This window comes from Setaria viridis, chromosome 9 (genome assembly GCF_005286985.2).
Source record: "Setaria viridis chromosome 9, Setaria_viridis_v4.0, whole genome shotgun sequence".
Lineage (NCBI taxonomy): Eukaryota > Viridiplantae > Streptophyta > Magnoliopsida > Poales > Poaceae > Setaria > Setaria viridis.
Window position 1 is genome coordinate 29,289,206 of NC_048271.2, and position 72,089 is coordinate 29,361,294.

Sequence of the window (72,089 nt, forward strand, 5' to 3'; positions counted from 1 at the left end):
TGATTTCTTGAGTGACATCAGTAGTCTGGACCACTAGCAGTGTAACTTGTTCAGGTATGGACGGCTTGTGCAGTTCATGTACGAAAATTCCTGCTGGAACCTCTGCACGGGTTGAGCCCATTTTTGATAAGACGTTGGCGGCTACGTTGTTGTCGCGGACGATGTGATTAAATTCCAAGCCTGAGAACTTGTTTTCCAGTTTATGGACTTCTTTGTAGTAAGCGTCCATATTATCCTTGTTTCGGTCCCACTCGTCATTGACCTAGTTTATAACGACTAGTGAGTCGCCGTACACCAGTAGTCTTTTGATGCCGAGGGAGATTGCGAGGCGAAGGCCATGTAGCAGTGCTTCGTACTCGACTTCGTTGTTAGATGCCTCCCAGAAGATTTGCATTACGTATTTGAGCTGGTCTCCCTTTGGGGAGATGAGTAGTACGCCTGCACCGGCCCCTTCAAGTTTGAGGGACCCGTCGAAGTACATCACCTAGTGCTCCGGCCGCTCGACTGGTGTTGGTACTTGATTTTCAGTCCATTCAGCCATGAAGTCGACCAAAGCTTGGGATTTGATAGCTGTCCTTGGCTTGAAGTCCAAGGTGAGAGCTCCGAGTTCAACTGCCCATTTGGAGATTCTACCCGTGGCGTCTCTATTGTGAAGAATTTCGCCGAGCGGGAAGTCAGAGATGACTGTGATGTTGTGCTCTTGGAAATAATGGCGTAGTTTTTGGGAGGTGAGCAGGATTATGTATAAGAGCTTTTGTATCGGTGAATACCGAGTTTGGAGTCCGAGAGTACTTCGCTGACAAAGTAGATAGGTCATTGGACCTTGTAAGCGTGGCCCGGTTCAAACTGTTCGACTACTATTGCCGTGCTGACGACATGAGTAGTAGCTGATATGTATAGGAGCAAGTCCTCATTTGGAGATGGAGCAATGAGTACAGGAGGCTTTGATAAAAAGTCTTTGAGTTGTGTTAGTGCCTTGTCTACCTCTTCCGTCCATTTGAACTTGTCCTGGCGTTTGAGAAGCTTAAAAAAGGGTAGTCCCCGTTCTCCAAGTCTCGAGATGAACCGATTGAGGGTGCCCATGCAGCCTGTGAGTTTCTGCACATCCTTGATGCTAGCTGGTGCCTGCATGTTTGTGATGGCAGATATCTTTTCCGGGTTGGCCTCAATGGCGCGATGGCTAATGATGAACCCAAGTAACTTGCCAGAAGGTACTCCGAAGATGCACTTAGTAGGATTGAGTTTCCATCGGAAAGCTCGTAGACTAGAGAAAGTTTCCTCCAGATCAGCGATGAGTTCCTCCTGGTTTCTTGTTTTGACGACAACATCGTCGACATAAGCCTCGACATTGTGGTGAAGCTCCTTTTCGAAGCACATCTGTATAGCTCGTTGATAGGTTGCCCCTGCATTCTTTAGTCTGAAGGACATTATTTTGTAGCAGAAAGCTCCAAAAGGTGTGATGAAAGCTGTTTTGGCTTGATCTTCCTCTTTGAGGCTTATCTGATGATAGCCAGAGTAGCAGTCGAGAAAGCATAGTAAAGCACACCTAGCAGTGGAGTCGACCACTTGATCGATCCTGGGTAGTCCGAAAGGATCTTTTGGTCAGTGCTTGTTGAGGTCGGTGTAGTCAACGCACATTCTCCACTCGTTGTTTTTCTTACAAACAAGCACAGGGTTGGCGAGCCAGTCAGGGTGAAAGACTTCTTTGATGAACCCTGCGACGAGTAACTTAGCCAGCTCTTTTTTGATTGCTTCTAGTCTGTCTTGAGCGAATCTGCGAAGTCGCTGCCATTTTGGGGTAGCTTTGGGATCAACATTTAGAGAGTGCTCGATTAGCTCCTTGGGCACACCTGGCATGTCAGCTGGTTTCCAAGCGAAGATATCGTGGTTAGCCCGAAGGAAACTGATGAGCGCGGATTCCTATTTGGGATCTAGCCCTGTTCCGATCACGGCTGTCTTGGAAGAGTCACCCGTCTGGAGATCGACTGGTTTGAAGTCTTGCTCGCTTGTGGGATCGTGGTTAGCTCGAAGGAAACTGACGAGCGCGGATTCCTATTTGGGATCTAGCCCTGTTCTGATCAGGGCTGTCTTGGAAGAGTCACCCGTCTGGAGATCGACTGGTTTGAAGTAAAATTGTTCGCTTGCGGGTTTCACCTTTGTAGACCCTGACTTGTTTTCTGGGATCTCGAGTTCAGTTGGATGGAGCTTCTTTGAAGCTGTGAAGACTTGTTGCATAGGGCTAGGTGCTTGAGAAGTCGCGACGATTTCCACAGCTTCGGTGTCGCATTCGTAGGATCGTCGTAGATCTCCTCGTAGCGTTAGTTCTCTCTTGGGGCCTGGCATTTTGAATACCAAGTAAACGTAGTGTGGTATGGCCATGAATTTGGCTAGTGTTGGCCTTCCGAGTATTGCGTGGTAAGATATCTCGAAGTCGGTGACTTCAAATCTGATGTACTCGGTACGATAGTGTTCCTTAGTTCCAAAGGTAACTGGGAGGATGACTTGTCCTAGTGGTATAGCTGCGTTTCTAGGTACGATGCCGTAGAATGGTGAATCTGTTGGAGTAAGCATTTATGTAACGTCGAGGCACATCTTTCTCAATGTTTTTGCGAAAATGACGTTGAGTCCACTTCCGCCGTCGATGAATACTTTGGTTAGCTTTGAGCCTGCCACAACGGGATCGAGTACTAGGGGGAACCGGCCTGGTTCTAAGAACTTGGTCCAGTGGTCCTTTCTACTAAAGGAAATGGGTACTTCTGATCAGTTTAGCGGTGCTGGATCCATTGGCTCGATGGCCATGATCTCCCTGAGTATGAGTTTGTTGGCTCACTTTGATGCGGTGCCTGGGATTCCGCCAAAAATGACGTTGACAGTTTTTGAGGTGGTCTGGAAGTCGCCTTCTTCTTCTTCATCATTGTGGACTTTGTTCTTGCCCTTATCCTTTTTCTTGGTGTACTCTTCAGGGGGTGGTGGCGCGGGTAAGTCTTGCATTACTCGGCGCATGCTGTAGCAGTCTATTGCCGAGTGTTTGCTAGTCGGGTGCTATGGGCACTGCTTTTTGAGTAGTTCGGTGAAGGTCGGCCCTTCATCGTTTTTGCGGGATCCCTTTTTCCCGGAGTTGGTCATGGCAGCAACAGTGTTGTCGGGCTTCCTTTTGCGATTATGATTACTCGAGAAGTTGTTTCGAGTATCGTTGTGTCGAGTTCTATCCTGGTCATTGTTGTTGTTGTTGTCGCGTCCACGATTGCGGTGGGAGCCGAACCGTTCTCGCTCTTTGTCTTCTTCATCTGCCCACTATTGCACCATAACTTTGAGATCTTTGACATTAGCTGGCCGTCGGCGACTGAAGTCTTGGTATGTTCGTCGATCGTAGAGTCCGTTCTGGAAGCACTCAATGATGTCGGTTTCTGAAATATCAACTATGGTTGCCTTCTTTTCGAAGAACCGTCGCAAATAGTCGCGTAAGGCCTCTCTTTCTTTTTGCTTAACTTGGCTTAGGTCGATCTTGTTACCTGGTCTAGCCATGGAGCCGGCGAAGTTGTTGGTGAAAGCCTTTGTCAAGTCTGCCCAAGAGTCAATTGACTTGGGTTTGAGTGACTCAAGCCAGGTCAGTGGTGCGGGTTCCATGCATATGGGGAAGTGGATGACTTTGGTGTCGTTATTCCCTCCGGCTACCTGGACGGCCAAAGAGTAGCATCGTAGCCATTGAATAGGGTCTTGCTTGCCGTCGTACTTGATGATTCCTGATGGCTTGAACTTCTCAGGTAGTCTTGTCTTCATTACCCGATTAGTGAAAGCAGGAAAGTGGTTGTAGTTGTCGACTTCTCGCTTGCGCCGACTGTTGAGGATTTCTCGTAGATCACTGAAGTTTGACACTTTGTGGTTCTTCCAAGTAGGGCAAATACTTTTTACCGAGTTGGTGCAGCTGGCCTCTCCAACATCCTTATGGCGTATTGGTGCCATGTACTTGCTTGGGCCTTGGCTGTGTTGCCGAGGCTGGTTGATGACTTCATTGTCGTTTCTTGGAGCATCGTTGTTGGCTGCAGCACCTCTCCTGCCTTCTTGGTGAGCTGTAATGCGAGAAACAGACGGAATTGGTGATTCTTTGTTGAGTAGTTTGTAAGCTTGCTCCGCGAGTTGTGCGATTAATCCATTGCCGCGCTGCACGAGCTGAGTTGTGGCTTCGTTGTCCCTATCTTGAGGCATCAACATTGTTAAAAGATTGATAGTGTCAATTGCCGCAAGTGGAGTATTGTGCTCTTGAGCCTGAACTGCGTCAAAAGCCCTTTCAAGGTTTGTGATAGGAATATTTGTGGCCATCGACTGCCGTCGCTTGGCTCGAGTAGCATTGTGCAACCTTCTTTGGTTCCTTTGATCGGAGGTTTCATTTTGTGGGGCGTCAGCTGTAGACTCATCTTCTGAGATGCTGTGGAGTTGTGCTAATCGCCTGGGGGTTCTATTCTAGCTAGTACCTGGATTGTTATTTTGAGTAATAACAAGGACTTCCCTATCCAGGTAGTAGCTTCCGGAGCTTGATGTTGCAATCTCTGTGGAACTTTCCTCGCGGTTGGATGGGAGTGGGATACCCTCTTGATATGGGAGGTTGTCTATATGGGCGACAAGGCACGAGTCGTAGTCGCGGTCAAGAAGAGATGGTCTCAAACCTGGCCAATGTACGAATCTGCCTTGTGACGTTGAAGTTATTACCAATCCTTGGGCTGGGCCGGATAATGGTATCTCTGGTGGATAAACCGAGTCAGAGTTGTCGTCTTCATCGTGCCCAAGTTCGAGTTGAATTCGAGTAAGAAAATCCTGGTGGACTTCGGCTGTATTGCGGAGTCCGTGCGGAAACCATTGTGGAGTCGAAGCCGGCTTGGGGGGTGACTGGGAACGACTAGTCCGAAGAGAAGTTGAGTCCGACACGTAGTCGAACCCGAAGTTGTCGACTTTGAAATCTTGGTTTTTTCCGACCAGACCCTCTGATTTCTTCTCCCAGGCATTGACGATCTAGCGTCGGAACGAGCCAGCGCCATCGGCGATGCAGAGCTAGGATCCGAAAACAAAGGTTGCGCCCGCTTCGATGATGAAGACGGGCTTGATGATGACTGTTGCCATTGAGTTCGCGCTGAGAAACTCGACGAGTCCCCCTACCTGGCGCGCCAGCTGTCGGTGTTTTAGACTGGCAACCTGCCTAGGTGGTCTTTTGTGTGGTAAGGATCGTCGAGAATCAAGGAATCAATGGTGATGCAAGGAACACGATTTAGACAGGTTCGGGCTGCTAGATTGCGTAATACCCTACGTCCTGTGTGTTTGTTTGTATTGATTTTGGATGAACTGGAGCTGTTCTTCTTTGAGGGGGGGGTCCCTGCCCGCCCTTATATACACGGGAGGGCAGGGTTACAAGTCCGAGCCCTAGTCGAGTACTATTACAGAGTTCTACTCGGTATGGCCCGAGTAGTTTTCCATACTCATACTTGACTAGTCCGAGCGGAATACACCTATCCCTTATCCTGATCACATCCGAGTATGTCCCTTAGTGGGCCATCCAAGGTCTACTCGTGGACCTGGGGTGCATGCCCGACAGCCCCTACTTTTCCCCATAAAGAAAGGATCTCCTCCCTCCATCGCCCTCTCTGGCTGCCTAGTGCCAGAGGACCCAGGAGTAATGAGAGGTGGGAGGACCCCGGAGCCTCCGAGGGTCCCTCAGGCACAGAACCTGGAAGGCTCCCGCCATGTTCCGCTATCCTCAAAGGAACACGCTGGCAACAAGCCAGCTGGCGGACCACGTAGAGGGAGGAGGACTCGGACAAGCCATTCGGGGATTCTCTGTAGATCTCCAACTCCTTTGGAAGATCCACCCTCCCAGGAAAGGTGGGGTTAAACCGAAAGCACCGGCCCCGGGAGAGAGGATGTTAACTTTGCACGTCACCAAAGAGGAAAGGGGACGTGCCCGCGTTAGCCCTAATACGAATGCTGATGCACCCGCCCAGAGTACAAAGAGGCAACGATCAGGAAATGCCATGTTCACCCTAGGTACGGAAGAACTCCGTACTCATGAGAGGGTTTAGACCTTGTTGCCCCTGGGGACGTACCCGGGTAAGCCCGAGGACCAGGGCACCGTACCGGGGGCACATGGGTCTTTTACATGAAAAGCTCCCGATCCTTTAGGGTATAAATAGGAGGGTTATGGGTTCGGCCACAGCACAACATTCTAGCCACTCAGTCCCCTAAACCTCTTCTAGATAAGTACCTTGTTTAAGAGCCACCCTCTACTATTTGGGCATTTTGTAACCACCAACAAAGATACAAGAGCCGCACCCTTAACTCCAAAAAAAACTTGGAACCTTGAGTAGAGCTACTCTAGACTAACTTGGAAACTACAAGGGAGAGAGTGATTCAACTTGTGGTGTGTGTTGGAATGGAGTTCACACCCCTCTATTTATTGGTTCATAAAGGCGATTTACAGGAGGAATATTTAGGAGAATCTCCTCTATACCGCCACCACATGTTAGCTGGGGACGAGGGGTGACAGAGGCGGTTTGGCCAACCCCCTGCTGGCCCCACTCGCAACCGCCTTTGAATTCGTCTGGTAGACTTCCAGGTGGGTCCCAATGACGGTTGTGGGTGCTACCCACCTCGGTAAGGTGGTTTGCTGCTATTTGTTGCTCCCGTGGTGATCTCTCATTGGTCGGAGTTGTGTTTCTTCACCATGGGATTGTGTTTTCTCCGTCCTTTTGTATTATTTCACCTGCACTCAAATATTCTCCAAGGACATGTGGAACTACATTATTCTTAACTTAATATGCGTGTAAGGAATGCCAAATCTCCTTTATTCTTGAGAATATTGATGGTCATATTTGGTACTTAACGACCGTCAACACTTCCCTTCGAGAACGGGGCATGGGGCCGATCTCTAGCAAAGGGCACCCGGTGGCCGTGTGAATGGGCCACCGTTGGGGGCGCCGCCTCCTCCCCTATTGGATGGGATGGGTGAGGTCTATGGCCCCGAGGCATTCAGCCCCATCACATCGACCCGTAATGATGATGTTTTTATAGGGGAGGTGCAGCCGATAGGCAGGCCGCCTCGCTGTTGCGCCTGTGTGCACAGTCATGCCAATAATGTCCTCCTTCTAGTTTCCTTCTCCCTGAACCGATCCTAACCCAAGAGCGCTCCCGGGAGGAGGTCTCGAGATGGGCCTCCTTCTGCGTGCCGCATTGGGACTCCTCCCGGGGTCCTTGCAACCCCGAGAGGGGCTTTGCTGCGGCGCAGAGAAAACAGACTCTAGGCCTTTCAGGTGGACTTTCAATCCCGTCTGCCTTCTTGGGCCCTCCTTTTGGTGAGTTTTGAGCCCTATACTGTGATGAGGCCCACCCTGCTTTGCACCTTCTTGGGGATCTTGGTTCTCTTGGTCCTTACAGTAGCAAAAGTCACTTTTCCCACCCAACCAACCCATCCCTCCTCCTTCTCTCTCCTCTCCCACCGAAGGGTAAAATGGATTTTATGCTTCTCCTAGTTGCCTTTAGTCCGTAGGATCCAAACATGGTAGCTAAACTTTAGTCATCTAAAAGTGTTGGCTCACTTTTAGCCAACTAAACTTTAATCAAACTAAAAATTAGTTTTAGATGATCCAAATAGGGCCTAATACTTTCTCTGTCCCAAATTGTAGGTCGTTTTGACTTTTCTAAATACATACGCATCCTTTTTCAAATTGTAGGTCTTTTTGATATTTTTAGATATATAATTTTTGCTATGTATCTAGACATAGCGTATTTATTGATGTATAGAAAAACTATGGATTTAGAAAAACCAGAACGACCTACAATTTGCAATGGAGGGAGTAGATTTTACTATGCATATGCATATAGATACACATAATACATAATACTAAAACTATGACCCTTGAATGTCAAAGCGATGTAAAATTTGAAACGGAGGAAGCATTAACTATAGATCTTTGAATTTTAAAAACTGTAATGGCATGTATCAAATTAATTAGTAGAGTACATGTGATTAATTGTAGCTCAAAATTGGTAAAGCTCGACTTTTTTTTGTTCATAATAGCGCTTCTATTTTGAAACAAGGAGCTCATAAATGTTTTTGTATGTAGAAATAAATAGAGCTAATTCCCTCTGTGCCATTAGAATCTGTATCACTTCCTTGTGCGCCATCAAAATACTTCACTTTCCATTTGTGCCATCGAATGAAATTTCCAATCCCTGAATGCCCCATCCGTCATTTGGCTGTTAAGTTGGTATGGAAAAGATGGTCTTGCCCCTCACAAAATAATAAAGTTAAATTGGGCTCATTTTTCTATTGCTAATATATGTTGAGGTGCGGCTTCCCATATATTTGGAAATGTCCAGATACTTATAGGAAAGCACAGGTATCACATACTTACTCAGAGTAGACTGCTAGAATGGCTTGGACTCGATGCTGCCGACTTTTTTTATTTTGGTCCTTTTCACAAAAAAATTTTACAAATAGACTCCTGGCGAAACCAATTCCAAAAATGGACCCTTATCTTGGCGCCAAGGTATAACATCTTGGCGCCACCGCCAAGGTCCCCCCACCGCGCCTCCGACGTGGCGCCGGCCCCCTGACGTGGCGCCGAGGCTCGGCGCCAAGATCTATGGCACCAAGCCTTGGCGCCTCCATACATATACCCCCAACCTTCTTCCTGCCCGAGAGTTCCTCCTCATTCTTCTTCACTCTCTCGGGTTTTTACTCTCCCTACTTCGCCCTAGACTACGAATCGACATTGTAGCTTAGGAAACTTTCATTTGATCTGTGGATCCTGAAGAGCAAGGTATCCTCTCTCCCTCGTACCTTTTTTCACGTCGATTCGCTATATATTTGTTGCATTTTTGAACTTAGGGTTTCATGCAAATGTAGGATGCCGAGGCGTGGAAAAGCTAAGAAACTAAGGTAACCTCAGCGCACGTAGTTATGTTATATGCTCATTGTTGTGGATCAAATGAAAAAACCTTAATTGTAGGTTTATTGTTAAGTGCGTTTGATTCATAGAACGAAATAAACTAAATTGTAGTTATGGCGCCAAGATGACCGGAAATGCGTTCGATCCATTGCCTCTGCCTAGTGGTGTTCCAGTGCCGATGTGCTTTTGCGATGATCCTTGCAAGGTAGCCAAGTCCGATGAACATGCCACGTATAGGCAGAGGTATTGGATGTGTTCCAATTTTGTGTTTGAACCTACACTTCGTCAGCGCCGCATTAACATGTTGGTAAGGAATTGTTGTTGTCTTATAATTATTGTGAATAATTTTTTTGTTTTATAACAATTGCATTTGTTGTAGACCCCTCCACCGCTATGTGATTTTGAGCAGTGGATCGACACTGAGATCAATCCTGAAGACAAGGAGTTTTTGGAGTATAAGATGCGCTGGGATGCAGAGAGGAAGGAGGTGTAAGAGAAGAGGCTCATAGAGGAGGCTGCGGAAAAGGAGCACAAGGAAGAGGAGGAAAGGAGGCGGGTTGCTGCGAACAGGGAGGAGAGAGAGAAGAAGCTTGAGCGGGCACGTCGAGCGAAAGCAACGGTTGAGGAGAATCCCGATGCCTTAAGGAAGGGAAAGTGGCCTCGTTGCACTTAGTAGTCATATTTAGGTTCTAGTTCTATGGTTTATTTATGAACAATATTTTCTACTGTGAGACTTTTATTATGTTGTCATGTAATAATGCACTTTAAGTATGGACTCGCAATTTTTAGACGACCTATGTTTATTTTACGATGTAATGCACTTCGAAGTCATAGTCTAGTGAAATTTCCATAGAAAATAAAAAGGGTACTTGTTAGCGAAATTTTGACAGAATTTTCCCTATTTTTTTATGCAATCCATACAAAATTACGAGATGAATAGTGAACTAAAATACAAACATACAAGCATATAAGCATATGACACAAGCATATGACACATTCATAATAGAATCCACAATAGTTCAGAATGAAAGTCCATATATACAAATAGTCCATATAATACAAAGTTCGCAATAAGAACCGTCACTGCCTCCTAGTCTTACCCTTACCCTTGTGACCAAGGGCGTCAGTGCCTGGAGTGTAAGGAGAACGTGGGCGACGTAGTCTAGTGCCTACAACCTGTGTAGGCTGAGTCAAGGGAGCCTCCTGGAGCTGAGACGGGCCAAGCTCCTTGGCCCTCTGCTCATCGTCGTCGTCGTCATCCTCATCCTCGGATGCAATTGCTTTCGAACCTGAGGGGCCTTGGCTAGACGTACCGACGCCTCCTTCACGTAGGGATGGAACGTGCACGTCTCGTGTCGTGGCAGTCCTGCAACCACAACGAGCAGTGGCACGACGAAGCCGATTTGACAGTCGCTGCAGTAGTAAAAACTAGTTACACGAAAGAAGAATGTAACGTATTAATAAAGTATTAGAAAGAATAATTTGAGACTTACCTCTAGAAAGCTCCGCGTCTCGGGGTCTGTAACTCTAGGACGGAAATGCTCTATATCTCTAACCGAGCTTTGGAGGGTACGGCCCTGCAACAAATGACTAAGTCACTAAAGCAATAAATGATTAAGTCATTAACTTACTTACACACTAAGTCACTAAATGACTAAATGATTAAGTCAGATGGTCACTATGTCCTTATCTAACTAACTAAATCTCTAAGTAACTTAACATAGAACATAGTAAAGTGAAGCAATTGTCTTACCATCCTATCCAGGATTGGTCCTGCCTCCACCTGCCTTCCAGCATGAGTACTCTGATCGTACACCGTGTCTTCATCATCGGATGAGTGGATGTCGGCATAGTCATCTTCCGTCCACGCTGCCCTCAGCCTGTGACACGTCGCACCTTGGTACCAAGTCTGGTATTGCCTGTACTCACTGTTTGTGTGTGGCTCGTCGTTATCGTCCATGTTGTCCTGGAACTTGTCCCATTCCTCAATGTACGCCTGGTGGAACGCGGCCCACTCAGAGACCTTCCGTTTCTTCTTACGATCCACGCTGCACGTCACGTTACATGTTACTGCTAGCCAAAATTTAGTTAATAGTATTGAAATAATTCAAATAGGAAAAGACTTACGTGTGTAACTCCACACTAGTCGAGGTCGCCGGTGTTGGCCAAATCTCCCTCATCCCAAATTGACATGCTACTCGATCTGGCAGGTGGTACTCGACAGCATAGAAGCATATGAGAGGGCACACCATCCTGTAAAGATCATCGTCCGATGCACACATGAAGCTAAGGGTAAAAGGAAGTGCATCCTCTCCTTTGTAAGGCTGCCAATTTACCTGCAAAATGTCAAAACAAGATGTTAGTTGTTACACTAAAAGATTACACAACATGTCAAAAAAAATTTGACTTACACTATGAGCCGTGAGCGCGTCTATCTCGTTGATGTAATCCAGGTACGCGCGGTCCAACCTCGTATGGCTAACCTTAACCTGATCCCAAAGATATGCCCATGTCGGCTGCCGTCTCGGCATCTCACCTGGGAACCACGGCCGACGCGGCATAATCTCGGGACGACCAACAGGAAGACGGGCCTACATCCATAACTGCAATAGGTAGACACACCCACCAACTAACGCGGAGCCCGAAGTCCGACGGCACACCTTGCACAGCTGCTGGTATAGAAAGCACAGCACAGCTGATCCCCAACTGTAAAGACCCGCCTGCTGCCAGTCAGTGAGGCAGTGGATCCACATCCAAGACGCAGTGTCACCTGTAGCGTCTGGGAAAAGAACGCAGGCAAACAGGTGTAGTATCCACGCCCTACAGTACTGCCCAACTGTCTCCACATCCGTGTCCTGGGGGCACTGGCCGAAGTGTTCCCACAGCCAGGAGATTAGCACTCCAGATGTGCGAGTCCCCTGCTCCTCAACCTCTCGCCCAAGGAAGGCTGCCACTCGTGCTCTCCAACCCTCTAAGATGCACGGTCCAGTCACTGCGTCACCCCGAATCGACAGACCCAGCATCTTCTGACAGTCCTGTAGGGTCACTGTCATCTCTCCGAACGACAGGTGAAAGCTGTGAGTCTCGGGCCGCCACCTACATTTTGCAAAATTATTATTTGTTAACATGTAAGGACATAATAAATTGAATATGAACAGAGGTAATAGTACCTGTCAACCAACGCAGTTATAGCCGCTGAGTTGAACTTGGGCATCCCACGACGAACCTAATACGAGATGACATCTAGGCCCGCCATCTATAGCAAAGGAGTGTAGCGGTCGTCGTACTGCAGTGCCAAAAACCCATCATGGGCTCTAGAACGAAGGAGCGGAAGGACCTACATGCAAACAAATCGAGTCAGACATTTCTTAGGAAACAAGACGTGGACGCTTGCAATGCTTGAATCATGAATTGTAGATTATTACCTGCCCTACTGCTATGAGATGACCTTGGTGGGTCTGGTCGTACGCCTAGTCTAGTAGGTGGAAGTGCGCCATCCTACAAAAAGGCAAAAACAAATAAGATTAGTAAACAATGAATCATGAAGTTAGAGATGTACAAACATAACCTGCATGAATAAAACACATATGAAGTAACGAAAAGAGCTACTAGTCGCACCTCACTAATCTGCCAACGGCAAGTGCGTGAATTATGGCCCAATCTACCGCACTTGCCGCACTCGTTTTGTTCTGGATCAGCAAGAAATGGTGTTGCTCTACCACGCCTCGTTCTTCCGGATACCTGATCCATAGTCATGTTATGCCTCATCCGCTTCCTTGTTCCACGTTTGTTCCAACGGTAAGCTGGATCCGCAATATATTTTGGCCCATCATATGGAGGCCACTCTCTAGGATCCTGGAAAGGCACGAAGCGGGGGCTCCATGTCCGCACAAGGGTGTCTACGCTGAACTCATGAGGTATCATGCTCTCGATATCAAAATTGCGATGCCTAGCTGCTGCCACCAAATGAGAACATACGAAGTGGTACTGCCTTGGCCTACCACAAGTGCACTTGAAATCTCAGAGGACTACCACATGTATCCTCGACTCTCGGATCTCGCCATCGGACGTTGTCCCACCCCTATGCTCGACCTGATAAGTCCCTGTCGGTGTTTTAGACCGGCAACCCGCCTAGGGGGTACCCTAGGTGGTCTTTTATGCGGTAAGGATCGTCGAGAATCAAGGAATCAATGGTGACGCAAGGAACACAATTTAGACAGGTTCGGGCCGCTAGATCGCGTAATACCCTACGTCCTGTGTGTTGGTTTGTATTTGATGAACTGGAGTTGTTCTTTGAGGGGGTCCCTGCCCGCCCTTATATACACAGGAGGGCAGGGTTACAAGTCTGAGTCCTAGTCGGGTACTATTACAGAGTTCTACTCGGTAATGACCCGAGTAGTTTTCCATAAACATACTTGACTAGTCCGAGTAGGATACGCCCATCCTTGTCCTGATCTTATCCGAGTACGTCCCTTGATGGGCTGTCCAAGGCCTACTCGTGGACCTGGGGTGTATACCCGACAAGCCCCCGAGTACTTTGTAGTCGTGCGCCACAGTCTTGGGCACTGCGGGCACTATTCGAGTAGCTAGTCGTAGAGGTTGCAGACTGAAGTGCTCGAGTACTGTCGCGTGGTTGGAAGGTACTCTTTTTTGCTCCTTCGAGTTGTTTCTGTTCCGAGTAATTTTATATGGTAGTGCGATGTCAATCGCACTCCATATGGAGTAGCCCCCGAGCCTTAGATTGAGTCGAAGAGTCAGGCTTAGGGTCAAACCAGCTTTTGTCCATTTTACCCTTGGAGATCTTGGGAAAAGAAAAAACTAACCAACGGGTATGGTACCCGCAGCCCCCGAGCACTTAGGCGATCTTTATCATTGAAGTGGTCAGCAGTCCGTTGAAAAGAGTAGCCGTTGGGTGTTTAAGGCGATTAATACGCAATTAATCTGTCCGTTGCGCAACCGACGCGTGGAAACTGGAACGGGAGATAAAATTGGAAGGCCCCCTTTCGATTGTTGTTACGTCGTACAGTGATCAGATCCCTTTTTCTTCCTCCTCTGCGCCTCCGCTCTGCGTTTCGCCGCCGCCAGTGCCGCCGCCGCCGCTATTGTCGCTTTTTGAGGAAGATTCGAGTGTGAGTTCCTCCTGAGGTTGGCATCAGCGAATGTGCATGAAGAAGATGGGCAAGAAACCTGAGAAGATCCAGGGCAAGGCTCCTGCGACGGGCAAGGTGAAATCTAAGAAGGGGAAGGAGCTGGTGCTGCCGGCGTCGAAGGTGGGGCCGACAAACCAAACTGCGCCGCCGCCGCCCAAGGCAACCTGGCAACATTCGGTGATGAAGGAGGAAGCGGTCCAAGCGCTAGTCGATGCGAAGCTCCTTCTGCCGAAGGAGATTCTTGAGTGGCGCCCCGCATTTCCAAATGCGTGGCAATTTGAAGAACATCCAGGTGAGACAGTGATGCTCGCGCATTTTGTGGAAAGGGGGTTGGCGGTGCCCACCTCCGACTTCTTTAGAGGTATTCTCGAGTACTACAAACTTCAGCTCGTCCACTTGAATCCCAATGGTGTACTGCACATGTCTATTTTCGTACACCTTTGCAAAGTTTATCTGGGAGTTCCTCCAAGCCTTGAGTTGTTTAGGAAGCTGTTCCGTTGTAAGCCTCAGCCGAGTGCCCAACGGACGGAAGTCTTTGGAGGCACCGGGTTCCAACTCAGGAACTCGGGCGCATATATTGAGTACAATCTGACCGACTCCCATGGGGAGTGGAAGAAAAGGTGGTTCCACATTGGGACCATGAACCTCGCTTGCTTGTGGTGACTGGTCACGCGCCCAAGCACGCGGAGAACTGGGTGAGCAAACCCAAGGACACCCCTGAGCTCGATCACCTGATGCAGCAGATCACCGAGTTGAAGGCACTCGGTTTGACTGGAATCAACGTGGCGGCCAGCTTCCTGAAGAGAAGGGTCCAGCCACTTCAACAACGTGCTCACTTGGGAAGTGAGTATGTAGGTCTTAAGGATCCATCGCGTATGTCCGATGAGGATATATTCGATGATGACATGGAGGCGCTGCTGGCCAAGTTTTTCAGGAACTATCAGGGAGTACCAGTAATCCCTGCAGCCCTCAGTCAGTATGACGCCTGGTATGAGCCAGAAGTGGTATGTCTTTGCACCTGACTTGTTCTCTTTTGACTTAGGTGATATTTGTCACTGATACCGACTTGTGTGTTTGTAGTCTCGAGTTCTTGCCGGCTACTTGGCACAGTCGGAAGAAGAGTCGGAAACTGTTGTTGAGAAGTCAGAGGACGAGCCCTCTCCTCGTGTTAAGAGACGCAGAGTAGTCCGCAAGATGTCTGCGGCTAAGTCTGCTTCGACCCCTGAGAAGTCTCGGGGTACCAAGGTATGTAGTCGTGAAATTGTCTCTTACTGATGGATTTGAACTTGTTATTGATGCAACGAATTTTGTCTTTGTTCGTAAAGGCTATAGATACGGCGCTTGGTGAAGATGAGGCTGTTTCTGAAGAAATGGCCGTGACCGACCCAGAAGTCGGTGATGTGTTTGTTGACATGGTGCCGGAGAGGGTGCCATCAACAGAAACTGGGGTAGCCCTTGAGTTATCCGCGCCAACTCCATCGGCTGCCATGCCGCCCATTGCTAACCAAGCGGTCTTGGGGCTGCCTGCTGGAGTAGCGGGTGCAGCAAAGGAGGTGTCGCCAGTACTTGCTACTGGTACTTTGCTGTCCAATGTGATCGCCAGTGGTAAGCATTGTCCCATCCGATTGTATTCGTTTGAGTAGTATTGTAGTCTTGACTTCAGTTTTGTAGGCCTTGGCGAGAAGATAGTGCCGGTGGCTGTTCCCGCGGTGCCCAGTACTCGGCCGCCTGTCGCCGAGAAGAAGCGTGTGCGACTGCCACCACGTTCGACCCGGTGAGCTTTCTTGTCTATTTGAATGACTTTGGGTTGTCTTGAAATCATGTAGTGATGCTTTTTTAGTGCAGAGATGCAGAGGAAACTATCCCTGTAGAGACAGGGGTAGTGCCGGATTCCTCGACTATAATGTCTGTTCCTTTGGAGGACTTGACTGTTGAAGAGGTACCCGAGGTTGACAGTTGAAGACGTAATTCGCTCGGTGGAGGTTCCGCCGCTGCATCAGGCTCACGAAGTGCTGCCTTATCATCATTCACTGGCGGATCGCTGGCCGTAGTTGAAAAAGCCAAACAAGCGACTGCTCCAGGTATGTCTTTGTAGTCTTTTTATTGTAGTCGTAGCCGATAGCTGACATGATAAATGTTGTAGGTGCTACTCTGGGTACGATTCCTCATCTTGTGGAGAGTTCTCAAAGACCAGTACTTAGCCTGCCCTCTGACTTGGAGTTTCAGAGGGCCATCGATGTTTTTCGGGGCTTCCAGGTAGATTTCCTTGTTGAGTTTGTTGCATGACCCGAGTAGATGTGAGGCTTGAAACTCACCACACCATACTTGGATTTTTTTAGGAACGAAGTCATCATTTGGAGCAGGAATGTGCCCGACTAACAGAAGCTCTGCGGGTTCATGAAGTCGGGGAGAAGTCCTTTGCCGTGGAACGCGCGGATCACGCGGTTCTGTAGGAAAAACTGGAGAGCCTCTACAAGTCCTTGAACAAGAAGTATCAAGGTAAGCATTTCGCCTACTCTGGGTGTGTCCAACTGTAGTTGGCTGTGGTTTGAGTTCTTTGTCTTGTAGAGCTCAAGAAGCAAGAGGCGGCCGCAAGGAGCCAAGTTATGGACTGGAGAAATGCTCATGACCGAGTGGCAGATGAAGCCGAACATCTTCAGGCCGCGCTGACGGAAGCACAGGCTACTTGCGAGCATCAGCGGGACCGAAAGATGCAAAATGGCATGATGCTTGCCATGGCCATGGTGGCATGCAGAGATCATGCCCAGACCATGGGAAGACTTCGGGGCGAACTCCAAGAGTTGTCTGGAGCGGCTGAAGACTTGGTGAACGCCATAGCCCCCATGGAGGAAAGCGTAGGGCCGCAATCGCTAGTCGAGCGACTAAGGGCTGCCCCGAGTAAAGTGGTGGGACTTTGCAAGAATGTTTGCAAACAGGTCCTTGCAGTTGTGAAGTCCTACTACCTGAGGGCAGACTTGGCGGTAGCTGGTGATGGCGTGGCTCGCAACTGCACAGAAGAAGCATATGCGCAGTACCTCGAGGAGGTGGAGCCTATTGCGTTGAAGATGTCGGAGTTTGTCTCCTTAGAAGAGCTTTGAGCTTTGTATGTACTCTTGTATTTGTGTCGAGTACTTTGAATGATACTTTTGATAAATGAATATCAAGCCTTTGTATTTGTTGTTTGTTGTCTTGCGAAGAGTAGTTTTACTCCATCTTGTCCGACCCGAAGTGCTGGAATCGGCTTGGCCTGACCCTCTAGGGGAGGAGCTTCGTTTCGCCCGACCTTGAGTCTTGGGGTCAACTAAGCCTGACCCCCTCGAGGGTAGAAACTTCGCCTTGCCCGACCCTGAGTCCTAGGGTCGGGGTAGTCCAAGCCCCCGAGATAATGGTGTGGGCGTAGGCCGCGCTTGACTTGTAGTTTCAAGTATCGAGTAGTCACAATGCTGTTGAGTACTCTGCTTTTTGAGGGACACGGGTGTATTGTACTCTTTTGTCCTTTGTAGATGCACGGGTGTATTGTACTCTTTTGTCCGTTGTGGCATAAGTGCTGTCACGTGGGCAAAGTCAGGAGTCGTCAGACTTATTGATCACGGGTGCATAGTAACTCTTGGGTAGGTGGTAGTTGTGGCTTTCGGCTATAAATAGGGCCATCTGGTGAGCGATCCAAACCAAGTTCCTGAGTAGCGATGGATTGCCTTCGGTTGCTTCTGTTTGAGTGTAGAAAGCCATCAAAGAGTGCACCGGTGCTAGAAGATTCCTCGTAGATTGAGGCCACCTTCCCTCCACAGACTCCTACGCTCGTAGGGATAGCCGCGATGCTAGAAGAATCCTCGTAGGAGGTTTCATGCACGCCTCATCTTGCAGCTCGTGATCCAGTGGGGTACGCGCTGGAACTCGCGAGTGATGGGTGATGAGTGCCGCGGTCTTCATCTCGCTCTCTGAGAAGTGGAGGTGCGGTCGTAGAGTAGACTGGCTCTGCAAGGCTAGCAAAAGAGCAGCCTTGGTTCCCTCTAGGCGCGTCGTGCCAGATTTGTCATTGCCGCTGTCAAGGCAGTGGCGATGTTGGAGGTCCTGGCGTTGCCTTGGGTAGGGTACCTGGGTATGGCTGCGTTTAGCGCAGCTTCCTTGCGTGTGGGCCCTTCCTCTTATGGTCGGCAGACGTGAGTGGCCTTGTCATATAGTAAAAGCCCAAGGCTGAAATGCAGCCCGCCAGTAGGCAGTTGCTTGTAGTCTTCGTGTATTCCGAGTACTTGTAGTCGTGTAACCTGATGTATCCTTGTTTCAGTAAAGAAATATTGATACGGAGATTTTGTACCAGGGCAATGATCCTTGTTGAGCTAAAGCTCTTGTCGAGGCTGAGATATCTTGAAGTCAGTAGTCGGGCGGTTGGCCCAAGTAGTTATCATGAGTTATTGCCTTGAAGCGATTACTCGGGTGCTGCTATGGGTAGTAGCGACAGAGATGTTCTATATTCCAGGAGCTTGGCACTTGTTCTCCTGAGAGCTCTTGGAGTCTGTAAGATCCAGGTCCTGTAACCTTTGATACGATGTAAGGACCTTCCCATGGTGAATTGAGTTTATGCAATCTTGACATGTCTTGGATACACTTAAGGACCATATCGCCCAAGTTGAAAGATCTTTCCTTGATGTTGCGGTCGTGGTAACGCCTTAACCCGTCAAGGTATCTCGCAGATTGCACTAGTGCTGCGCATCTTGTTTCTTCTAGACTGTCTATATCTGTTCGCCGTGTTTCTGTTGCAAGTTCTTCGTCGTATTATTCAACGGATGGTGATTGCCACATGATGTCAGCGGGTAGTATGGCTTCCAAGCCATATACCAGAAAATAGGGTAATAGCCCCGTAGTCTTGCACGGTTGGGTACGTAGGCCCCACAAGGCATTGGGTAACTCTTTGAGCCATCTGCCACCTTTGGTGTTGCCCACGTCATGTAGTCGTTTCTTCAGAGCGTCGAGTATCATGCCATTAGCACGCTCGACTTGTCCGTTGGCTCACGGGTAAGCAACCGAGACATAGCGGACGTCGATGCCGCTGTTCTCGCAATATTCCCAAACGTCGTGATTATTGAAGTTTGACCCGAGGTCTGTGATAATCCTATTGGGAAAACCGTAGCGGTGTACGATTTCATCCAAGAAGTCGAGGACCCGGTCTGCCTTGGGGCAAGTGACTGGTTTGACCTCGATCCATTTGGTGAATTTGTCGATTGCCATGAGTACTCTGTTGAATCCTCCTGGCGCAGTTGGTAACGGACCTATCATGTTGAGCCCCCAGCAGGCAAACGGCCATGTTGGAGGTATTGTGACTAGCTTGTAGGCCGGTATATGTTGCTGTTTTGTGAAGAATTGACAACCTTTGCATTTCTGAACTAGTTGTTTGGCGTCGGCCAAAGCCATTGGCCAGTAGAAGCCTACTCTGAAAGCTTTGCCAACTAGTGTTCTCGAAGAGGCGTGGTTGCCACAGATTTCTCTGTGAATCTCTTCTAGGATTTCTTGGTCATCTTCTCTGGTGACGCACTTCATGAGTACTCCAGATGATGCACCTTTACTATAGAGCCTATCTCCGAATAGAACGTAATTCTTTACTCGCCGGGAGATTTGCTCAGCTTTATTCTTGTCGGATGGTAACTGGTGATCTTTGATGTAGTCGATGAAGGGTGACTCCAGTCGACTTCTATCATCATGATTTCTCGAGAGACATCAGCAGCCGGGACTACTGGCGGTGTGACTTATTCAGGTATGGACGGCTTGCGCAGTTCGTGTACGAAAATTCCTGCAGGAACTTCTGCACGAGTTGAGCCCATTTTGGATAAAACGTCGGCGGCAACATTGTTGTCGCGGACGATGTGATGAAATTCCAAGCCTGAGAACTTGTTTTCCAGTTTACGGACTTCCTTGCAATAAGCGTCCATGTTGTCCTTGTTCCGGTCCCACTCGTCATTGCCCTGGTTTATAACAACTAGAGAGTCGCCGTACACCAGTAGTCATTTGATGCCGAGGGAGATTGCGAGGCGAAGGCCGTGTAGCAATGCTTCGTACTCGGCTTCGTTATTAGATACTTCCCAGAATATCTGCAGCACGTACTTGAGTTGGTCTCCCCTGGGGGAGATGAGTAAAATGCCTGCGCCGGCTCCTTCAAGTTTGAGGGATCCGTCGAAGTACATTACCCAATGTTCTGGTCGTTCGACTGGTGTTGGAACTTGATTTTCAGTCCACTCAGCTATGAAGTCGACCAAAGCCTGGGACTTGATGGCTGTTCTTGGCTTGAAGTTCAAAGTGAGAGCTCCGAGTTCAACTGCCCATTCGGAGATTCTACCCGTGGCATCCCTGTTGTGGAGAATTTCGCCGAGCGGGAAATCGGAGATGACTGTGATGTTGTGCTCTTGGAAGTAATGGCGCAGCTTCCAGGAGGTGAGCAAAATAGCGTATAAGAGCTTTTGTATCGGTGAATACCGAGTTTTGGAGTCCGAGAGTACTTCGCTGACGAAGTAGATAGGTCGTTGGACCTTGTAAGCGTGGCCCGGTTCAGACCGTTCGACTACTATTGTCGTGCTGACGACATGAGTAGTAGCGGAGATGTATATGAGCAAGTCATCGTTTGGAGAGGGAGCGGTGAGTACAGGAGGCTTTGACAAAAAGTCTTTGAGTTGTGTTAGCGCCTTATCTGCCTCTTCCGTCCATTTGAACTTGTCCTGGTGTTTGAGAAGCTTGAAGAAGGGTAGTCCCCATTCTCCAAGTCTCGAGATGAACCGGTAGAGAGCGGCCATGCAGCCTGTGAGTTTCTGCACATCCTTAATGCTGGCTGATGCCTGCATGTTTGTGATGACAGATATTTTTTTCGGGTTGGCCTCAATGCCGCGATGGCTAATGATGAACCCGAGTAGTTTACCGGAAGGTAATCCAAAGATGCACTTAGAAGGATTGAGTTTCCATCGGAAAGCGTGGAGACTAGAGAAAGTTTCCTCCAAATCAGCAATGAGTTCCTCCCGGTTTCTTGTTTTGACGACGACGTCGTCGACATAAGCTTCGACATTACGGTGGAGTTGTCTTTTGAAGCACATCTGTATGGCCCTTTGATAGGTTGCTCCTGCATTTCTTAGTCCGAAGGACATTGTTTTGTAGCAGAAAGCTCCAAAGGGCGTGATGAACGCTGTTTTGGCTTGATCTTCTTCTTTGAGGCTTATCTGGTGATAGCCGGAGTAGCAGTCGAGAAAGCATAGCAAAGCGCACCCAACAGTGGAGTCAACCACCTGATCGATCCTGGTCAGTGTTTGTTGAGGTCGGTGTAGTCAACACACATTCTCCATTCGTTGTTTTTCTTACGAACAAGCACAGGATTGGTGAGCCAGTCAGGATGGAAGACTTCTTTATTGAAACCTGCCACGAGTAGCTTGGCTAACTCTTTTTTGATTGCTTCTCATCAGTTCTGAGCGAACCGGCGTAGTCGTTGCCGTTTTGGAGTAGCTTTGGGATCGACGTTGAGAGAATGCTCGATAAGTTCCTTGGGCACACCTGGCATGTCAGCCGGTTTTCCAAGCGAAGATATCATGGTTAGCCCGAAGGAAACTGACGAGCGCGAATTCCTATTTAGGATCTAGCCCTGTTCCGATCAAGGCTGTCTTGGAAGGATCACCCGTCTGGAGGTCAACTGATTTGAAGTCTTGCTCACTGGCGGGTTTCACCTTTGTAGACCCTGACTTGTTTTTCGGGATCTCTAGTTCGGTTGGATGGAGCTTCTTTGAAGCTATGAAGACTTGCTGCATGGGACTAGGAGATTGAGTAGTCGCAGCAATTTCCACGGCTTCGGTGTCGCATTCGTAGGATCTCCGTAGGTCTCCTCGTAGCGTGAGCTCCCCCTTGGGGCCTGGCATTTTGAGTACCAGGTAGACATAATGTGGTATGGCCATGAACTTGGCGAGTGCTGGCCGTCCGAGTATAGCATGGTAAGATGTTTCGAAGTCGGCGACCTCGAATCTGATGTACTCGGTACGGTAATGTTCCTTAGTTCCGAAGGTGACTGGAAGGACAACTTGTCCTAGTGGTATAGCCGCGTTTCCGGGCACGTTGCCTAGAAAGGTGAATCCGTTGGGGTAAGCATTTCAGTAACGTCGAGGCACATCTTCCTTAATGTCTTGGCGAAGATAACGTTGAGGCCGCTTCTGCCGTTGATGAGTACTATGGTTAACTTTGATCCTGCCACAACTGGATCCAGGACTAGTGGGAAACGGCCTGGTTCTGAAAATTTTGTCCATTGATCTTTTCTGCTGAAAGAAATTGGAACTTCTGACCATTTTAACGGTGTAGGGTCTGTTGGTTCGATGGCCATGATCTCTCTGAGTACGAATTTGTTGGCTCGCTTGGATGCAGTGCCTGGGATACCGCCAAAAATGACATTGATGGTTTTTGAAGCTGTTTGGAAATCACCTTCCTCATCTTCGTCGTTGCGGGCTTTATTCTTACCCTTATCTCTGTTCTTGGTGTACTCTTCAGGAGGTGGTGGTGCGGGTAAGTCTTGCATGACCCGGCGCATGCTGTAGCAGTCTATCGCCGAGTGCTTGCTAGTCGGATGCCCTTGGCACTGCTTTTTGAGTAGCTCAGTAAAGGTTGGCCCTTCGTCGTTTCTACGGTGTCCCTTTTTCCCGAAGTTGGTCATGGCGGCAACGGTGTTGTTGGGCTTCCTTTTGCGATTGTGGTTACTCGTATAGGTGTTCCGAGCATTGTTATGCCGAGTTCTATCTGGGTCATTGTTTTGGTTGTTGTCGCGTCCGCGGTTACGGTGGGAGCCGAACCGTTCTCGCTCTTTGTCTTCTTCATCAGCCCACTGTTGCACCATGGCTTTGAGTTCTTTGACATCAGCTGGTCGTCGACGACCGAAGTCTTGGTATGTTCATCGGTCATAGAGTCCATTTTGGAAGCACTCAATGACGTCTGTTTCGGAGATGTCAACTATGGTAGCCTTCTTTTCGAAGAACCGTCGTAGATAAGGTCTCTCCTTTTTTTTGCTTAATTTGTCTTAAGTCGATCTTGTTGCCTGGTCTAGCCATGGAGCCGGCGAAGTTGTTGGTGAAAGCCTTTGTCAATTCTGCCCAAGAATCAATGGACTTGGATTTGAGTGACTCGAGCCAGGTCAGTGGTGCGGGTTCCATGCATATGGGGAAATGGATAACTTTGGTGTCGTTATTGCCCCTGGCTGCTTGGATGGCTAGCGAGTAACATCGTAGCCATTGAATTGGGTCTTGCTTGCCGTCGTACTTGGTGATTCCGGTTGGCTTGAACTTATCGGGTAATTTTATTTTCATTACCCGGTTTGTGAAAGCAGGAAAATGGTTGTAGCTGTCGACTTCTCGTTCGCGCCGACTGTTGAGAATTTCTCGCAAATCACTGAAGTTGGAAATTTCGTGGATCTTCCGAGTAGGGCGGATGCTTTTAACCGAGTTGATGCAGCTGACCTCACCAACATCCTTATGTCGAGCAGGAGCTTTATGCTTGCTTGGACCTTGGCTGTGTTGCCGAGGTTGGTTGACTGCATCATCGTTTCGCGGGGCGGCATTTTTATCTGTAGCTCCCCTGCTACCTTCTTGATGAGATGTGATACGAGGAACAAACGGGATTGGTGATTCCTTGTCGAGTAGCTTGTAAGCTTGCTCCGCGAGTTTTGCGATCAGTCTGTTGCCGCGCTGCACGAGTTGAGCTGTGGCTGCGTTATCCTTATCCTGAGGCATTAATGTTGTTAAAAGGTTGATTGAGGCAATAGCCGCGAGTGGAGTGTTGTGCTTCTGAGCTTGGACTGCGTTGAAAGCCCTTTCAAGATTTGTAATTGGGATATTTGTAGCCATCGACTATCGTCGCTCGGCTCGAGTAGCATCGCGTGCTCTTCTTTGGTTGCGCTGCTCGGAGGTTTCACCGTGAGGGGCGTCAGCTGTAGACTCATCCTCGGAGATGTTGTTGATTTGTGCTAATCGCCTGGGGGTTTTGTTCTAGCTAGTACCCGGGTTGTTATTATGAGTAATAACATGTATCTCCCTGTCCGGGTAGTAACTTCCGGAGCTTGATGTTGCAATTTCTGTGTAACTTTCATCGTGGTTGGAAGTGAGTAGAATGCCTTCTTGATATGGTAGGTTGTCTATATGGGTGACGAGGCGCGAGTCGTAGTCACGGTCGAGAAGAGGTGGTCGCAATCCCGGCCAGTGGACGAATCTGCCTTGTGATGTTGAAGTTATTACCAATCCTTGGGCTGGACCAGATAATGGTATCTCTGGTGAATAGGACGAGTCAAAGTCGACGTCTTCGTCATGCCCGAGTTCGGATTGGGTTCGAGCAAGAAAATCTTGGTAGACTTTGGTTGCGTTGCGGAGTCCATGCAGGAACCGTTTTGAAGTCGAAAACGACTTGGATACCGGCTGAGATTGACGAACCCGAGGCGAGTCTGACCCTGAGTCCTGGGGTCGGCTGAGCCCGACCTTTGTGTGTGAAACTCCGCTTCGCCCGACCCTGAGTCCCGGGGTCGGATGCGCCCGACCCCTTGAGGGTGGAACTCTGCCTCGCCCGACCCTGAGTCCTGGGGTCGGGTGACCCGACCCCTGAGCGGAGGGTTGGAGTAGTCCGAGGCGAAGTCGAATCCGACGCGTAGTCGAACTTGAACTCGTCGACTTTGAAATCTTGGTTTTTTTATCAGATTTTCTGGTTTCTTCTCCTGAACGTCGACGATCTGGCGCCGGAACGATCTCGAGCCTTCGGCAATGCAAAGCCAGGATCCAAAAATGAAGGTGGCGCCAGCTTCGATGAAGAAGACGGGCCTGATGATGACCTTTGCCATTGAGTTCGCGCTGAGAAACTTAACGAGTTCCCCTACTTGGCGCGCCAGCTGTCGGTGTTTTAGACCGGCAACCTACCTAGGGGGTACCCTAGGTGGTCTTTTATGCGGTAAGGATCGTCGAGGATCAAGGAATCAATGGTGACGCAAGGAACACGATTTAGACAGGTTCGAGCCGCTAGATCGCGTAATACCCTACGTCCTGTGTGTTGGTTTGTATTTGATGAACTGGAGTTGTTCTTTGAGGGGCGGTCCCTGCCCGCCCTTATATACACGGGAGGGTAGGGTTACAAGTCTGAGTCCTAGTCGGGTACTATTACAGAGTTCTACTCGGTAATGGCCCAAGTAGTTTTCCATAAACATACTTGACTAGTCCAAGTAGGATACGCCCATCCTTGTCCTGATCTTGTCCGAGTATGTCCCTGGATGGGCCGTCCAAGGCCTACTCATGGACCTGGGGTGTATACCCGACAGTCCCTGTGCCGAGATCAAAACATTGCACCTCATGTGTGGAAGCCCTTTCATTTGCAATGCTGAGATGTCTCTTTGGTTTTTCAGCCCATCTCTGCGCAGCAATCTGCAACGCTTCTGCTTTTGCGTGTCTTTCATTGAACCACGCAACAAGCCTGTAGAACGTGAATTCAACGATTGCGTTCACAGGCATACCACGTATCCCCAATAACAACTTATTGAATGACTCGGCCATGTTACTGCACTGAAACTCGTACCTCCAACCACTGGCGTCGTGAGATCTAGTCCACTTATCCAAATCTCTCATCAAACCAGCGAGCCATTGTCTACCTTTTGCATTTGTTGTGGTCCTGACCTGCTCCAATTTGCGCTGAAAGTAATAATCCTCAAGCTGACGAGCAGCAACTTGAAACAGATCAAAATTATCCTTCACCACCATCCTTCCGAAGTAGGTTCTCCGCAAGGTGCCGAGTGCACCAACGATAATGCAAAGGTGCATAGCCCTCTATCTGCTCTTGCACAACATGAAGTATATCCTGATGCCTATCGGATATGACACCAACCTCTCTGCCAGGACCAACCATATGTATCCGGACTAGTCTTAAGAACCATCCCCAACTGTCATTGTTCTCCCTCTCAACCAATGCAAATGCCAAAGGAACCAGCATATTGTTCGCGTCACAAGATTTGGCTATAAGAAGTGTGCCCCTGTATTTGCCAATCAAAAACGTACCATCAATAGAGAAAACAGGACGATAGTGTCTAAAGGCTTCCACAGACTGAGGGAAGCACCAGAACGCACGCCTGAATATCTACCTCCCATCCTTCCAAGCATTTGGCTTTGGGATGTACTCATAATGCATGCCTGGATTCATAGCTTTTATTGCATTAAAAAGCACTGGCAGCTGCTCGTACCCAGACTCCCAATCCCCATATATCATCTTCCACACTCGCTGCTTAGCCCTCCAAGCTTTACCATAGGTTATCACATAACCTACATAAATCTCCTCAACAGTTCTGATAATTGTTCTCACTTTCATGTTGGGTTGTTCCTTCAATATTCCCATCAACCGCTTCGCAATGAGGGTAGATGTTAGCTGCGGATGTCTCACTGTAAGCTCATGGTCAGCACAATTGTGTGGACCGACAACTTTTGTGATCTTCCACTTCCCGGTGATATTTTGCTTCCTTGCACAAACCCTCCATGGGCACTGTTCCTTGTCACACACAACTGTGTAACGGCGCTCCGCATATGAATGCAACACTTTGTACGGTCTCTTCCGTATCACCGCAAAAGCTTGCAACCACCTCTTCAATGCGGGAAGGTCCTTAAATACCATTCCCTCCTCAATAACCATACTAGGACTAGCTTCACGAGCTTCTAGGAGCTCATCATCACGTCCTTCTGCAAATGCCTGATCAGAAAGAGTAAGATCGCTAAACTCGTGAACTATCGGATCACGACGTCCAGGGAAGATACGCCTGAACATCTCAATATCACTCTCTGTCATCTCTCCAACAGGACGATCATCATCAGAATCAAGATCCACTCCCATCTCGTATGCATCTTCATCATTCAAAATTTCAACACTATTGGAGCCATGCAATCCATCTCCACATTGCACTTGCGCATCAACTAGAGGCACATCCACATTTTCTGGAATGTCTCCTGCGCCATCAAGTACAAATATGAGTAAAGAATAAATTGATGGAACGAATGGGATTACCTCTCAACAACAGAAACTGGTAAGACACTTACTCGGATCATTCTGAGTGAAAAGGAACTCATTAGAAGAGTTCGCCACATCATCAACAATCCGACAACCATGTCCAACTACTTCATTAGGGGCAGATTCAGCATCGGGAATAACAGGTCCTGGGACGGGAGGATCGAAGTGTGCCCGTTGACCCATTGGTCGGGAAAACCGACGAGGATTTGGATCAACTCCCACCCGACGAACAACCACTTCAACACTTGGGGAATGACCATTCATAACCGTCCTCACATATTTTTCCCACTAGCCTGCACACCGAATTGGGACCATCTTCCTTTGAATGTTGAGAGGGGAACCTAGATGAAGTATGCCCTCGACTGTGATTTCATCATCTTCATGACAATGTAACTCCTCCCGAGCCCTTGCAAGCAACTCACTAAACGAGGGCTTCTCATCAAATATGACAACCTCGCACTGCATGGCAACAAACTTAACACATCCATATTCATCCCTTTCCACGGTGCCTCCGTGATATATGCTCACTGCGTTCTCCATCTAGTATATCAATATAAGGACGCATAATTCATTTAGTCCATAATAAATCAAACATTCTAAGTACAAGATCTCTAGTATGAAATGAGATAGTATCAATTGCCTACTAACTACTAAATACAACTAACTAACTATGTCATACAACTAACTAACTATGTCACCTAATATGTACCTATGTACTTAACTATACAACTACTTAACTAAATAACTAGTTTACTATGTAACTAACTATACATCTAACTACGTAAAGAAAATTGGACATGCATCTAGTTAAATAGTGTCATGAGTATCCTCTAATCTTTCTATCATTGCAATTCATAAAGATAGACTTTCATATCTAACAATTCTACCTAACTATTCTAATTTACGTATCTAACAATTTCATCTACCAATTCTACCTACCTATCTAAATTCTACCTAACAATCTAATTCTAATTTATCTATCTAACTATTTCATCTAGTTAACTATAACTCTTCTTAGAGTTTTACCTCACTGATGAACACCGGCGGCAAGGCGTGGGGACGGGCACCGAGTGGGGGTCAGACGACCTCCGGCCGTGGAGGGCGCGGGCGACGGGCCGTGGGCCACCGGCGGGGGCGGCCGCGGGCGTCCGGGCTGAGGGGTGGGCGGCCTCTGGACAATGGCGGGCTCGGGGCGGCCACGGGCAACGGCCTCCAGGCGGGTGGCCACCAGACGGGGGGTGCGGCCGCGGGGGGCCCGCGCGGGGGGCGCCGGCCGGGGCGGCTCCGGCCACCGAGCGGCCTTCGGCCGGGCGCGGGCGCGGGGCCTTCGGGCGGGCGGGCGGGCGCCGGGCGGGGGTGGCCGGCCTCCGGGTGGCGACGGCGGACTCCGAGGCGGCGGCGGCGGCGGCGGTCTCCGAGGGCGGTGGCGACGGCGGCGGTCTCCGAGAGTGGCGGCGGCGCGATTTGAAATGACGAATGCAAACGGACGCGCAAAAGGAAAGGAATCCCGATGCTGTGTTAAGAGGCTTGGCGCCAGGGAGGCTGGCACCAAGGCTTGGCGCCATAGATCTTGGCGCCAAGCCTCCGCGCCACGTCGGAGGCGCGGTGGGGGGATCTTGGCGCCAAGACGTTATACCATGGCGCATCCTAGCGCCAAGCTAAGGGTTCATTTTTGAAATTGGTTTCGCTAGGGGCTTATTTGTGAAAATTTTTCACGAAAAGGGCCAAAATAAAAAAAGTCGGTCGATGCTGCCATCAGTTCTTGAGGTCCCCCACTCAAGTTTTTCTGCTCGGCCGCTGCACCTGCACCATATCACTAGCCCCGCCACGCTCGCCATGCCCCTAGCGGCGCGCACGTCTAGGCTGCATCTGGTGCGGCCCCGACAGCGTGCCCGTAGCCTCAAGGTCGCCCAGCCCCGGCCGCGTAGTTCCACCACCACACCGGCACTTATCCGCCTCCTATCTCTCTCTAGCGAGGGGCAAAATTGACATTGCCTAGGGTGGAAGTACCTATCCAGTTGTGTAGTTGTGTTACAAATTAACATAAGCTGACTGCAATGGCATTTACAGTATTGAAAATTTCATTTATAGCACACAAGGAAAGTAAATATTTTTTATGGCACACAATAGTTAAGACCTTGTTTGGATTCGACCGGATTCTAAGAATCCAGCTTCTAGAATCCGGGTGAGATTCAGAAGCTAAATTCTCAAAATCCCAGGACCTGAAGTTAGCTGGCTTTTACTAGATTTTGATGACCAAATGAGAGAGAAGATAGAATCTAACTTTTAGAATCTATGGATCCAAATAATCTCTTCATATTCTACCCAAAAGTTTTTGGAAATTATCTCAAAATCCAGCTTTTGAGAATCCAAAAGCTGAAAAGCTAATCCAAACGGGCGTAACACAAATTATGATGCCATACAGGAATTGGCTCAAATATATACGGAAGTCCAGCCATAGAAGTAAAATTCAGCCTTAGAAGGAAATTCAGCCCATCTTCAAGGTCCGAACCTTTGTCCTCCCCTTGTCTCCAATCCCCCACCCTCGCCGTGGAATCAGAAACCCTAGCTTCACCACGGCGGGATGACTGCATCCGCCACCGACGATGGTACCTCTCCGGCGCCCAACGTGACGGAGGGAGAAACCCCAGCGGCGGCCGATGTTGGAGCAGCGGTCGAAGAGGGCGAGAATATGAATGTGGGGGTTACTGCTGCAGTTGAGGAGAACGGTGAGGTGGAGCCTGAGGAGGATCCTGACGAGCAGGCGGAAGATGAGGAGGAAGAGGAAGTGGATGCGGGGGAGGTGGAGGCTGCGTATGGGATGGAGGCGGCGTTGATGGAGCCCCTGGTGGTGTTGAAGCCCAGCGAGGAGGACGCACCTGAAGAGCTGGAGGGGGAGAAGGAAAAGCTGGATGAGGAACCCGAGGAGGTGGAAGAGGGCAAGGAGGAATGCAATGGTGTTGAGGAGAAAGGCTTGGTGGATGGATCCGTGGAGGCTGTGTCAGGTTCATGTGCAAATTAACTGTTATAAGTGTTATCCTAGTAGTCGTTTTTGTTTGCTTAGATGTATGTATGGTTGTATTGCTAGTGTTCATGTGCTGTCCAAGTTTCCCCATTGTTGAGTTGGGATATGAGCAGAAAAAAGGATCTAACGGAGTGGAACGGATAGAAATATCCCCTGGAAGTTTGCATTCTATGCCAAAAATACATATCATTCCCTCAATGCTCAAGACTTTCTCTTACACTGTATAGGATTCTTGAGTGTTTTGGACACCTAAATCGCAGCACAAGGATTTATCTTCACCAAATTTTGTTGGTTCGGCTTTGAGACAGAGTGCTGTCTCAAAGCTGTCTAAAATCATGTCCCTTCAAAGTTAATGTTCATTCTAGTTTTCGTTTTTGTTAGAATCACATATTTAAGTATCAGGATAAATGATCAGAACAACAACCAAAGCCTTTTGTCCAAAACAATGGTGGTCACAACTGCTGAACTTTATATTGTAATTTATATGTATAAGAATATTAAGATCTCTTTAGCTAAGTACTCCCTCCGTTCCAAATTGTAGGTCGTTTTGGCTTTCTAGGTGCTTAGTTTTTGCTATGCACCTAGATTAAGTGGATGTCTAGATGCATAATACTATCTATGAATCTAGGAAAGCCAAAACGACTTACAATTTGAAATGGAGAGTAGTCTTTTATTGAAGGTTTTCTTTATACTCAATGCTATATGTTTCTACCTGGTAAATCTTTGGCAGTTCCCCTCATTTGTAGAATATTTCTGTGTCCTGCACTAATAGTCGAACGTCTCAGTAGTATGTCAAAGAGTCACATTTTCCTTCTATTTACTGCAGATATGAATGAAGTATCCAAACAGGAACATGGTAAATGTGGCAACACAAATAAGGATAAAGTTGTTGATCAATCGAGCAATGTCAGTGATAGCGGTAGAAGCAAAAGTGATGATGCGCAGAACTATGAACTTGCTGGAGGTCTTGAAATATTTGTTGACGGATTGCCTAAAGATTGTGTTGAGGAAGACATTGCAATGGTGTTTTCTCAATGCGGGGAGGTCAAATCGGTTAGGATAATTAAGAATTCATCAACCGAAAAGAGCAAAGATATTGCATTTGTCTGTTATGCGAGCATTGAAGCTGCAAAGAAGGCTCTCGTTGAATTCAAGGAGGGAATTGAGGTTTTGGATTTGACAATGAACCCTTCAGCCATTTTATGCATTTATTTTAATATATGTCAAAGCTTAATGCATTATGTTCATATACTGTTTTGTATGTTGTTTTCATCAGGTAAAAGGAGAAAAGGTTAGGGTATCTGCCTGTCAAGATAATAGTACCCTTTACCTGGGAAACATATGCAAGGGCTGGACCAAAGATCAGGCATGATATTACACACTTTAACTGATCTCCTGAAAACCTTTTTGTTATCTTCAGTTTGCAAGAATATTATTTTCCAAATATAGATTTGTTAAACTGTTCAATTTTGTTGAAGGGATAAAAATATAGCTAGAATTTATAAGTAGATGGTAGTCTGAATTTTCCAGTTTATTTAAATATAGAATAATTTACCAAAAGTAGGCTGTATCAGGTGCTGAGTCCTATCACCATGAGCTGCTACTGATTTTTTATAATAACTTACCTTGTTTAAACATATAAATAGAAACTGAAATTTTATTTGTTTAATGCAGCCAGTGGAAGGCTGAAATAGCCACCTATGAGAAGGTTGAAATGGTTAAATTTTATGCATTCTACCATACTACAAATATTGGTAACTTAGATCGATAATTATTGCCATTGTTGATAAAATGATAAGTAATGTGAGATTCAAAAGTGTAGAAGGACTTCATTAGATGCAATATGTGTGATCGCATACTTACAAAAAATGTCATCTATTGTCAAGCCCAGAAAAATTGAAAGTTGATAAGATAAAATGTATGTGTCTAGGCTCATTTACATTGTGCCACTGAAAATTGATCTTTTTTAATATAAAATATTTTTTCTACACCCGACTTCTATTTTCAGAAAGTTGGAAGCGTTTAATTCTTTATTCACACTTATCAGTTAAATACTTCATTATTCATTTTTATTTAACTTGTTGTATTCTTTATTCTTTTTATTCACACTTGAGTGCAGAGTTCTGCAAATCATCACTTGCTGTAGAACTGTTATCATTTACTTTATATATATTTTTAAACTCTTTTTAGGTTCTGACTACCTTAAAAAGTATTGGAATTCAAGAATGCAAGATAACTTTTCCCACTTACAAGGGAGGATGCAGAGGGTTTGCTTTTCTTAAATTTGCCTCGCATTACTATGCCAGAGCAGCATTTCGACGGTTAATGAAACCAGATGCTATTTTTGGCACTGATAGAAGTGCTAAAGTATCTTTTTATCAAACTACCATAAAACCAAGTGAGAATGTTATAGAGGTAAGCACTCGTTATTGGTTTAAAATATTTCGACATATTTTGTGCGGTATCTCAATTATTTTAGTTATTTGTGTCAATTATGAAAGCATTGTTTTCTGTACAGTATGCAAAGTCCTGGTTCCCACTGTTTTCTTTATAAGACTATGGGAGTAAAGCATATCAGGTGGTTTGTTTGCTTGCTAAGAATGAATTGGGTACAAACTTGAGCACAAGTTTACACAAAACATCAGTAGTTGGCTATTTATTTTTTGCTCGATACTTTTAAACTTGTACTGGAAAAAAGTGTGAAGCTTGTCTGTGACCTTCCTATGAGTTGCAGAAGCAGAAGCTAAATTGTCCAGTAGCCAGGAACATGAAAGGTTAAAACTGAAAACTTCAGAATGTGGCACTATTTCTCCTGTGAAACTTGTATCTTTTGGTTTTTTTCTCGAACTATTGTATATTTTGGTTTTGAACCAAAAAGAATGTTGAAGTATAGCCTGGCATCCTGAACTAGAGAATCAGAGCTTCAGTTCCCCATAGTCCTGCATTCTTGTTCTGTAACATAGGCTGCAGTGACTCAGGTTCACTACATTCGTAGTGACTTCTGTTCTGCTGCCTGGCCTCGGATATTTGTTTGACTTTTACTTTTAGATTAAAGTTTCCAACTCCAGGAAAGTTCATTTCTGTTTTTATTGTGGTTGGTCATGAAACAATAGAATGCGTATGTATCACAAACCTAATGCTTGCATTCATGATGTGCTGGTGCTGTGTTTCTATTCATTGACAGAAAAAAAGGCCTCACACTCTCACCTACATATATTTGTAGCATGTAGCAGCATTGTCGTATTGGCAGAAAAGTTCTAATCTACAAGGTACTCAAGAAAGGAAAAATCCCTCTGTTTAATGGCCATGTGTCAGGGCTGTCCAGCCCATGTCTCCTATCTCCATGTCTTACAGGATCCCTAGTTCCATTGCCACCACCTCCTCTTTTTCTCCTGCTGAAATCTGCTTCCTTCCAATTGTGTGCACCTTCCTAAATGCTCTGATAAGCAGTTGTTCGTTTCCTGTGTGCTGGTGAAGGTTACCAGATCGAACGTACTGTTATCACTGCTGGACGGAATTGCCCTTAGCCCTTCACTGCTGAACAGAGTTGTCATTAGCCCTTCACTGCCATGTTTAAACTCTTAAAGTATGGCATATCCTGAGAATCTTATTTCTATAATCTATGCATAATATCTTTTTGTTTCTATTCTGCTTATAAGGTGTTAGGATAATCAACATACTCAGTGATCTTCAGTGCTCAATCCAGATCTGTTACTCCAGTACTTAGGTGTGAGCTTCAATGCAAGACTGTGGTAACTATGTTTTTGGGAACTAGTTATTGGGTACAAAGAATTGATTTGAACCATTTTTAGATTTGTGATTTCCTAGCTATATGACCTTTAACTAAAGAAGAGAAGTTTTGTATACTGGTCTGTGTAATCCAAAAGGTTATGTCAGATCAGTAGGCCTTTTGCATACCCCCACCCAAGTTATGGAGTATGTTTTGTATGCAGAATACCGGCTAACAAATCAGATATACTTAATCTTTCAGTAATTTGTAAATGAAGTTAATCTGACATTATCAGACATTAATAATTTTTCATTTCTTCATAACCTTCTGGTATTCTTTGTAGGCTAAAAAAGTATACCTGGAATATGTCCCTCTTTCTTGGGATGAGGATAAAGTTAAAGAATGCTGTCAACAATATGGGAAGATTCTGAAAGTTGACCTTTTCCAGATATCAAAGAACATGGAAAGTGAAACCTTTTCTTTTGTTGAATTCTCATCCAGCAAGAGTGCATTAGCTTGTGTGGAAGGAATAAATAATACAAAGATTGTTGATGGAGGCTTCAAGGTATTATATATCCTGTTTTCTCAAGTATTTCAGTTGTTTTGGATAACTTTCTGACATGGATTCCTTTGTGACTTAGTTGTCTGCTTGTCTTGCTCGGCCTAAAAGTGGTTTGAAGGTCAATAGTAGTGCAGCTTCAGAAGGTGCTACTACATCTAAGAAGGAAAAAGGCCACACAGGGAAGGCTGTTATAGATACAGGTTCACCACATAAATTGCCAAAAGGCAATAAGAACAATCTTACCTCTCGGACAAAGGAGGTCCTTGTGAAGATGAATTCACCAAGTAAATTATCAAATGATTATGATTTAAAGCTAACCACACAAGGCGCTGCAGAAGTACTGCAAACATCCAAACCTTCTGAAGGGAACAGGGATGTTGGGAAGAACAGAAATGCCTCTGTAAACCAAAAACCATCAAAGAAAGCGCGAAATAATTGTATGTTCTCTCTCATAACTCATTGGACAATTATTTGTTGAATGAAACCTGTTTCTTATAATAATGAGTGTGCAGGTAATGCTGATGAGAGCCAGCAAACCTATCAAGGTGCTGCAGAGCAAATATCTAACAGTTCCAAAAGGAAAAGGAAATCTCGCAGGAATAAAAATATCTATATAAATGAAAGACCACTGAAGAAAGCACATAACAATAGTATGTCCTCTTTGATAATTTAATTTCATTGATCCATCATTTGATGCGCCAAAACACCTTATACCTGAATATGCAGGTAATGTGGATAGAAGTTCGAGATCTAAAGCATATGCCTCTGATCTGGTACTTGAAAGTTTTATATCTTGACATTCTTACTTTCACCATTGAATTTCTTATAATTTTTTATTTATGTAAGTTAACTCTTGTATGAGCCTTTTAGGAACCTCATGCTGGATTCATCCCTCCTACAAGTCGAGTTCACAGCAACCATGCATATGATCAGCGAAGGTTTCATTCCTTTTCAATTTGTTGCTTATTGTTAGTCTTATTTGCCTGATTTTTGGGGATTTGAGAGGGGGAAAATGATCGTGGCTGGCCAGGGAAGACAGCCTTGGATGCAAGGAGGTTTTTCCTTCTTAATCCTTGCTTGCCTCTCCTTTTATGGAGAGGCTTACTTATTAGCCAAGTAACTAAGAGATGGGCAAGCAATCCTGGCCATCTCTCCGCACCTCTCGCGGGGGCTTCCCAGGCACGGGTGGAGAAGCAGCTGTCGGCCCTCAATCTGCTGCAGCCATAAGCATCTTCTCAGCGGCTGCTACTTCAGTTGGAGAATTTCTTCATATCCTTGTTCCTTGGGGCTTTCTCCTTGATGCGTGGTGCTTCAGACTTAAGTTTTCTGCTGCATTCTCATCACCACATTTTGTTGTTGCTTGCTGTTCGGAGGCACTACATTGCTGCTGCTATATATCATCTGTCCTGCTGCTAGTATCTATTATATTGAGCCACTTTCTTTCCAGTTTCGTATGCCACTGTGTCCATCCGTCAATCTCTTGTTTTCATTGAGTCAATCCAAGTCCAATTGCATACCTTCAGTTCATCAAACCGTGCGCGCCTACATCTTAGTTCTCAAACCACTTTCATTCTCTTTTGGGTTTGCGATGATGTGTGGCTGCCCCATCATCATCTTCGTCGTGGTTGATGCATCTTTGCCATTTTGGTCCTTTCGTAGCCTTCTTGCGACTTGACATGTGTCATGGCCATCTTGCTACACATATTTGCATTTGTAAGCACATCTTGACCAAATGGCCTTCTTAGTCTTCATCACAATAGTATCACAGCCTGCTATCTTGCAGCTGTGGTTTTTTCTATCTTTTTTTCTCGAACACGCAGGAGAACTGCGTATCATTGTATTAATAGTACAAGAAGAGTCGTACATAGACTCACAGAAGACCCACAGAACACACACCAACACACCCACACACAAACCAACACTCTCACCGACCAAAAAATCTGATTGCCTGAAAGGGCAAAGAAAGGCCTGATCAGAAAAGAACCATGGATTAATCCACTCCCCTGGCAGTGAGCTGAGAGAGGCCCTTAGCTCCTGCCATGCTCCACAGCTGGGCTTCATCCCTTGCCAAAATCAGTGCAGTAGCAACGCTAGGAGAAGCACCATTAAATACACAATCATTACAGTGCCTCCAAATGGTCCATCCCCCGAGGATGATAAGGGAGTTAAGACCTGCCCTCATACCCCCAGGATGGTTTTCTCTATCTTATCCTCTATTCGTCTTGATTTGACACATCTCTTCATGAGTTCATCATCTCTAAATTGAGTGTGAAGCGCCAAAGGACAAGTTGTGAAGTCAGCACTATCCTATGGAGATGGATTTCTACATCAACATTTGCACGCTTTAATGACATCTTCTATTTCGGACTTCGGATGTATTAGTTTTATTTTCTTTTAAGTCTAGTTCTTAGTGTCAACTCTCCAAATGCAACACCATTGCATTCACGTTGCGTTTGAGAGGGGGTGTTGGTATAATAGTCAAGGGTGATATTGTAATATCCTAGTCTAGGGTTCCCCTCATGTGTCTCTCATGTACTCTCTATATAGTCCCTATTGGGCCTCAATACAATTATCCATTCAGCCTCTATTATTCGTAACAATCAGAACTGCGTAGGGAGCCTGCGAACCGCCATTCAATTAGCTTGTGAACTGAATTGCTCTGAAACGGCGAGTGGTACGTGGGGCCTAGCCGCCTAGTCGAACCCAATTCGACGAAGAGTGAAGGCCTGAGGAGATCAGAGATGGAAGCAGTATCGAGGCTGAGACATAAGAGTCACTGTTGGGGACCCTGCCATGGATGCAAGAGTTGGGGATGGGAAGATGGAGGGAAGGTGTGGCCAGCGTCGGTGAGGAGCATGCCATTGCAGCGCAGTCTGCTGTCGCAAGGAGATGAAGCTGATGCAGGCTATCCATTTTACTAGTCATTGGGGGAGAGATGGTGGTCAGCAGTGAGGGCTTCATGGTGGCGGCAAAGCTGTGCTTGTGGAAGAAAAAGAGAGCGAGGAAAGAGACGAGCGGCTGCTGCTGCAGGTTTGGGTGCAGAGTTGGACTGTAGAGAGGATTAGGACTACGAGCTTAATGTGGCAATAAATGCCAGCTTGTGTGGGAGGTTGTGATGCTAGGGATGCATGATTAATTGTTGGCTGGGCCTGTTAACTAGTCTGGTCACCTTTTTGTAATATTATTCCTAATCATGAACCCAATCATTGATTTGTGAGCCCTTTCCAATTAATGAACCAAAGAGGTATACCCCTAGCGGTTCATACTTAAAATAAAAAATGGTGAACCACTATTCACAAACCTGTACCGCAAATCTTGCGAACCATAATTCTGGTAGCAACGAACAAACCAACATGGCTTCATTGTGAGACTGAGCCTGTTGCTATAGCACCTGAGGTTACTGTTATTGCGAGTGAACTACAAGGGCCCCAATTCTTGGGTAGATGCACCCCATATGTATACACAAAATTTTACCATATAAAACAAAGAAAGTTAAATTTTGGCTCCCCTAATTAACTTAGTTATTGCTATCTGCCCCCCTTATGGAAATTTTCTGGCTTCGCCCTAATGAAGGCCATGACCGTCTATAACACTTATGTGGTACTGTTGAGATCTGGCTTAGCTCGTACCTAATTTCAGTTCTATTTTATGCTCTCACAGAACTGCAGAATATGATATCCATCCAATAGATCGTCATCCTTATGCTAGAGGTATGATCTTGCAAGTTATGTATTTTATTAATGACATGCATTATCAACCTGGCGTCCTCACTTATGTATTTTTGACTGCTACAGTATTTAAAGACCAGTGTCCGTGTTTTTATGTATCGTGTATTTATTGCCATGTGAACATGGGAGCTTTACGCATTTGGTAGTTGTTTGAGAAGTATATGTTAGGGTAATTGTGTAACAATAACCATCCATTTGTAGGCTAAAATAAAGATGAAAACCCAACGAAGTCTCAAATAATAGTAAAATTACATTAATAATGTTAATAATAGTAAAAAGAGAATTAACAATGTTTTTCCTGTTCCTGTAGTACTGTACTGATTACTGAGCCACTGAAATACACCATCATAGCTATATTCTCATGAGCTCCTTTGTCTTAACGCAACTATCACTTGATTTGAGAATTTGATTAGTTCAATACATTTGCTGTGTTGCTAGTGATTTTTTCCAGCAAACTTGTGGTAGCCTCATGAACTGAGGTTATTCTTTGTTTCCACCTTTTTCAGTTGGCCAAAAATTTTAGTCTATACTCTAAAATTTTCTTTTCCTCCATTTTGGGCAGAAACTGCAGCTTCACGATCAGCCTACTCTGGTTATACAAGCCATGCTGGCTATGAGGTAACTCATGGCAATGTGTTTGTTTGATTGCTATACAGATTTCCAGTTAGGATTTTTGAGTCATATAAGCTATCACAATTCACAAGAGTGCATCTAATTGCTTACGTTTTGAAGTATGCTTGGTCACTTCTATGTACTATGTGGTAAAATTACTAAACTGACATAGTTGTCGAATGTAAACCTGGTATGATACATGATAACAATATTTCACATGTCATCATAACTAGGGGGCAGTTGCAGATTTTTTTGGGGTCTGTCCCATATAGAGCATAGGCACCCCAATGGGCATATCTTGCTTATATAACAGCTTTCTAGTAATCCCTTTGTATCATATATCTAATGTTTACAAATCCTTGTGCATCTATCTGAAATTTGCAGTTAACTGTGCTATGTTTGAGTTGTTTTTGTTGTCCTTGCAGGCTGGATATACATATGTATACCCGCCCCCTCCACCCCCTAGTGGATCTTATTACCGAGGGAATGGTTCATACATCCCTCGAAGAGGAGATTACTGACTATAATCAAGTGCCAGCTACCCAGTTCTGTGTGATCCCATGATAGTGAGGATCAGAGTTCATTCGGCTTCCATTTGATCCGATGATAACGAGGATCAGAGTTCATTTGGCTTCTGTTTGATCCGATGATAACGAGGATCAGAGTTCATTCAGTGTACATATTTAGATGCCTCCCATAGAAGATCAAAGAACAATGATGTTTCTAGAAATAAGAACCCTTGCACCTTCCTTTTTGGCTGAAAGAAAATTGACGATAAAGGAGTGCAGCCCTGCACACCGGTTGCTTGTTGAATGTTTCTTTTTAACCTTCGTTTGTACATGATTCAGAAGTTTGTTCTGTGTTTGTGTATAGATAGTAATAGCATATATCATGATTTCACATTTGGTATGTATGCCGTATGCGTACCGCATGAGCTTGCGCCTCTTAGGGGACCACAAATCCACAATGGGAGGTAAAAGCAGTAGATGGCTACTCCCTCTGTTACATAATGTAGGTTGTTTTGATTTTTCTATATACGAAGATCTTTATTATGTATATAGACATAACCTTATACTTCGATGCATAGTAAAATCTAGCAAAATCAATGTATTTAGAAAAGTTAATATAATCTGCTAACTACATTTTGAAATGGAATGGTGGGAGTAAACAATTCTTACAGCCAGTCCAAAAAGATTGTACAACTAGTACAACCAGTTCATATAGTAGTTCATAAAACTATAGACTGCTCATAAGGTTATTCTCAATGTAGTTCCATGAGCAATAAATAAGCTGCTATGTAGGCAATTATGTTGACATAACACACTATTTATAAGGTGAGAAAATTTATTTTATGGAAATGAAATTATGCATACACTTTCCAAAATATTTGTAACTTGTACTGGTCTTGGAAATGATAAAATATGAAACAATATATTGTGTGATCAACTATACATTAAATGTACTTCTTATGTGGCATCTTAGATACATAAATATAAAACCTTGCACTGAGAATGGTCTAAGAAATAAACAAACATTAATCTCTCTATCCTTGCTACATCCACATGTTGCTCAAAAATTGACTTGTGGGCTGGCTTTATACTCAATCGTGGGACCCAGTTTACTACCTCGGCATTTACTCAATCGTGGGACCCACTTTACTACCTCTACTTTTAACATTATGCAAATGGTAATAACTAAATGTCACAGCGGCTCACAAAATGACGTTGCCCGCCTTCACCATCTTGGCTCTCGATTTGTCCTCCGCCGGACCCTAAACATCTACTACCGCACGAGCCTGGGTGAGCTCGAGCTACAAAGTCGATGGCCGACTCCAGCGTGCCCGCGGCTGAACTTGGCCGCCTCTGGAGGGCCACTCCCTTGCTCCCCTCCCTCTTGAGCACTTGCGACCGCTCTCACGGAGGAGTAGAGGCTGATATGACGATTTGAGTAGAGGGTTGGGGAGGAACATGGCTGGCGGTGATTCGGAGCAGCGTGGCTTGTCGATTCATGCGGAGATCTAAGGGCTAGCAACAAGCAGCCTGGTCGACGGAGGAGGAGGGGCTGTAGTTCAAAGGGGTGCAGCAGCAGCTTGAGCTCAGATGGCAAGGTTGGGAGGCCACCGGTGTTGTCCATGCCAGCAAGGGGAGGGAGTAGAGGGCAGTGGGGGTCGAAACCCGAGGGCGGTGGGGGAATTTGTGGAGGTGTCGGGGAAGGAAGAGGATAAGACTAGAGGAGAAAACCAATTTTGCACATTAGTCCCTAAAAAATATTCTACTTGTGAATTAGTTCTTGAAAAAAATATAGGTATCCAACTTTAGATATGTTGGTGAAGAAGAGCACAAGAGTTATCTAAAAATCTTCTTTCTCGATATCTCATATACCTAAAACAAATTTTAGATATCCAATTTTACCAAAACTGTTGTAGATGCTCTAACCTGATCCTAGTACCTAGTGCTGTACGACGTGTTGTTGACTATCGTTAAGTAAAAAATGACCATCAATATTCTCAAGAATAAAGGATAATTGGCATTTCTTACATGCATATTTGGTTTCAAATAATATAGTTCCACATGTCCTTGGAGATTATTTGGGTGTAGGTGAAATTATACAAAAGGAAGGAGAAAACACACTCCCATGGCGAAGAAACACAACTCCGACTAATGAGAGATCAGCACGGGGTAGCACACGGATCCATGGACCTACAAAACGCAGAAAACCGCCTTGGTAAGGCAGGTAGCACCCATAACCGTCATTGGGACCCATCTGAAAGTTTACCAGACGAAGGCGTTTGTGAGTGGGGACAAGGGGGGGGTCGGCCGAACCCCCTCCTCTTGTCCCCAGCTGACGCTTGATGGCGGTTTACGGTGTTCCTACATTAGTTAGAGGACATTCCCCTAAATATTCCTATTGTAAACCGCCTCTATGGACCTGTAAATAGAGGGGTGTGCTCTCCATTCCAACACACACCACACGTTGAATCACTCTTTCCCTCTTTAGCTTCCAAGTTAGTGGACTTATGTTAGAGTAGCTCTATTCAAGGTTCCAAGTCCACTTGAAGTTAAGGGTATGGCTCTTGTATCTTTAGTGCCTAGGTTGACTTTCTGTTATTCAAGTTATTTATCTTCTTCATATAGTGTTATGCTTGGTTCTTATATGCATGAGTTAGTCTTATACCCATTTTATGTTGATATGCTTGGCTTATATGCTCGTATGCTAGTCATACACCCTTGCTATCGTAGTATAGGCTTATATGCTATCATGTGTGCCTTTAGACCTTGTTATAGTATATACTTGTTGTGCATACATACCATGTATAGGCTATTCGATTTATGCCACGGCATCGGTTCAATGGCCATGTCTTTGGTGCCTCCAGCCTTGGTCACAATAGCTCAGGACGGCTGGAGTATTGTTAACAATGCAAGCATGGTGGTTGGGTTGCTTAGCATAGTTGGATGTGGGTTTGCTCCATAGGTTGCTAGGGATAGGTGGCACGCGGTGACAGCCCTATCCGTCCTTTGTAATCCCCCACATTCAGGTACATCATAGGAGTTCATAAATAAGAAGTAACTACGCTGGCAGACCAGTAGGATACTATCTACCCGTAGTGCCTGGGTGCATAAAACTAAGTTGTGTATAATGTGTGGGTATGTTTACGCTTGTATGATCTGTGCACTATATAGGAAGTACATATGAACCTAGATCTGACTCCTAGACCTTTCTCCCTAGCTTAGTTATCTCGAGATGATGCTTCTATGTGTGTCACACTACCCATCCTATCATTATCTTTACCCCTGTCTTGTGTAATTTATCTACTCATCCTATGATATACTCATATGCATAGTAAACTCTTTTGACCTACCCACCTTACTTTGGAAAATATGATACCCTGAAATACTTTTAGGTGAAATGCTACAACGGTATATCCGTGTGCTTGCGGATTTATTCTTGATCCTTAAATATACCAACACATGTGCGTTTCTATAGATATAGCAGAAAATATAAGATTATGCCCCTGAAAGGCCATAACCAAGTAAAACCAAAGAGAAACTAAAGAGAAAACATCTAAAATAACACCAATGGGTCAGATTAAGACATCAACACACGCCAGAACACAGCTCAACAAAACCACCTTGGTTGGTCAGATTGGGGTAGCCACCACCAAAACACTCCACGTTACCACTGCTTGTGTACCATACTGCATGTGGGGATCGCCCCTCAGGCATCCACACTTACACAATTCAGTGCCATTCCCTGGATCAGTATCTGGCACCAGCATAGTCGGGATGATTATAAAAGTAAGAAGAAGAGAAAATAGAGAGAATTATGATGGTGTCATCTTCACCTTTAGGAAGTAATCCAGATGCAGCGGAAAGATGAAAGCTAGCTCCCTAGAAGACCTGGCAAAACAAGCAAGATTGAGTACTTTTGCCAGAAGTACTCAAAAGTATCTTAACGTTGAAAAGTTAATGAGATGTAGGGTAAATCAAGGAAGGGTTAGGGTTAATATGCAAAAAGGTATATGTATGCAAACTGTAACACTCTTTGGGCTTTTAAAGGGAAAGTGGTTTAAATAATAATAATGTTGTTTTGGCTCTGAAGGGGGAAACAAGCCTCCCCTGCCAGTTTCCATATTTTAAAGGCAGTGATCGTTAGGATCCTACTTACTTTAGAAGTACAGGCATCCGCCCCTTTCACTCTACTTTTATACAAAGGGTGTGACTAATCAAAGAGAGTTTTAACCATGTGAGTTCATGGCTATTTGAATAGATTGATTAACTCTACAAAGATTGTACACTTTACCCATATGATCGGATAGCTCATACCAAGACCTTTGGCGGTACTATCCTACGAGACCCATACCCACCGGTGCCCATCTCTGGACGACATCCTCTAGCTCCATCCACGGATAATATTGGGGCCTAAATAGGGGCCATTCAACGTCCACTCAAGGAAAATCCCGGGAAAAGATGCATCATATCATGACATTAAACAGGTGCCGACCAGACCTGGAACTATGCGAAAGTCCTACTCTAGTCTATCAGTTGCCCACCGTGGCCCCTTGGGATGGTTTACTAGATTCTATAGTGGGGTGTGAATCAAACCCTCACATAAATAGGCACTCCAAAGGCTGTACCTTTTTGGCTCGTATGGTTGCACATATCCACTAGAAAGACTTGCCCAATGAACCGGTCCTTAAATGACCAAGGTAACATTGGATAGGAGTCCCTTACCTCACATCCTCAGCTGGTTGTTATTCAAGTTTTATAGTTCATTACCTTTACCACAACTCACACCAAAAGGATCAAATTGGAAACAGAAAATATATGAGATTGTTGGTGCTAAAAGTCAGCCGATTGACCCTCAGCGTCGGACACACGACCCGGGAGAATCTGCTTAACTCCTGTTCGGGTGATTGCCCTGGTTCAGTTCGCGTGGCGTGCCAACCAATCTAACCTGTTGATTGGCAAGGAAGAAAACGTGTCAAATTCTAGGGATTCCGATCGGCTAAAGTTCCGATCTCAAGGAGCGTATCAGCGAATCGGCCGATTTGCTATAAAAAGGTAATCGGCTATAATGCAGCCGGCAATCGTGTAGCGATTGTAAAGAAAACTACTTAGAGTAAACTAGACAAAGCTACGAAAATAACGCTTGAGATAAATCTAATCGGCTATGTGATAATGATGAACGAAAGATAAAAATAACAAAGCCGACAGTTCAAATCTCAAGCTGGATAACTGGTGATAAAACTAGAACAATAGATGAAACCTACAATTCTAGTAAATATCGATAACTAGTGAATAAATCTAAATGAAACGACAGCGATGCGCCCGAAGTTAAAGCTTAGATGTTACTCGATAAACGGAACTTACAGAATCGGCCGGAGATCATGTCGATGCAGCCCTGCCAACCCGTATGAACTCGTGAAAGAAGAAAAGTATTGGCGAAGTCGTCGACTTGAAAGTAAAGTACGAGGAAATAGTAGATTGTTGTATTGATTGATGTGTTATTTTTACAAATCTCTAAAGATGGCTATTTATAGCCTGTTACAACCAATTTCTTAACCGACTAGGATCTATCTCTAATTTTGAACAGAAACAAATATCTACAAACACAACTCGCATCGGAGTTGGTTACTATACTCTTGCGATCCAATCTCTATCTTCTTCCTCTGACCCACTTTTAAGCCCATATTGGCCCAATCGCTCCAGCCTTCCAATCGGCCGATCTTCACCAACTCCATCTGCCAAAACATTGTAGCGCCAATCGGCCGATCTCCAACTGTAGCACCAATCGGCCGATTCCCAATCGTGCCCTTTTTAATCTACCACATCAGCCAGTCTTCTCTTTCCTTGACACTGATTCCATACGTGTCAAAATCTGGCGTCAACACATGCCCCCCAGTTTCGGAGTAAAACATAGCTTTTACTTCGAAATTCCTTTTCAACTTCTCCTCCGAAACAAATGCATTAAAAATATCCTTCCGTTTCGCGGTCTCCTACCTGATGATTGCAATCGTTTCGAAACGGGCGCCTGAGACAACCACCCCCTCCCGAAATTCGTGTAGATGGCACGGTAAAAATCCCGCCTTTACCCCTTCTCGGACCGTCTTCAAATACTGGCACGTTCCGCACTTCTTCTTCACAAGCCAGTAACTTCCTTTCTTGGCGCACTAGTTTCCATCTTCTTCCGGCGCCCTTTTGGTTTCCAACCACATCTTCCGGCGACCTCCTTTTCATCCACATTATGCTCCATCCTCCCAATGGCGGCACCATTAGCAACCTCACCAGCAACGGAAACCCCGATGGTAGCTCCAATGGCATCAACATAGCTCCATCGGCAGCGGCAACAGCTCCATCGGCGACAGAGGTTCCACCGGCGGCCTCGGCGGCGGTAGCTCTACCAGCAGCTCCGTCGGCGATGATGACTTTCATCCCGAAGGTATTTACCCGGAACTTTTCTTTTTACCTTTACTGCCCAAACATTTGTTTTAGATCCATTCTTAGTTCTTCCCTTTTTACCTTGTTTTAGGCGGTTAGACATCAAATCACCATTCGTCTTTCCGATGCCCCCGGCCTCATCTGTCTAGGTCCTATGGGGAATCCGGACCCAACCGATTTGGTAAACTTAGAAACTCACAGAATCCCATTTAAACAATCCCCAATGGAATTGGATTAGTGGTCAAGCACCTTTAGATCTTGGCTGAATGAAACCCCTGGGTGGAAAGAATGGTACCAAAGGATAGCCAACTCCAAGAGAGTTCAATGGGACGAACAAAAAATTGGCCAATGTATCAATCTCTCTCTATCTCAAATGGAGAGAAATGAGCCCTTGGTGATGGCGGCCTCCTACTTCTGGTCCGACGCCCTCAATGCTTTCCTTTTCGGCCATGGGCCTATGACCCCCACTTTGGCCAATGTTGTAATGTTGACCGGCCTTGACATTTCTTCTCCCGATACCCCCTTCCATTATCTGGTCAAGCCGACCCATCGGCTAGAGACAAAAGCAATCAGCGGGTGGAAGGGGTACATCAAGAACAACATGAAGACCAGAGCCATTTCAGAGAGAGAATACGCGGCCTTCCTGATGATGTGGTTGGAGAAACATTTTTTCTGTGGTAAGGCAGTCGGTCCGTCTTCCAACACATAAGCTTTGGCCGAAGCATTATCAAGAGGAGCCTCTGTCCCCCTCGGGAACATCTGCTGGGATCGGCCTATCACATGCTGCACCAAATCGGCATCAAACTATCCAAGGGAGAGCCGATTGGAAACCCAGGTGGCCCCTGGTGGTTCATCAATCTCTGGCTCAACTTGTATATGAGCAAGATCTCTCAGCATCGGGTGGAGCACATGACCTTCCCCAACATTGAATTGGAAGAAAACTCCACCGTACGGCGCCGATGCACTTCTTTCGACGAAGCAGCATCAGTCTTCCCTGGTTGCCAGCTCACCACCACTAAAGTAGCCGAGTACTTCAGATGTTTCTACAATGGCTTCAGTGAGGAAACCACTAGTTGGTACCCATATCAGAGGACAGAGCCGCTTTTTGAGCTCCCCTTCTGTTATGATTCGATGTCCAACACCTTTGATAATGATCTCATGGACATCTTGATTAAGCCGGGGATCCTACCGGCGAACTTTTTCTCGGGGAGGGATGCCCCTACTTATGAATTTTATAACCCATTAGTTGCGACATGGCAGTTTGGCCTAGGTTAGCTGCCGATTCGAGTCTATTTCGCCGGTTGCGCAAAATTCCGAGACAGGCTCACCAAAGGGCCTTGACTATAGTCGGCTGTGCGACCGAGTGCCTGATTCCAGCACCATCGATCTGAACGACTGGATAGTAGCTCCTTTTGTTGTCCAACCATTCAAATTATGGTGGGCAGAATGGAAGCAACATCTATTTTGTGCATCCCCCGCGACATACTGCAATGATCTGGATCCTGAGAACATCGACCCGAGTGCAGAGGTACTGCTTTTCTTCAGCCGATTTTGATGTTATTTTCTTTCTTATGCTACAAATTTGTCGCTAACTTCTTGCTTTCTTTTATAGTCCGGGAGTTAACTTCCCCCAAAACGCAGCCGGAGTGGCAGGCTGATAGAGAACCGTTACCCGTATACGGAATTCCCACTCATCGGCCATAACGCCCCATCCATTGATGATATCACCACTGGCCAATTGAAGCAAACGCCGAAGAAAACCGTCAAGAAGACAAGCCATCGAGTGCGTGCCCGCACGAAATCGGCCGTTCAGTCTGATGCGGCATCGACAGAAACTTTGGCTGCACCGATCCTCCCGATCATCGAGGAGGTCGATCCCCAAGCTGCTACAGAAGCTGGAGTGGCCGCTGCGTCACTGCTATTAGAAGCCATTCAGGTAACCTTGTGTCCATATCCTCTTGAGTATTCTTCCTATACTAACTTCTTCTTTACATTAGACCGCCCAAAATGGCCTAGTGCCTCCCCAGCAATCGACAACGCCCCAAGAAGAAATCGGAGCAACAGTAACTCCTCCCACTAAGGTAAAGAATCCCTTCATTCAATTTTTTAATATTTAACCAAAAGCTTGACCGATTCTGATGCAGGCTACCCTTGGTACGTCAATTGTATCTTCTCAACAGCCATCAGTCAGAAAAATCACGAAGGTACGACAATCACCACATGTCATCAGATCTAAACATTTGTATCATACTCATAAGAACTTGCTCCTTGTACCTTTCCAGGAGGCCGGTCCAAGCAGGACGCCAATAATCGTTGAGTCCTCCTCTTTCGACGAGCCGGTCGCACTAGCTCCCGAACCAAGGGCAGCACTCTCGTTGACGCAAACAGAAGAGATCCGCTTCAAAGAGGTAAGAGACTTGTCAACCGAATCGGCCGATTTTCCTATTACCGTTGACTAATCGATGCTTATCATTTCACTTTCCTGCAGGAACAAGATACCCCCAATAACAGTCTCTTCTCCTTCGCGGTCGCACTTTCTGATGACGAGGAGGTTGCTTCACATCAGGTCACCCTAAGCTCAGTCCCCGATGACGTCCGCGCCAAACTCGAGAGCATACGGACCCTCCTTCAAGAAGACATCAGCCGATTGGTGGAGGACGCTTCGCCGATTCGGCAGCTCTTCAGTGATATCAGTGGCCGAGTCCCAGAAGAGGTGGAAGAAGCCCTGGCGCCAGCCGCATATATTGAATCAATGCGGATCCCAGTGTTCAGGGCTTTGCGTCACAATTCCGATCGCGCCAAGATGGCTAAAGCTCGTGAGGAGGAAGACTCTTACAAGCACCGAGCCCAAGACGTACATCACCAGATCAACTTTCTTGAAAGTTCTCGCCCGGGTATCGTTGGCGCTATTGATCGCCTCAAGCGTCGAAGGGCGGAGCTCGCCAAGGAGATGGAGCAGGTGACCAAGGACACAGCCATTGAGGAGAAAAGACTCCAAGACCTCCGCTCTGTCATCGCCAACCTGAAGCAAGAGAGACAAAACCTGGCCCACGAAGCAATCAGACTCCATCGCCACATGCCAGAAGTCCTAGGATCGGCCGATGACGACCAGCGAATATTAGACTCGGCCGATCAAGTTAGGCAATGAGCGATTGCGGCCATTAATGCCCTCCTTGGATGAACTGTAAAAAAGCTGGCCGCTCTAGAAAAACATTAAAGTCTTTTGTTTGTTTGACGTATGAATCCAATTCTGACCCGTCCTTCGTGGCGGCCTTTCATTTATTACCCCTTTTACTCCAATGGGACGCATCTTACCAAACTCTTGCCCCCTTTTCTTTCTATAAGTACGAGACCCCATATTACTTCCCAAGTCATTCGCCTCGCTCGTCCTCTTCTCATCCAGTAGTTTATACCATCGGACTATTCACCAAGATGTCTTCCTCATCTTCTTCCTTTTCCTCCTCCTCCGTCAACCAGGTACGAGATCCTATCTTCGCCCTCCATTCCCTGATTCGACATTTTGATCAGTCAAACGTCAAGAGGTTGTTTGTCAATTTTCAGCCGAGACACCTTAGTCCCGAATTGGAACGAGCGATCGAGATCATGCACTCCGACGAACCGTTGTCGCAGGAGGACAAGGACTTGATCAGAGCCCATCGTGAAGAACTCAGGGACCACATCCCCGCTGAAGTTCGGCGGATCTAGGACCACATCGACGCCAACTGCTCCAGGCGGCCACCAATCGAAAGGAGTCATCCACTCCCTCGCCCAGTCGCCCTTGAAGACGCCGTAGCGGGAACGTCTCGACCACCGCTAGATCGAAGCCACCCTCTTCCACGCCAAGTTGAGGCTAAAGCCGCGATGAAGGATCCGGAGGAAAGGAGCACCCGTCTTTTGATAGAATTAGATCGGTAGAGAGGGAGCTTAAGAAAAAGCATAGTTAACAGATGTGTTGGTACTTTTGTTCTAAGGGCGACTTGTACCGTTTCGGCCGTGTACCTCATCGTTCGCACCGAACAATAAATCGGCCAACCCAAATGTATGTTTTGTTTTCAAGGCGATTTCATTTTTTGCATCGGCTATAAGATATAATAGTAATCGGCCGCACCATCTTGATACATTCCATAACTAGTTATGCGTTGACCCATATACTAGGATAATGCCTCTTTAGGTACCTCCCATTTAAGGCCCTTGTGAATTCCTCTCCTTCGATCGTCTCCAGTATGTATGCGTTTCCCGGAGCGCATCGGCCGATTTTATACGGCCCTTCCCAAGTGGGCGACCATTTACCGAACTTGGGATCCTTGGATCCTATCGGCAATACTAACTTCCATACCAAATCTCCTTGGGAGAATTGCTTGACTTTGACCTTCTTTTCGTACCACCTGGCCACCCTGTTTTTATTCTCCTCAATGCTGATTAGAGCCCTTAATCGCTGTCCTACCAAATCGTCGAGCTCTCCTTTCATGAGGAGGGAATAGTCATTGGCCGTCAACTGATCTTGAAGCGATGTGCGTCTTGACCCCGTCCTTAATTCCCAAGGTAACACTACCTCGTGACCATACACCAACTGATAAGGAGATATTTTGGTAGCCCCGTGGCAGGCCATCCTGTAAGCCCATAGAGCCTCGGTCAAGCATAAGTGCCACTTCTTAGGTTGTTCCTCAATCTTCCTTTTGATCAACTTAATTATCCCCTTATTGGACGATTCAGCTTGGCCGTTGGCTTGAGCATAATATGGAGAAGAATTCAGCAACTTGATTCCCATATCGGTCGTAAATTCCTCAAATTCTTCCGAAGTGAACATCGTCCCTTGGTCGGTTGTGATGGTTTGAGGAATACCGAAACGATAAACAATGTGATCCCTTACGAAATCGACCATAGCAGCCGATGTCACAGCCTTCAATGGGATTGCCTCTACCCACTTGGTAAAGTAGTCAATAGCTACCAATATAAATTTGTGCCCCTTACTTGATGGAGGATAAATCTGTCCGATGAGGTCTATTCCCCAACCCCTGAACGGCTATGGCTTGATTATCGTATTCATGGTCGATGCCGACGCACGTTGTACATTGCCAAACTTCTGACAATCTTGACACCCTTTATAATATTTGAAGCAATCTTCGAGTATCGTCGGCCAATAATATCCGTTATTCCTAATCATCCACTTCATTTTATGAGCCGATTGGTGAGCTCCACACACGCCTTTGTGGATTTCTCCCATCACGATCTTTGCTTCTTCTGTCCCTAGGCATTTGAGTAGAACTCCATCAATCGTTCGGTAAAACAAATCATCATCGAGTAGTACATACTTTGTGGCTTGAAAACATACTCGCCGATCCACTTTCTTGGACAGATCCCTTAAGTAATTAGCAATCTCCTTTGGCCAATCATCGGCCGCAAGTTCCAAAGTCATGGCGCCCTGAATCGGCCGATACTCGGACGCGTGTTGGGCAAGCCTATTGGCCTCTTCATTATAATTTCTGGGAATATGCTCAATAACTGCAGTCTTGAATTATTTTAAAAGTTGGAGACAATCTTCGTAGTAAATCCTTAGGACATCATCTTTACATTCCGATCTTCCCGTTAGCTGGTCTACGATGAGCATGGAATCCCAAAAAACCTCCATGGCATCGGCTTTGATCTCTCTCAATAATTGAATGCCTTTTAGGACAGCTCGATATTCCGCCTGATTATTGGTCGCGGAAGCTTCTATCGGCAGAGAGAAATCATAACTTGCCCCCCGAGGCAATATGAGAACGATGCCGATTCCTGATCCGGCGCCACATGATGAACCATCAAAGTATAGAGTCCACAGAGCTGGCTCAACAATAGTAATTTCTGGTCCGCAGTGCTGGGCCACGAAATCGGCCATGACTTGACCCTTGACAGCTTTGGCCGATTCGTACCTTAGGTCAAACTCTGACAGGGCCAGGATCCATTTTCCAATTTGTCCTTTCAAAATCGGCAATGACAGCATGTACTTTACCACGTTATCCTTGCATACGACTATGCACTCTACCGACAAAAGGTAGTGCCTGAGCTTGGTGCAAGAGAAATAAAGACACAAGCATAGCCGTTCTACTGGTGAATATCTTGTTTCGGCGTCCAGAAGTCTTCTGCTAACATAATATATTACCCGTTCCTTTCCTTCGAACTCCTGCACCAGCGCCGATCCAATAGCCTGTTCATCGGCCGATAAGTAAAGTCTGAACGGCTTGTCAGCTTGTGGTGGGACCAATACAGGTGGCAAAATCAGGTATTGCTTGATGTCTTCCAGTGATTTCCGCTGCTCCTCTCCCCACACAAATTCCTGGTCGGGCTTTAATTTCAATAACGGCGTGAAGGCTTGAATACGCCCGGACAAATTGGATATGAATCTTCTGATAAAGTTAACCTTGCCGATTAGGGATTGCAACTCAGTCTTGTTCTGTGGGGCTACAACCTTATTGATGGCCGCTATGATTTTCCAGTTGACTTCTATCACGCGCTCGTGAACCATGAATCCTAGGAACTGCCCGGTCGATACGCCGAATGCACACTTGTTCGGGTTCATTTTCAACCCATGCTTCCTCGTGCATTCCAATACTTCTCGCAGATCGGCTAGATGTTCTTGATGCCCTTTTGATTTGACCACAATGTCGTCGATGTAGATTTCCACCAGGACGCCAATGAGCTTGTGGAAGATGTAATTCATAGCCCGCTGATAGGTAGCGCCAGTGTTCTTCAATCCGAAGGTCATTACTACCCACTCAAATAAACCGAGGTGGCCCGGACACCTGAAAGCCATTTTCGAAATGTCTTGTTCGGCCATTAACATTTGATTGTACCCAGCATTTCCGTCCATGAAACTGATGACTTTATGTCCTGCGGCGGCATCTATCAACACGTCTACTATTGGCATTGGATACCCATCCATCGGCGTGGCCTGATTAAGGTTCCTGAAATCAATGCATACGTGCAACTTTCCGTTTTTCTTGTATACGGGTACAATGTTAGAGATTCACTCGGCGTAACGGCACTGCCAAATAAATTTTGCTTCAATCAGTCTTGTAATTTCAGCCTTTATGTCAGGTAGAATTTTAGGATTGCATCGTCGCGCGGGCTGCTGATATGGCCGATATCCTGGCTTTATAGGCAACCGGTGTTCAACAATGGATCGGTCTAAACGAGGCATCTCATGATATTCCCAAGCAAAACAATCCTTAAATTCTTTCAATAAATCTGTCAATTTACACTTATATTCTAGATCCAAGTTGGCACTAATTTACGTCAGCCTCGGTTTGGTGCCATCACCTAGATCTATCATCTCTAATGAATCGGCCGACGTAAATCCGTGCCCTAGCTTCCCATCTTCTCGCACGAACTGATCCATCTAATCTGAATCTTCAAGCCGACTGCTCGGATCGGCTGTAGGCCAAAATTGGACACTTTCAGGAAATTGGTGTCCCAAGTTCTTCTGGATATGCACTTGACGTGTTCGCAGCTCCACTGTTGCGTATCGGCCACAGCAACACTGTAGGCGGAATCGGTGTTGACTATTTCGATGTTGTCGCCGACCCATTGTACAAGGCATTGATGCATTGTAGACGGGATGCAGCAATTTGCGTGTATCCAATCGCGATCGAGCAACATATTGTAGGACCCTTTGCCATTAATAATAAAGAAGGTAGTGGGAAGGGTCTTACTGTCGATGGTGAGGTCGACGCAGAGTGCCCCACGCGCGGGAGACACGTTGCCCTCGAAGTCCTTGAGCATCATGTCTGTCTTGGTTAGATCCTCGTCACTTTTACCCAGCTTTCAGAACATGGTGTACGGCATGATGTTGACTGCAGCGCCTCCATCTACTAGTAGCCGGGTGACGGGTCGACCGTTGACGTGTCCTTTGAGGAACAGTGCCTTGAGATGTTGTCGCTATTCATCTTCGGGTTTCTCAAAAGTGGCTATCATCGGCTCCAAAGCCAATTGCGCCATCTATTCCTCCATCTTCGTCGTGTCATATCGATCGGCAGGAGCCAGGAACTCCATCAGCAAGATGAACACCATGCTAACGTCAGCTGCCAATTCCTAGCTGCCATCTTCCTCATTGTTGTTTCTTTTGGGGTGTCAGACTCGAGACCTGTCATCCTTATCCACCATCTGCTTCTGCTCTTTTTCCTGTTGTTCCCATTGGCGCAGGCGTTGGATTCTTCGTTTTTGGGATTTGGTCAATCCGTTAGGGCACCACCTGGGGTTCACCGGTTTGACTGGCGGTCTGGCGCGTTCCCAGTCTGGCTCTCATCCTAGGGGATTTTCATCTGACACCCAAGCATCGGCCATCTCTTCTAGCCGATCGTGTGCGCTGACTCTGCCCCCTGGTCAGTCGTGCTGGTCAGACCTACCCCACGGCCTATCATATTGCTCGCGTCTGTCCCTTGGCCGATCATATCGGTCCATTCTGCCCCCCAGCCGATCATGCACTGAACGACGTCGATCCTCTTGTTCGCGCTAGTTTCTGCTGATTGGCTCTGATCCTCTGTCCCTGGAGTGAGACCTCCTGAACGGGTGACTATTGCGATATGGACCGCTGCACTCCGGGCAATTATTGGCCGATGGCAACCTGAGGTTATTTTCCCAGCAATGGATGAAGAACGGGCATCGCCAATGATCTTCGTGTCGTCATATCATTTCTTCACGATATTTCGAACTTTCTTGATGCCGCTGATATTTGTCGAGCAGAAATTGGGAAGTAATAGGTCTGTGTGGCCTTTCCGATCCTTCACCCTCATCGTCAAACCGTCGCTTCCCCTTGACATCTCCCACAAAAGCCTGATTTCTAGGATCCACAGCGCCACTTCTTTTAGCCGATTCCGACATCAGCACCTTGGTTTAAAGCACGTTCCTTCCCGTATCTACCATGTTAGTGGGAAAAGGATGCTGATCAATCTTCATCGGCTTTGTTGGTTTTGTCGGGACCTCGAACTTGAGCCTACCTTGCTCGATGGCCGATTGTATCTGCTGACGGAAGATCTTGCACTCATTTGAATTGTGGGACGTGGCATTGTGCCATTTGCAATACTTCATCTTTTTCAGCTGCTTGGCTGATGGGATCGTATGATAAGGTGAGAGTTTGATCTGCCCCTCTTGGAGGAGTAGGTCAAAAATTTTATCAGCCTTTCACGTGTCAAAATCGAACGCCTCCAGTCCCTTTTTCTCGAAAGGACACGATATCGGCTTCTTTCCTTTAACCCACTCTGCTAGGCCGATTTCCGCTTCCTCCTCAGACTCAGATCCCTCAAAGTACGCCACCTTCTTCTGGAATTTCTCCGCTGATCAAAAGGGTGTACTTCTTGTCCAGCCAATCGGTGAACGATTTGACTCAGGCTCTCAAACTCCTGGGAAGCGTACTTCTCTTTGATGTGCGGCAGGAAGCCTTGGAAGGCAATATCAGCTAGCTGCGCGTCGGTCAGGACTAGGGTGTAGCACTTGTTTCTGACTTCTCTGAACCTCTGCACATAAATGGACACTAGCTCATCGCTCCTTTGCCTGAGGCTGGTCATATCTGAGAGCTTCATCTCATGGACTCCCGCGTAGAAGTATTTATGGAACTGCTTCTCCAGGTCGGCCCAAGTAACTATGGAATTGGGCGGTAGCGTAGTGAACCACTGGAAAGCTGACCCGGACAGGGACAATGAGAACAGATGCACCCGTAGAGCATCCTGTGTAGCCGCCTCCCCACATTGGATGATTAATCTTTTTACATGCTCCATAGTTGAGGTGTCATCTAGCCCCGAAAACTTGGTGAAGTCGCGAACTTTGTACCGATGGGGAAACGGCAGTAGATCGTAGGCAGGCGGGTATGGCGTTTTGTACGTGTAAGTTTGTACCTTCGGCCTCAATCCGAACTGATCTTGAATTACCTCCGCTATCCTTGCCGCCCAGTCTACTTGCTGCTGATGAATTACCAGTTGGGGAATTGGCACGTGTTGGTGGATCAGCGGTGGGATGACCGGGTGATGAATCAAAGTGTGCGGCGGATTCTGTGGTAACGTGGCCGGCTGAGCGGTTGACATTTGGTGGTGCAGCGAACTGGCCATCTCATCATACAGTATCATCAGCGCCGCACCTCAGAGCCCCTCAGTAGTGTCTGTCCCCCTGCCGATTTCTGACGTGGCGGGTTGATACTGTGGAACTGTCGGCCGGACGGCCGATTGGAATGGTGCCTGGATCGGCGATCCTCCATAGCCGGCCGATTGATCCAGAACGGCCGTTGTCGATGGTGCCCCCCAAGGCACTGAGTTTGATGGCAATGATTGCACGGAAGAAACTTGAGCAGGCTGCGGTGGCGCTCGTGATTGAAAGCATAGCGCACTGTTGTATCCTGGATGGATTGAAGGCAGTGAAGCAATGTGTCCTCCATGTTGAGTTGGCATCAGCTGAGGAGCCGAGTGAGATGTGCTTGGAGAGCTCCTGATCGGGGCCGTAATGGGCAGGGCGTATGCTGGCCCCTGATATCCTTGAGATACGCCATTGGCCAGGGAGCTGATGACGACATTGTATACCGTGTTAGCCATCACCGGGGATTGATCGATGAAGGCCTGGTAGACGGATTGCTGAACCATATCGGACATCTTGCCCGAGTCCTCAGCGATGGTGATTTGGCGGGGAGTTCGGAAAGGAGGTTTCTTGACGGTCTTCCTGCTCCTGGTACGACTGACAGATTGCAGTCATGTTTTCCGGTATTGCTCTATTTGCTTTTCCAACTCTTCTTTCTGGTCGTCCTTAAGATATGCTTCTGTCACTTCGATGACGTTGTCTTTGGAGATTTCAGCAGCTTTCGACATGTTAGAGGTTGAAGTGGTCCCACCGGGCGTGCTAGAAGTGTGTTGGCGCTAAAAGTCAGCCGATTGACCCTCAGCGTCAGACACACGACCCGGGAGAATCTGCTTCCATCACTTCGATGACGTTTTCTTCGGAGATTTCGGCAGCTTTCGACATGTTAGAGGTCGAAGTGGTCCCACTGGGTGTGCCAAAAGTGTGTTGGCGCTAAAATTCAGCCGATTGACCCTCAGCGTCGGACACACGACCCGGGAGAATCTGCTTCACTCCTGTTCGGGTGATTGCCCTGGTGCGGTTCGCGCGGCGTGCCAGCCAATCTGACCTGTTGATTGGCAAGGAAGAAAACGTGTCAAATTCCAGGGATTCCGATCGGCTAAAGTTCCGATCTCGAGGAGCGTATTAGCGAATCGGCCGATTTGCTATAAAAAGGTAATCGGCTATAATGCAGCCAAAACTACTTAGAGTAAACTAGACAAAGCTACGAAAACAACACTTGAGATAGATCTAATCGGCTATGTGATAATGATGAACGAAAGATAACAATAACAAAGCCGACAGTTCAAATCTCAAGCTGGATAACTGGTGATAAAACTAGAACAATAGATGAAACCTACAATTCTAGTAAATATCTATAACTAGTGAATAAATCTTAGATGTTACTCGATAAACGGAACTTACAGAATCGGCCGGAGATCGTGTCGATGCAGCCCTGCCAACCTGTACGAACTCATGAAAGAAGAAAAGTATTGGCAAAGTCGCTGACTTGAAAGTAAAGTACGAGGAAATAGTAGATTGTTGTATTGATTGATGTGTTGTTTTTACAAATCTCTAAAGATGGCTATTTATAGCCTGTTACAACCAATTTCTTAACCGACTAGGATCTATCTCTAATTTTGAACGAAAATGAATATTTACAAACACAATTCGCATCGGAGTTGGTTACTATACTCCTGCGGGCCAATCTCTATCTTCTTCCTCTGACCTACTTTTAAGCCCATATTGGCCCAATCGCTCCAGCCTTCCAATCGGCTGATCTCCACCAACTCCATCTGCCAAAACACTATAGCGCCAATCGGCCGATTTCCAACTGTAGCACCAATCGGCCGATTCCCAATCGTGCCCTTTTTAAAATGCTTCATCAGCCAGTCTTCTCCTTCCTTGATGCTGATTCCATACGTGTCAAAATCTGGCATCAACAGAGATCTACTAAGCCTTGGCTACAAGGCCATTCTTAGGGTTTTTAACAAGGAGGAATGAAATAGAGGTTTGGTTTTAGGAATATGCATAACCTTATTTTTAAAAGGGTTATGAAATATGCAATAGCACAATATTATCTTGGTTAGTTTTAATATTATAAACCATGGGATAAAAGCATGATCAAGGGGTTGGTGTTAAGACTTGCCTTGCTTGTCGGGCGATGATCCTTAAGCTGATGTCTAGCTTCGAGCTAAAACATCATCTTCTTGGTAAGGTTTAAGACACTAATTAAATAAGAAAATAATCAAACAATCAATCACCAATCAAAAGTAATCCAAAGCTCATTGAAAAGAATTCAAGAGGGTTATGAAAGGTGTTGGGTTATTGGATAGGACTAAGATGGCTTTTTCTAAGTCTCTGGTGATCTCCTATACTTCATGTGATTTTCCTATATTTTATGTAGGTTTCTTGATGTGTATGCATGGGTTAGGAGATGACTTGATGGTGGTTTCCATGCTATGGGGCTTGGGTATGTGCTAAAGGTTTCCTAAGCCTCTAGGAATTATTTGGGAATTTGTGGCATGATTTCTAGTATAAAGAAAATATGATCTTTATAGGTATATTTAGGTGGATCATTAGTTTTGGGGGTTTAGGACATGAGTTTTCAGATGTGAACTCATGAATGTGTTTAAAATATATTCTAGTCTTTTTAGGAATTTATTGGATATTTTCGGTGCTAAGAAATTGAAAAGGAGTAGTTTTGAGATGTGAACTCATGGAAAGAATGGGCATAATAACTTTTGGGGTACGTTTGGCGGGGTGTACCTAGCATTTTTGGCTTGGCTGTGAGGATGATACGTGGGGCTAGGTCAGCATGGTCAGCGGGGCACGCGCGGGGGTGACTGTGCCATGGACTAGCTCCGTAGGCTAGTGGACTAAGGCGTGGGGTGGGTGTATGGTCAAGTGGACCAAGTGTATGGAGGTGGGAGTGGTTGACTCGGCAGTGACGAAGCTGGTGAGATGGTGTGTGCGTGAGATCGATGCATGGCACCGGCGTTGGCGTGGAGACCATGTGGGCGCCACGTTAGGGCGCCGTCCAAGATAGGCACCGAAGCGTAGCGACAGGGCAGAGGTGTGGCGGATCCACTGTGGATTAGCTAGATTAGACAGGGTTAAGTCGCCTAACATGCGACACTCCTGCCTAAACCAGGTTAACACGAAGTGTCGTCGGATTTCATCCGATTTAACCACTTAAACAGGATCGAGTTCAGCAACTCACACGAAGGTGAGTGGTTCCAGAGAATACAACGAGTCCACTGAGTTAAACAAGTTTACCCATTTGGTTCGGCCATAAAATCCAACATCAGGGTTTTACACGGTTCAGGAGAAACAACAGAGAAAACACTAGCGGAAGACTTCGTCGGGGTCGGACATCCCTGGTGAGGCCGACCGGGACATCACTGGTTCCTTTCCTCGCCGTCTGAGGAAGGATCCCACTCGACCGTCCAGCCCGGCGGGAGCTGGGGCGGCCAAGCACCAACCAGAGAGGGGTCGGAAGCAGCAACTTCACCTGAAAAATAGGAGCCACAACAAGGCTGAGCTGCTAAGCTCAATAAGACTTAACCGATAGGAGTAAAACTACTCCACACCTCTAGACATGCAAGGCTTTATGGCTGAGGGGTTTTGTTTGCCAAAAGCACTAAGTAACAACCTTATTTTCCAAGTTTTAGCTCCGGTTCTAAGTTCATTAGCCGGTCTAGGTTTTGCAACCTATTCTAAGCAATCATATAGCCAAACAAGATGTGTAGATATATCAACCAAACTTGCCATCATCAGATTCCTCATTTACTCAGGGTGACATAGCGATCAAGCAATCTCAAGCTGTGAGAGGCAGACGAATCGATTCGAGTTCTTTAACCATGCATGGTGAACCTAGCCTCACGACATCCGCGCACCGGAGGTCGCTTCCTGTGTCGGCCTTCCCCATCAATCCCCTAACCCGTGTCGGGCCCATTTCCTTTGGTGCAAGGTTCCACAGACCCGGCCTCTGCCGTTCTGTGACCACGCTTGCCACCACGTGCGACAACCAGCAGGGGAAACTCCGTTCCAAGAACAATGGGGCGACCGCTCACGTCTAGGTTCAATCCGGTACTAGGCTTCCTCATCCCATACTAAGTATGAGGCTAGTACTTTCAAACACTTGATCACGAACACCACCACTGTCGGGCCTTAGCAAGTTTTCATAGACAGACGGGGCGATCATCCATCCACCAAAGAGTTACCCAAAACCCTGCCCCGTCCATCGTCCTTATAGTTATAACAGGAGAGTACACATACAACTCCTACAACTCGCGAGTGACAGGAAATCACTCAACTTTTACCGTCTCCTAGTTAAGCAATGCAACTACTCGGTCCAACAGCTAGTGCTCAGATCATGGGAATAACTAAGTCATGCATCTAGGGTTTCACACAACTCCTATACGTAAATGCACAAGCATGTTACAGAAGGCATGCGCAAGTCTGGTAAAACACGTAGGATTTTCATGCAACCGGGGCTTGCCTTCAAGCAAGGAGGACGGGAACTGCTCAACTTCAGGGGCGACTTCGGCTTCGGAGGGCAGGAACTCAGCTACAGCTTCTTCTTCCGGCGCCGGGTGTAGCTCGTAGAAGCCGTCAGCGAGGTGCAGCTCTACACGAATGCAATGCAAGGGTTAGCATAGACAGTTATTTCAACAGCAACACTGACTCGCCTGAGCCCAGAAACTCGCGACAAGGAGCAGGAGGGTATGGTGGTTCAAGAGAGCTGATGATGATCAAGAGGTAAGGGTAGGAAAGGAACTCATGATCTGATCCTTGAACTAGAGGATGTGGGAAAACTAGGGATCCTCAGACGCAAGCGCTGAAGGGTTCCTAAGTTTTACACATACACCCTCGGGTTGAAGAAAAGATCACAGCCAAGCCCTCGGGTGAGGCGGATATAAGGGTCAGTGGAACAGACAGGGTCGGGCGAGACGGAGCCGGGGTCGGGCGGATAGGAGGGGTCGGGCGAGGCGGACTGTGGTCGGCAACTCACCTTCTTCCTGAAAGGAAAGCTTGGGGTCGGGAAGAAGCAGACTTGGGCGGAGGGACTAAAGCTTCGAACAAGGGCTAAGACTGGGAATGCTACGGCGGCGGAGGTGCTTCTTGCAGATTACAAGAGAGCTTTTACGCAGCACGGAGGAGCAAGCTGCTGGGTGACTTGGAGAAAACTGAGAGAGAACCTGAGAGAAGAACTCCTCAAGAACTTGGTGTGCGGCTCTAGGAGCTTGAGCAGAGAGCGAGAGAAGGCTGAAGGCAACAATGGCGGAGGGAACTCCGGCGACGGGGGCATTCCTTTTATAGCTGCTGGAACAGAGGAAAGAAAGCGGCGTGGGAGAGAGAGAAGGGGAGCGGCGCGAAGGCCGGGGAGAAGCAATGGAGTGCTCTGCCGGGGCGGCGATTGAGCGAAGAGGGCGGTGGTGCAGAACTCCGGGGGTGATGCCAGCGATCATTGCGCTCTGCCGTCAGGGCGGCGTAGGAGCGGGTAGACCGGTGGTTGAGATTTGGCGGAAAGCGGGCGTCGCCGTGCAGAAGATTTGATAGAAGCGACCAGTTTAACGGCGCTAGAATCGAGGGCGCACAGGTGAGAGGACAGGCAGCTGCGGGCGCGGGCGAGAGCGCGGAACAACAGGTTGTCGGGCGGCTTCTGACGGGGCGGGGGAAAGGAGCTGTCGCGACCGCGGTCGGGGTTGGCGATGGAGCAATCGTCGGGTAGCGGCGACCAGGCGACGCGACTGTGGCTGAAGGGACGGGAAAGACGGGCGACATCGGGCTCCGCTGCCATTGGAGAAGGGAGTGCGAGAACCCACTTGGTCGCTTGCCAGAGACAAAACTAAGCAGCGGGCGTCGGAGAAGACGAGCCACGCGGCAGGAAGACTCTGAAGCGGGCATGCAACTCGAGTGCGACTGTCGCGGAGGATCTGGGAAAAGATCTTGCGGGTCCACCGGTGGATAGAACGGATGGTTGAGGAGGATTAGAAGGATCCTACGGTGGGCTGAGCTCGCCGGGGTCGGGAGAGAAGCGAAGCGGGGAGGGGTCGGGTCTCCGGGGTCGGAATCGGCTGAAGGCTGAGCACTCGGCGCGGGAAAAGCAAGGTAGATGACTAGGATCAAGGGCTCTGATCAAGACTAACTGGGAAGGTTTAGGGGTCAGTCGTTACAAGAGGACTTCGCCAGAGTCGTCACCGCCGGCCATTATGGGGTGGCATGCAGGGTAGGAAGTAGCCCTAATTGTTGAAGGTATGTCCTAGAGGCAATCATAGAGATCATGATATTCCATTTGTATCCATGATTTATATTGTGTGCCTTGAATATCCATTAAAGGATACTTGAATTGATTTGCAATTATGTGAATTGTATGTGAAACTCTTTACTTGTATGGTTATTCTAAAGTTGTCCCTAGTCGGAGTTCATGTGAGGACACACATGAATATTAGACTAGCACATGTATTAGTTGATGACTATGTTTCACGAGTCATGGACATGGAGATGTTAAACTAATAATGTGGGCACATGTGGAGACATGTGCTAGGACTGACCCAACACGAAAAGTAGTTCTCTATTTACACAACATATACGCTTTGTCCTTGGACCTGAGATTGTCGCATGTACTTAAGATGTGGATCGACTTACTTAGGGGCTATCAAACGCTACACCATGACAGGGTAGTTAAAAAGGTAGCTTTCGGGTTTGTCAAGAAGCATGCTATGAGGCATGGTCAATCAAGATGGGATTTGCCCCTCTCTGATTGAGAGTCATATCTCTGGGCCCCTCGAGTGATCGGATCCGAAAATGCATGGTCATGCTACGTACGGTTAAGAGTTAACCTACATAGGGATTCCGAATCACAGGATCGAGAAAGAGTGGTTGGCTTGGAGTTAGACCAAATATCGTGAGGCAAAGGGAATAGCATGTACGTGACATTGTGATGGTTCGTCTGATATGATCTTCGTGTGCGTATAGGAGTTGGCACGTCTTGCTAGAGGCCGCTACCGACTGTTGGGCCGAGTAGGAGTACTCGGGCTATGTCTATACGTATCCGAACCCATAGGGTCACACACTTAAGGGGCTCGAAGCCCAATTCGGATGTGATCCGAGTTGGATTAGGTTTAGAAGTACTAATAGGCCTCGGACCCAGAGGCCCGTCAGGAACCTGTATAAATAGAGGGGTGGGGGCGCCCTAGGGTTTACACCTTTTGGCGAAACACATCTACCGCGCCTCCCATGCCCTCGCCTGTTGCAACTCGCGGACCTAGGAGTTCGGCTTGCGACGCTTCCTTCCTGCATGTGTGGATACCTTGGAGGTGTTGCGCCTGCTGCACTTGGATGAGCCGCCGATGAGCCACAACAAGCCGCAGACGAGCCACGACAAGCCGCCGACGTGGCACGACGAGCCGACGACGAGCCGCGGCACGAGGATGATCTTGCTGCACATGGACGAGCTGCTCGACATCGACGTGATCGACTACATGTTTTACGACACTGATCGACTTCGCTGCATCGACGCGAATCTACATCTTCCGCACCAGTGTGTCGAGTGGTAATCCCGTGATCCATATACAGCAGTTTTCCTAGTTTACGCGGTAGAAATTTTTGATTTGCGCTAGCGTAGCCTACCTCGTATCACTACAGTGGTATTAGAGCCGTAGCTGTTTTGCTTTGGATTCAGGATGTGTGCATATGGAGGTATGCTAGTTTTCAGTTTGATCTATATCCTGTTTTCGTGTTCTTGCTGCAATGGTTGTGTAACGACATACTCCTACCGGTCGGATTTCCGCCATCGAAGTTAAGTGATACACGTAATGCCAGTTGCAGCGAGCGAAGATCAATGTGATTGGTTGAATCAAAATCCAGGTTCATACGCCAGGCGCATGAGATGCACAATAGTAGATTGGATCTACTGTCGGGTCGGAATTTTGCCGTGTGCGTGTGCTTCAGTAAAACAGCCGTAAGTTTTCGGTACGATCTCGGATCAGGGCGAATTTTATATAAAAATTGATCTATAGAAAAAGTTACACATGAAATTCAATGGCTTTGCCGTTTTCGGCAAAATTAGATTTCCCAAATTCATCTTGGAAGATGGAGTTTTGGGCGTCTGAAGTTTGGAACGTTAGAACGCGTAATTCTGTTTTGCAGGATGTATGGCCCTTTGTGTATGTGATGCATGTGTGTAACTCATTTGTGACCTTCGTGTCGCACGTACGGCAACACGGTTGGAGCCATATGTGTTGTCACTTTAATGTATTTAATGGTCTGCGTACCAATCTGTGATGATCCAAGCAACTATGTAATCTTCATAGCTTGTTCTAGTTCTTGGAGGACTCATCACCAGGAGGATGGCGCACATGGAACATGGAGATGGAGATCACCATGGTGAACAGGTTCTGTGGAGATGGAGACCGCGATAAGAAAACGGGCCATACTGTGTCACAATTGTGTGCATGTTATTCTTTATGTTTTACTTTCTGCATGCTGTGATGTTAGAAGTAGAATGATCCCTCACAAAGTTTAAGTTAGTATGCCCTCCCAACTAAAACTTGCACCATCCCATGTCTTGTACAATTAGTGGTGGGTCTATGAAATTAGGGTGCCACTAGTTTTCCTTGACTAGACGGGTTTGTGTCGGACACTTACACACATAAGGGTTGGTTTGCTTAACAAGGTTATCTTAATGGTTAAGACCTTGGGGCACAAAGGTTGGGAGCCGAGACATAGAGATGTCACCCAACAACAGGAGTCATATGATATATGATTTGTAAAGAGTTGCTTACCGATCTACCTTGTTTGCTAGCGGTGATGCTAAAGCTCACTAGTAGACTTGTTAGTTGTGGATCCTGAATCACTAAGTATCAATAGAGGGATATTGATTTTAGTGGGAGTAGATTCTGTTAAATAGTTTAATGTCATTTGCTCTATCAAGGATACGTTTGTCTTAGTGTATTTTGCATTACTTTTGTTGTAGATTAAATGGCACCTAGCAGCACCACACCGATTGCTTTGCGTTCGGTCCTTGAGAAGGACAAGTTGAATGGAACAAATTACTCGGATTGGATCCGAAACCTAAGAATAGTTCTCAGGGCTGAGAAAAAGGAAGATGTTCTAAACAACCCATTACAAGAAGAACCTGCTGATGATGCACCTGCTGTTGTTAAGAATGCTTACAAGAAAGCATGTGATGCTAACCTCGAAGTAAGCTGCCTCATGCTTGCTTGCATGGAACACGAGCTGCAGATGCAGTTCGAAACAAACCATGAGGCGCACGATATGATCGTGGCTCTTAGAGACATGTTCCAAAACACAGGCCAGGACTGAAAGGTTCAATGTGTCTAAGGCCTTTGTGGAGAGCAAGCTAGCAGAAGGCGTAGCAGTAGGACCACACGTAATCAAGATGGTTGGTTACACTCAACGGTTGGAGAAGCTGGGCTTCCCACTGGGCCAAGAGTTGGCCACTAATTTCATTCTTTCATCTCTTCCATCCAGCTATGGGAACTTCATCTCAAACTACCATATGCATGGGACGGAGAAGGGTCTGAATGAGCTGTGTGGCATGCTTAAAACAGTAGAGGCTGACATTAAGAAAAGCGCTAGTAGTAGACATGGGATGGATATACAAAACAAGCCTAGATTTAAGAAGAAGGGCAAGGCTGGAACGTCCAAGCCAAACCCAGTGCCCAAGGTTAAAGCTAGACCTAGACCTGCTCCAGACAAAGAGTGCTTTTACTGTCATGAACGTGGTCACTGGAAGAGAAATTGCAAGCAGTACCTAGCTTCGTTGAAGAATGGCGGAAGTAAGAGTACTTCCACCTCAGGTACGCTTGTTATTAATGTTATAGACAACATATTTCTCGCTGATACAATTATTAATTCTTGGGTATTTGATACCAGATCGGTTGCTCATATTTGCAATTCGATGCAGGGAATGATAAGAAGTAGAAGCGTGGAAAGAGGAGAAGTTGATTTCCGCATGGGCAATAATGCAAGAGTTGCTGCGTTGACCGTCGGGACGATGCAACTCCACCTCCCGTCAGGATTTATTATGGAGTTGAATAATTGTTATTTCGTTCCTAGTTTAAGTTGAAACATTTTGTCTCCTTCATGCTTGATGAAGGATGGTTATTCATTTGCGAGTGAAAACAATGGTTGTGTGATCTCTAAGAATGATATGTTTATGGCTTTTGCACCCATTGTGAATGGATTGTTTGTTTTGAATCTTGATGGTTCACCTGTCTGTAACGTAAGTGCTAAAAGGCCTCGGCCTAATGATTTGAGTCCTACCTACTTATGGCATTGTCGTTTGGGTCATATAAGTGAAAAGCGCATGAAGAAGCTCCAATACTTCATAACTTTCACTGATGATTTTAGTAGATATGGCTATGTCTACTTGATGAGGCACAAGTCTGAAATCTTTGAAAAGTTCAAGGAATTTCAGAATGATGTTGAAAATCAGCGTGACAAGAAAATTAAGGCCTTACGATCTGATCGTGGAGGCGAGTATTTGAGCCACGAGTTTAGCAATCATCTAAAGAGTTGCGGAATTGTTCCACAACTTACGCTGCCTGGACCACCTCAGAGAAACGGTGTATCCGAGCGACGTAATTGAACTTTGTTAGACATGGTTTGATCAATGATGAGCCAGTCAGACCTACCGTTATCGTTTTGGGGATATGCTCTGGAAACAGCAGCTTTCACACTTAATAGGGTACCATCTAAATCCGTAGTTAAGACACCATATGAGATGTGGACCGGAAAAGTTCCCAGTTTGTCTTTTCTAAAGCTTTGGGGATGTGAAGTGTTTGTCAAGTGACGTAATCGGATGTGAAGTGCATTTTTATGGGATATCCAAAGGAAACTTTAGGATATTATTTCCACAACTGATCAGAGGGCAAAGTGTTTGTCACTCGGAGCGGGGTTTTCCTAGAGAAAGAGTTTCTCAAAGGAGAAAAGAGTGGAAAGACAGTGCATCTTGAAGAAGTTCAAGATGAGCTGATCGGGCAAGAATCAATGGTTGATGCTAACGTAGCAGAAAAAGTTGAGATACCCATGGCAAGAGAAGCACCGCCACAACCACGAAGGTCAGTAAGGCTCCACAAAATGCGGAAAATATTATTGTTGGACAATGATGAGCCTGCGACATATGCAGAAGCAATGATGGACCCAGACTCCGAAAAATGGCAAAGTGCCATGCAATCCGAAATAGAGTCCATGGGAGACAATCAAGTTTGGAACTTGGTTGACCTGCCTGATGGTGTTAAAGCCATAGAGTGCAAGTGGATCTATAAGAAGAAAAAGGACATGGATGGAAATTTTCACATCTATAAAGCACGGCTTGTCGCAAAAGGTTTTGGACAAGTTCAAGGAGTTGACTACGACAAGGCCTTCTCGCCCGTAGTGATGCTTAAGTCCATTCGGATTATTCTAGCTATAGCTGCATATTTCGATTATGAGATATGGCAGATGGATGTCAAGACAGCTTTCCTGAATGGAAACCTAGCTAAGGACGTGTATATGATACAGCCCGAGGGTTTTGTCGATCCGAAAAATGCTAGAAAAGTATGCAAGCTTCGGAGATCCATTTATGGATTGAAGCAAGCATCTAGGAGTTGGAACATTCATTTTGATGAAGTGGTCAAAGGGTTTGACTTCACCAAGAACGAAGAAGAGTCTTGCATTTACAAGAAGGTTAGTGGGAGCTTTGTAGTATTTCTCATCTTATATGTGGATGACATATTGCTGATTGGAAATAACATTGACAAAGTAGTTTTTCGATGAAGGACATAGGGGAAGCGGCATATATTCTTGGCATCAAAATCTATAGAGATAGATCGAGAAGGCTTATAGGATTAAGCCAAGATACTTACATTGACAAAGTGTTGAAACAGTTCAACATGGAAGAGGTGAAGAAAGGGTTCTTGCCTATGTCACATGGCATACATCTCAGTAAGACTTAGTGTCCTTCGACTGCTGATGAGCGGGATTGCATGAGTAGAGTGCCATATGCCTCGACTATTGGATCTATCATGTATGCAATGATAAGTACTCGCCCAGATGTTTCATATGCGCTAAGTATGACAAGGAGACACCAGTCTGATCCAGGTGAGAGTCACTTGACAGCGGTGAAAAACATTCTTAAGTACTTGAGAAGGACTAAAGATATGTTCCTCATCTATGGAAGTGAGGAGGAGCTCGTTGTAACAGGTTACACCGATGCTAGTTTTCCAAACCGATAGAGATGATTCAAAGTCACAATCAAGATTTGTGTTCACGCTAAATGGTGGTGCTGTTAGTTGGAAGAGTTCCAAGTAGGAGATAGTGGCCGATTCTACGACAGAAGCCAAGTACATCGTGGCTTCCGAAGCCACGAAGGAGGGTGTTTGGATAAGGAATTTCTTCATTGAGCTTGGTGTGTTCTCGAATGCGTCCAGCCCATTGAATCTCTACTGTAATAACAATGGGGCAATTGCGTAAGCAAAGGAGCCAAGGAACCACCAGAAGAATAAACACGTAATGCGGCGATTTCATCTCATTCGAGACTTCGTTAACTGGGGTGAGATCAAGATATGCAAAATACACACGGATTTGAACATTTCTGATTCATTGACAAAACTACTCCCACAGGCTAAGCATGATGCGCATGTAAGAGCTATGGGTATTAGGTACTGTTGACAACAAAAGCTTGCTGGTTACTCCAGTTATGGGTATCAAATGTGTTGACGCAAAATCCTGGCGGTGGTGGACCCTGCATCAGCACATGAGGACTTGGGAGATCTGCTTAACTCCAGTGCAGAATCCAAATCGGCGCACGTGGTGTGCGCGGGCGTGCCAGTCAGTTTGACCATTCAGCTGACAAGGAGATGATACTCGTTGTGAAGTCCGAGGCAACTGACTGATAAGGCCGATATAATCCTGGCACAGTAGCGATAATGGTGCAACAAAATAAATCATGACAAATATATCGGCTGTGAAGCCGATTCCAGTACCTTGATGAATGTGAGTCATTTATCAGCCATCGAGCCAATTTAATATAATTTACAATAACTATCCGCCAGACGGCCGATAGAAAATAGGATGCTGTTGAGTTGTTGCCCCACCATAGCTAGAGCCACAAGCCGATGAGATCTAAACTAACGTCACCACCAATATCTCTAGGTGAAACTATAGCGATACGCCCGGTAGTTGCAGTCTAGAAATATTTAGCAGGACGTTAATCTGAACCCTGCTAGCCGATGGATCCAATCACAACGGGACTTACTCCCAACAACACTCGAAGGATGGCCAAGATCAAGATGCAACAGGCTATTAAAAATAGATCTATCGTCTATTCCAACAGAATTAATAACAATTAATATGTCGTAAACGGCAAGACGATAGAACAGATAAATATCAGCCGATGCAAGCTTAATCAACGTGGGATAACTGGTGAATACCGTAGATCCAGACAGAAGCGATGCGACGTAAGTCAAAGATCCAAGATACTCGATAACTGGTAGATGAAACTAGACGAAACCACAGCGATGCGCCCGGTGGTTAAAGCCTAGAACACCTGGTGACAGAACTTGCAGCTCGTTGGAGATCGAGGTCGATGCAACCCAGCTTGCTAGAAGGAACTCGTCGAGAAGCTACATTACTCCTACTCCTAATGCAATGATGTGAAGCCGAAAAGGTAAATAAAAGATAAATGTGTTGTATATTGATCGTGTGGTAAAAATTACAATAATCAGGACCCATTATATTTATAGGGCGGATGGCCTTTGACGTTACATAATTGGCATCTAACCACGTACAAGGCAAGTTACGTACACAATCTTTTCTAATCAAAATTGTATCTCTAACTAAACCAACTCTATCTCTAATCAATCTTATCCCTAACCAACTCTATCTCCAGAATATTTTATTCTATAAAGCAACCTCCCATACGTGGGCTTCCCTTGGATGCCAAACTGTTGGAACTTTTGCATCATCGGTCGATTCCTTCCTTTCAGAGCATATTTTCTACATTCGGTGTCAACACAGGCCCTCCAGTTTTGGAGTATGAAGGCTTCATGTTCGGAAACTAACTATAGAAGTCCGATAATTCAGTGTCAACACAGGCCTCCCAGTTTCGGAGTATGAATGCTTCATGTTCTGAAACTAATTATAGAAGTCTGACGCTTGCGTTTAGAGCCAATGACGTCTGATTGCCATATTCAAAGCCACATCGACTCCTCTTGAAATATAAAGAACCTCAACGGCTTGATGCCTTGATCCCACTCTGAGCTGATAAATTCGCCGGCAGTAGAAACAGATTAGTCTATTGATACCAAAACTTGGTGCAGTAATCAGCAAGCTTTTGTTGTCAACACAGGCCCCCCAGTTTTGAAGTATGAATATTTCATGCTTCGAAATTAATATCCGATAAATTCTATGAGCAGCTGATACTATTTTTCTTGAACCAATCAGCCGATGCAATTTTCTTTATTTGCCAAGCAGTCAATCGGCTGATACTATTTTTTTTATTGGCCATTGGCTCGGAGGCCGATATGTATATAGTTGGCCGATATTATTTTGAACCAAGCCATTGATACCATTTCGCTTGAACCAGCAGCTGATTTTTTTTTGAACCAAGCAGGAGATCACAGATATCGGCCGCTCTTCCTTGTCTACTTTTATCTATTTCCTGCCTGTCGGCTGAGGTGCCCTTCGGCTGCTCTTCCTTCTTTTTTTTTCTTCTTTCATTTATTCATTTGCCAATCGGCTGGAACTTCCATCGGCTGGCTGCTTCCTTCTTTTTTTTATTTCCAACTGGCCGATGCTAACCGGCTGATGCCTCTCTGTTTTTTTTCTTTTAATTCCAACACGCTGACGCTAATTGGCCGATGCCTCTCTCTATTTTTTTTAATTCCAACAGGCTGACGCTAATCAGCCGATGCCTCTCTCTATTTTTTTTCTTTTAATTCCAACAGGCTGACACTAATCAGCCGATGTCTCTCTCTGTTTTTTTCTTTTAATTCTAACAGGTTGATGCTAATTGGCCGACCGCTATTTTTTTTCCTTAATCAGCCGATACACCTCCAATCGGGCCGATTTTTTTTTCCTTAATCAGCCGATACAACTCCAATCGGCCGATCCCATTTTCCATTATCTGATGCAATTTCCAATCAGCCGATCCCTTTTAATTTTTCCAATTAGCCGATACAACTGTCAATCTGCCGATGCATTTTTTTATTTCTCTCTTGTCCACCCGCTGGAGCTTTTCCTATCGGCTGAAAAAATGTTGCATCAGCTGAAAAATATTTCTATCGGCTGAAAAAAATGTTCCATTGGCCAAAAATTTTTTTCCATCAGCCACTATGCTTGCCGATTATATTCCATCGGCCGATGCTTGTTTCCTTTTGCTGATAAAAAAAAAACTCCATCAGCTACTATGTGCCCAGCCGATACTTGTTTCCTCTGAACTGGCCGATATATAACATCATTAAGGAATGATGGTGTCGATGTTGTATCGGTTTCCTCCATAATTAATCTGGCATCAAATTTATCTATACAACGTGCAGCCGATTGAAATTAAGATCAGCTTTCTATACCATCGGCTCTTCTGGTTGGAATATTATATTGATTTGAATTAACTCCAACAAGCCGATGAATACTCATTTGGCCACAACGAGCTGCCGACGAGCCATGACAAGCCGCCGACGAGCCATGACGAGCCGCCGACGAGGCACGATGAGCCGACGACAAGCCACGGCACGAGGACGATCTTGCTGCATATGGACGAGCTGTTGAGGAGCTGCTCGACGTCGACGTGATCGACTACGTGTTCGACTACGCTGATCGACTTCGCTACATCGACGCGAATCTACATCTTCCGCACCAGTGCGTCGAGTGGTAATCCCATGATCCATATACGGCAGTTTTCCTGGTTTATGTGGTAGAAATTTTTGATTTGCGCTAGCATAGCCTACCTCGTATCCCTACACTAATGGTGCCGGCTGTTATGGTGGAGCTATCGCGGTAGGTCTTGGGGCGAGTCGAGGCTCATGGTGGCTAGCCAGAGTTATAGCGGTGGGCCGAGAAAAAGGGAGGCACGACCGGAAGGGGTGGAAAGCTTATGCAAAGCCTCGGGCAGCACCATGGGAGTACCTGTGATGCTTTTCCGGGTCACACGATGGCTGGAGTAGAGTGGCAGCATGTAACGGCGGTGGGTCTGCGCAGAGCAGCACGCTGAGCGGTGCTGTAGCGCTAGAAAGGTGGCTAAGGTCTTGCGGTAACCTCGACTTTGCTGCAGCCCAGCTCTAGGGGTCAGAGCAAGACGAT

At 46.5% G+C, this 72,089-nt stretch overlaps 1 protein-coding gene and 1 pseudogene across 1 annotated transcript; one reads left to right on the top strand and one right to left on the bottom strand.

The window, feature by feature from the left end:
- Positions 1-12,250: 12,250 nt before the first annotated feature.
- Positions 12,251-28,758, bottom strand: LOC140221167 (uncharacterized; annotated as a pseudogene).
- An 811-nt stretch (positions 28,759-29,569) lies between these two features.
- On the top strand, positions 29,570-39,671 carry LOC117837556 (uncharacterized). The gene is made up of 12 exons (XM_034717237.2): positions 29,570-30,117; positions 30,964-31,304; positions 31,414-31,503; positions 32,328-32,552; positions 34,211-34,432; positions 34,509-34,866; positions 34,942-35,079; positions 35,156-35,202; positions 35,300-35,367; positions 38,090-38,139; positions 38,720-38,775; positions 39,195-39,671. Exons 1-12 carry the CDS (start codon positions 29,697-29,699, stop codon positions 39,288-39,290), a joined length of 2,112 nt encoding a protein of 703 aa, XP_034573128.1. The 5' UTR covers positions 29,570-29,696; the 3' UTR covers positions 39,291-39,671.
- Positions 39,672-72,089: the final 32,418 nt, after the last annotated feature.

Bases quoted from the DNA above. Each gene is read 5' to 3' on its own strand.
- LOC117837556 (XM_034717237.2), top strand. From the start codon at position 29,697: ATGACTGCATCCGCCACCGACGATGGTACCTCTCCGGCGCCCAACGTG. The intron at 31,504-32,327 runs GCATGATATTAC...AACTCTTTTTAG, and splicing joins AGGGCTGGACCAAAGATCAG to GTTCTGACTACCTTAAAAAG. The intron at 35,080-35,155 runs GTATGTCCTCTT...CTGAATATGCAG, and splicing joins GAAGAAAGCACATAACAATA to GTAATGTGGATAGAAGTTCG.